The 72,089-nt window shown below is 44.1% G+C and overlaps 1 long non-coding RNA gene across 1 annotated transcript; it reads right to left on the reverse strand.

The window, feature by feature from the left end:
• Nucleotides 1–11,730: 11,730 nt before the first annotated feature.
• Nucleotides 11,731–36,989, reverse strand: LOC142818401 (uncharacterized). Its single transcript, XR_012895889.1, has 4 exons — nt 36,926–36,989; nt 36,452–36,503; nt 11,970–12,133; nt 11,731–11,883 (listed from the first exon to the last, which is right to left on the reverse strand). It is a non-coding gene; the product is annotated as an uncharacterized LOC142818401 (long non-coding RNA).
• Nucleotides 36,990–72,089: the final 35,100 nt, after the last annotated feature.

Consider the following 72,089-nt stretch of genomic DNA (forward strand, 5'->3'; position numbering starts at 1 on the left):
AGGATCTTTTATAACATAACCTGATATCTGGTACCTTATTAGGATTCGTTCCCTGGCCGGGCCTGATAGGCTGGTAATGAGATAATGTGCAATAGGATTTTTCATGATGCCTGCCTGATGGCCCTGTGGACAGTGCCAGGTGTGGGCATGGTCAGTGTGCATGGCAGTTGCGTCTTATCTCCCTATGCCTACCTCCCTACCTTCAAGGACCGGTCAAGAGAGTCTTAACTATTTCTTGCAGCTGTGTTCTATCTTTTCATGCTCATCTCCCTATTTTTCAGAGCCTGTAAGTCCCAGGATGCCTGTAAGGTTAAATTCCGTTTGCAGAAAGCTGCATTGTGCTTCCCATACTCCTCTGAGTATCTCACGGTCTGAGTTTTCTGTGAGGGGCCTTGTGTGGCAGGATGGGCTATACGCGAAGGCCATGGTCAGAAAAAGCCTGCTTTCCAACACTTTTGATGGCTGATAATCTTGATTTAAATAAGTTAACTTGTCTAAATTATGAAAAAGTGAAGATTCCCTTGACCAAAACTCAGTAGAACACAAATGGGTCATTTGCAATGACAGAAGGAATCAACAGGATATTCCATCTTTAATAAGTCAACAAATCAGTTTTCATCTTCCTCGTGTTATATCTCACTGATCTTTATCACTCCTGAAATAATGTTGTGCTCTGTTCGTATCTTAAAGAAAGGAAACATATTTCCCAACTCTATCTCCTTGGCAAAGGTTGGCTTATTATGTTACCTTATTGCTCACCAAGTACTTATGGATTAGAGGAACTTTATACATTGGTTCCCCTCCACTTTCTAAGTATGTCAGTACTTGAGTGTGTTTGTTCATTAAATGGAAAGTGAAGGACAGAATTGTCAAACCCAAACTCATCATGTTTCACATGCATTTAAAAAGTCATTTTCATAAAAGCAAAGAGCTAGGAGAATGAAATCTATTCTAGAGTGTTGGTCTCAATTGGCAAAATTTGGATCCATGTTTTGAATACTGCATTGGATGTATACATTCAGGTTTTATTCGAAGCATGATATAGGAATCTCAGCGTTGCTGTAATTGGTACCAGCTGGCTACAGAACCTTTGGGACTATTACACAACCACTGTTTCTCAAAACATGGCAACACTCTGGCCACATGACTCTCACAACAGCTATGCTGGGGAGACCACCGGGGAATTATGTAGAACCAAGGAAAAGGAAGCTCTCTGGCAATTTTGTGATGAAACATGAAATAAGGGAGTCAGTGTGATAGTGCAGGATCTGGCTGTCAAATTTCAGGGCACTATTCATCATACGCTTTGTATGCATCTCACTGACACCTTTATATTCCTGTCTTTTTTTTATTTAGAGATGAGCCTAAATCCCAAACCTGTTCAAATGAATGTATAGCTTGGACAGAATTTTATTTTCCATGCTATGCCATTATTAGTCCTACCACATACATATTTTTGCTCTTATCTTGATTCTGTCGTCAGTTATGAGATGAGCTCCAGGTGAGCTGATACTAGGCCAGATTCTCTCCATGGATCTGGCTCTTTTGAGCCACTCAAGATAAATTTCCTGATGTGAGGAAAACTCCCTTGTGGCATCAGTGATCTGGCTGTGGCCATTCTTTGCCCTCCCTGATATAGGGCAATGGGAGGAGTGAATCTCCTAGAGGTCCACTATTCTTCTCCACTGGTGCAAGAGGTTCATCCATGGCATGCATTTGCCCAGAAGCAGCATTAATTCTGATTGGAACCAAAGCTGGGCTGGACCTAATTCCCTGACACAGGACATCATGCCTTCATATACAGAGAATAGCTTCAAAGTTAGAGGAGCACAAGCCCTGTTTTGCATTTGACAAAGTGACTTTTCCAACCATCTCTACATACCACAACCAGAAAAAGAATATTCTGAATTTCCATATCACCTTTCACCTGAGGGTCTCAAAGTTGGGCCCTGCTCCCAGCTGTTTGAAGTGCCCTTGTGTACATCAGCAAACATCGGAGCATGAATTCTACCCAACTGTCATTCATACCGACAGCCTAGCAAGTGGGACTGGACACTGGACTTAGCCTGCACACCACAGCTATGGTGCATTCAGTGTGTCAGTGAGTGCCAGCTGATTATAGTATTTGTCAATAGCAGATGCACACGCTATCTAGCAACATAGTGCTCTAATCTGCCAGCTTGTCCTGTAGTGTTCAGCACTAGATGAAGTAAAGTAATTATTGCAGCAGACTATGCATGTAAGCTGGGGCTGAATTACTATGGGTGTACTCACTCCAAGGCTACGTCTAGACTGGCATGATTTTCCGCAAATGCTTTTAATGGAAAAGTTTTCTGTTAAAAGCATTTTCGGAAACGAGTGTCTAGATTGGCACGGACGCTTTTCCGCAAAAGCACTTTTTGCGGAAAAGCATCCATGCCAATCTAGACGCGCTTTTCCACAAAAAAGCCCCAATCACCATTTTCGCGATCAGGGCTTTTTGCGCAAAACAAATCTGAGCTGTCTCCACTGGCCCTTTTGCACAAAAGGACTTTTGCCTGAACGGGAGCAGCATAGTATTTCCGCAAGAAGCACTGATTTCTTACATGATATCATCAGTGTTCTTGCGGAAATTCAAGCAGCCAGTGTAGACAGCTGGCAAGTTTTTCCGCAAAAGCACTTGCTTTTGCGGAAAAACTAGCCAGTTTAGACACAGCCCAATTATTTAGCTCTGCAAGATAATTAACTGTTAACTGTTGATATGTAAATACTGATCATGCCAGGAGGGGGAAGGAATCCGAGGTGTGGCTATGTAAATCTAATTTAGCCAGGGCTGATGGAGGATCAGTGTTGGAATGTAATGTGGTGTATTGTAAATAATTTGGGGCTGTTGTGGGGGTCACAAACCATGCTACCCCTAAATGTGGGAACTGTAAAATATGACACCAGTGCTTGCAGGAGAGACACCATCATTGTAAGAGGTCTCAGAGGAACAAGCCTCCCTCCTGCCAGAGTTGAGTGAACTGAGTTGTGGCGGAGGGGGAAGGAAAGGGCTTGAGTCAGCCTGCTTCATGCCTTCCAGGTGTAAGCTGTAAGGCTGGCTCAACCTGCCCCTTTCCCCCCTGGTTTTAAGGACAGACCTAAAGCAGACTCCATGAGGAGTCTTTTTACTAGTCTAGTGGATGCTGGAATCTTTTGCCAGCCTAGGTGGTGGCTAAAGAGTTGAAATCACTAAGAGCTGAAATCACTGGTTTGGCCAGGAGCCAGACCCATTGCAACCAGTGGAGCAGCTGGCGGGAATGACTGGCAGGCAGCCGGTAGGAGTGGCAGCAGGCAGCCAGCGGAGGGCGGCCAGCAAAGTGGCTGGTGGGAATGGACGGTCGGTAGGAGCGGTGGTATGCGATCAGTGGAGCAGCTGGCAGGAACCACTGGCGGGCGGCCGGTAGGATAAGTGGCAGGTGGACAGCAGTGCGGGTGGTGGGAATGACTGGCAGGCGGCCGTAGGAGCAGCACAAAGGTGGCATAGCCTGAGGCTCAAGGAGTAGAGTCATCAGCATGATGTGTCAGAGTCTGCGCTGACTGGACAGAGCTATAAATGGGGCATTTGACATAGAGCACAGAGAAAGTTTGGGTAAGTGAACGGAACCCTTATCTTGTTGGACTGGTGAGCCTGAGAGGCAAAAGACATTGCTCAGTCCTTTTGAGCTGGGACAGTTACTCGTGGGGGAGAGGGCTACGAACTCTGTTTGTGGTATTTTCCCAAGATAATGCCATGTGACTTCTGTCATGACTCCTTCCCCACTCTGGCATGATAAATGCAGAAGTGGGGGCCAGCAAGTGTACCCCAAAGCCTTATCTACCAGGCTTTGGTATAAAACTTCCCCCAAGATCTTAAAAACCTAGATCTTGGGAATAAAACTTCCGCTGCCACCACCCAAATGTTGATAAAGAAATCAGGGGAAAGATCATTTGGGAAATCTCACCCCTAAAACAAAAATTAGGGCACACAATTAACAACTGCCAGGTTAATAAAAAGAAAAGAAAGAACTTTTATTATTACAACAATATACCGGTTGCAAGTATAATGACTAGATAGGAAGGTAACAAAATATACTCATGGAGAAATTCCATGGGCCTAGAACTTAGTTACAAAGAAAACCCAAAACATCTTTTAAGCAGTGCCAGACATCAGATCCCATACCCAACCCTTAAAACAATAAAGCCTAACGAAACTACCTAAACCTTACCCTATTTACAGAAAATGAAGAATGAAGAATGGTGTCTTGGAGAGAGGGACATGCTTGTCCCTCTCTGTAGCTGCAGAGGACTCCCTCAGACAAAAAGGAGAAAGAAAGAAAAACCCACATTCCTTTGTCCCAGTTTGAAAAGTCCCACCTACATTCTTATTGGTCACTCCACCTGGCTAGATGTAGTTAACCCCTTAATCCCCAGGCTGCTGGCTAACCCTCATAATCATGACAACTTCTCTCTCTCTTTCATTAAGTTTCTTTTCAACACTCAGACTCTGTGCTTGCGAGTGGGGAAGCATTGCCTCTCAGAGGTCCCCAAGAGTATGTGAATTTCCCGGTCTACTGGGTGGGGGCTCGAGCCGGTTCTGTGTGAGATGGACCCCTAGATATTAAACCCAGCCCTGGTTGCTGCCAGGCCTGCCCAGTGGAAGGGTTACATGCACATCATCCCTGCTCTCCTAGGGTATGTCTACACTACAAAGTTAATTTGAACTAACAGACGTTAGTTCGAATTAACTTTGATAGGTGCTACACTATCAACTTAATTCGAACTAGCGGAGCGCTTAATTTGAACTAGGTAAACCTCATTCCACGAGGATTAAGCCTAGTTCGAATTAAGTAGCTCGAATTAAGGGCTGTGTAGCCACTTAATTCGAACTAGTGGGAGGCTAGCCCTTCCCAGCTTGCCCTGGTGGCCACTCTGGCCAACACCAGGCAAACTCTACTGCCCCCCTCCCGGCCCCGGAGCCCTTAAAGGGCCATGGGCTGGCTACACTGTTTGTGCCAGTTGCAAGGCTGCCAGCACCCAGCCAGCAGACTCTGCACCTGCCACAAAATGAGCCAGCCACCCGATGCCACCCAGCCCTCCACTGCTCCCCAAGACCAGCCTGGCGGCTCCCAGGAGCCTACCTGGGGACGCAAGAGGTGGGCACCTGCTTGGTCAAGTGCGGAGATCGTGGACTTCATCCGGGTTTGGGGGGAAGCCTCCAATGTCCACGATCTCCGCACTAGCCACAGGAACGCGGCCATCTACAGCCGCATGGCTGCCAGCCTGGCCGCCAGAGGCCACCAGCGCAGCCGGGAGCAGGTCCGGTGCAAAATTAAGGACCTGCAGCAGTCCTACTCCCGGGCCTGCCAGACAGGGGGTGACCCGGAGGCCTGCCCCCACTTTCAGGCTCTGGACCGCATCCTGGGGGCTCACGCCGTCCATGTCCCCCGGGTGGTGATTGACCCCGGGGCAGAGGGACCACTCCCGGACACGGAGGAGGAGGAGCCGGAGAACGCTGAGAGCCAGGAGCCTGCCGGTAGCCTAACCTAAGTTAGTTCGAATTAGCGCTGTAGTATAGACATACCCCTAGATATTCTGCTAGGTGAAGATTTGTCCCTACCTAATTCACCACTGCAGCAACCTTTTGAGGTAGGTTCAAAATATACCAAGATGAGGTAAGCCACTTCTGCAATGTGGTATGCCAGCATGAGTTGGAATTTGGCAAGACAAGTTCCAACGTGTTTGTTTTTAATTAAATTGTCATGACAACTTTAAGTGGTCCAGAGGACCTCGGTTTGGACTCTGGGCCACATGATGGCTCCAAACCACTGTAAAAGTTATACTATACTGCAGTAAGTGCCTCTGGATTTTCCCTCCAAGATCTGGAGGAAATCACCCCGGGCAGGAGATTTGGCACACCTTTTCAATAAGGTGATGCTATCATTCCTCATAAAGGAAGAGAAAACTGAGGATAGAGGTAAGGAACCCATGCATATCCCAAGGCTTGTCTACACTATGGAGATCAACACTGCATCAGTTGATCTTCCAGGGTTCAAATTAGTGAGTCCAGTGAAGACCTGTTAATTCAACCTTAGAGGGCTCTTCCATCAGTGCCGCTAGTTCTGCTCCTCACAAGGAGCAAGGGAAGTTGATGGAAGCATGTGCTCCCATCAACCTCCTGCTGCATGGATGTGCCAAAACACAATTTAAGATTCTTCGACTCCAGATATGCAATTAACGTAGCCGGAGTTGCATGTCTTAAGTTGACCTTCCCCGTTAGTGTGGACCACATCCCAGTGAGTTTTGAATCAAAGCTAGCCTGCTGACTATTTAGGGGTCGCATGACATCATTGGCTCTTCTCTCAGTTTACCCCTTCCTTCTGCTTTCCAGGGAGTAACTCCATCCTAGCCTAGAATGCAACAGGCTCTGTGTTCTCCAGTTTCAATGCCAGACTAGGAGGGTGTAGACCCGTGGTCACCAACACATCGATCGTGCATTCGGGCAACCCCACCTCCCATTTTCCCCCAACCTCCGAGAAGCCCCACTACCTACCTCTACCTCAGCTTCCAACGGCGTGGACAGAAGTCCTCTTTGAAGCCCACTTCACTTCCAGGAGTTCCGGAAGTGCACGGGCTGCTCCCCTCCCACAGTTCTGTTGCGTGCTGGGGGAGGGGGCGTCGGCCCTGGAGGAGGAGTGCGGAGGCTCCTCTGTGCCGCCAGTGCCGGAGGGGTGAGTTGAGCGCAGGGGTTTCCCTGTGCCGTGGGAGCGAAGGTTGGCCCCGAGGTTTGGCTGGGCAGGGCCGCACCACGGGAGGGGGGTGTGGTCCCGGGGTAGGTGCCCGTGGGGGTTGGCCGTGCTGTGGGAGGATAGGGGATGGGCCAGGCCACGCCGTGGAAGGGTGGTTTGGCCCCGGGGCAGGTGACCGCGGGGGTTTGGCCCCACCGTGGGAGGGGGGTTGGCCCCGGGGCAGGCACACAAGGGGTTTCCCTGCCCTACTAGGAGGGGGAGAAGGGTGAGTCGGGCCTGGAGGAGGCATGTGCTGGCTTCCCTCTGGGGGGGGGGGGAGAGAATCCTGGGACAAGGCAGATGCAGGGGACTCTCTGCTGCCACTGCCACCCTGTCCCCACTCTCCAGACCCTACACGCCTGTCCCCAGCTACAGAACTCTGTCCCCATTCCCGTCCTCACTCCCTGAACTCTGTCCCCTGCTGCAGAACCCTGTCCTCTCCCCTCCCAGCACCCTGTTCCCTCTCCCCTGCCCCCAGCCGCTGAACTCTGACCCCACAAAATGTATAAATATAAATGCTTCATTGTAGATTTAAATAGCATGAATAAAAAACAGACCATTTATTTCATAACTATAAACACGTGATTTTAATTTTATATATTGCATAATTTAAAAATAAACTGTTTATCAGGGTGTGTAAGTAAGGGCTGGGAATAGCAAGTGATGGACAGGAGGAGAATAGAGAGGGCGGGGCTTCAAGTAAGGGGCAGGGCTTCAAGGAAGCGGCAGGGCGATAGATCTTGGACTGTTCTGAGATTTAAAAAGTGATCTTGAGTGTAAAAAGGTTGGAGACCACTGGTGTAGACTCTTTGCAGCTATTCTTTCTGCACTTCCAGTCTAGGCCTAACTTGTTGCATTGCTTGTAATTAAACAATTGTGATATTTTTCTGAATTAATTTGCAGTGCAGTTGAATTTTTTCAATGCAGATCACAAGCCAAGTCTCTTTGAAATACATCATGTAGGGGTTAAAATGATCACATGATTTTTCTTAGCACACTGTATATAAAAAGGCTGTTTGCAGATTGTCAATTATTTATTTATATCAAGTGGAGAAGACATTGAGGGGGCAGCTATTCTTAAACTTTATGGGAAAAAATCCTTTTAATTTTAATAACTTTACCTTGTACCTGTGTTCTTTCTTCATGTTTTTGGTTGATTTACCTACAAATTGCTGTAAGTGGTTTTCTTTGAAAGTAGTTAGAGTAGAAAAACAAGGATTAATCTTATCTGATTTTTTTCATGTTTGCAAATGACTTATAGCAACCAACTGCTAGCTGTCATGGAAATGCATTTACGAAAACCACACAGAAGCCAAACTAAGCTATGAAAGGGTGGCTTCACTTATTTAACAAGGTATACACACACCTTGACCAAAAACATGTTACACTAGTGCTGTGTTGCATCATCATATGGTGATTGTTTCCAGTGCAAAAACTGAATGAAACTTTCATTTATTGTGTGCATGTTGTCTGCTTCTGCTGAATACATGAGACCCTCTGAAGATACTGTTCATGAATGCCAAAAAGGTCACCTTGGACTTGTTTATACCTTGTATGAGGGGAAATCGAAGCATGGGCTTCTCTATGCTTATGCACTGAGGCTACGTCTACACTACAGGGTTTTTGTGCAAAAACCCGTGAAGCGTCCACACCTCAAGCATGAAAATTTACAGTGAATCGACAGAACAGAGGGGTTTTTCTGGTGTTGGTATTTCTCTTTCTACAACAAATAACTCCTTTCTGTGCAAGGGCTTTTGCGCAAAAAGGGGTGTGTACATGAGAAACGGCATTTTTTTTGCTTAAAAACAGCCTATCGGAAGAAGCACAGGCACCCTGGTGGCCATTCTGTTAATGTCAATCAGAGTTTTCTTGTGAGAGAGTGTCCATTCAGTCTGGACATTGTCTTGCGCAAAATTGCATCATTTTTCTGATGCGCTTTAACAGTGTGGACACGCTCTGGCTCAAGAAGTTTTTGCGGAAGATCTCTTCTGCCAAAAACTTCTTGCACAAGAAGCCTGCAGTCTAAATGTAGCCTGGGGGCTTGCTGAGATTATCCTCTATACTATTGCACTTCTCTTTTCCTTTGAATCAGTATGTTTCTGTTTCGCCTAGAGTATGGCCACTCAGTAGCTTTTATCTCTCTCTTAAGTGTGATGGATTGGACAGAATGAAGGTCAGATCCTTATTGTAGTTTTCTATAATTGAAACCTGAGTTTTGCAAAACCAAACCTAAGCCCCAAACTTGTTGATCATTAAAGGAGAAATAAGCCCTCATGTTTCAAGATATATGATAATGTTATCTGGGCTAGTTAAGTGTGACTTTTTTTTACTATCAAGCCCAGTGTAAATAATTGTTATGTGGGGGATCAATCAGTATAATCTTTTCATTGTTAAAGTGGGCTTATGCAGGTGGCATAAGGGATCTGTCGAAAAAGGCTTTCTTTCTTGACAGATCCTATTCTAGACTGCTGCTTTTTGCAGACAAAGTGCTGAGTTGGCCAAACGTGGTGGCCATTTTTATGCAAATTCGGCACTGGATATTTAAATCCCTGCCTCATTTGCAATGTCGACCTGCCTAATCTGCATCCCTCTGCCGACAGAGGGATGCAGTCTAGACATACCCTAGGAGTTAGCCTAGCTGTTTTGGGCTGGTTCCAGTTAGTTCTGTGTTATGAAATACATGGACACTTGCAACTGTTCAAGCTCTCTGTATTTCCAGTGATTTATTTCTAAACTATGAGACTCCAAATGACATAACACTTTCTGAAGCATTTAGGATTGGCTATTGTTGGAGACAGGATACTGGCTTAGAATGATCAATAGTTCGACCCATTGTAGCAACCCTTATGTTCTTTATTCCAATATACATAACAGTGGAAAACTGAATCCACTGTGTGTTGTTATTGGTTTTTACTTCTTCTGACTTAGGAGCATATTTGGGGATCTGGTTTGTTTCACTTCAAATTAACTATTGACTGCCTATGGAGGTTGTTGATGCTTCTTCATGGGATGTTTGCAAAAGGAGGCTTGGATGGTTTAGATACAACAAATCCTGCTTCTTGGTCTGGGGCTAAGCTAATCATCATTGTGGCCCCTTCTAACTCTGTGAATCTATGGACTTTTCTTAACTTTGCAGCATGCATCTGTTTCCAGGTATTGTTGTTTTACCAGCATTACAATCTTAGCTGATTTGTTAATTTGTCTGATCTCTCAAAAGTTTCATGTTCATCTTCTGTCAGCTTTGCATTGGGAACCAATGATGGATTTCTCTCTGTTATTTATTTTACATGAAATAGCTCCTTTGTAGTCTTCCAGGTACTGCATGGATGTCAGAACAGAGGAGAGAATTTACCAGTGTCTTTACAAACCAGATTTGATCAGAAAACACTCAGAAGATAAATGTAAATAGGCACATGAAATGAAAATAGGACATTTTCCATTAGGGGAGTGACATCTAATCCTACAGGCTTGCAAAGAGTCCTCCACCAAGATGATGATGCTTATCTGTTTTTTAACAATGTTGCTGGTGTTTTAATTGAATCAGTCTTCAGAAAGCACTTTGGGATTCTTGGGTGAAAAACTTCAGAGTTGCAAAAGGATTTCTTTAATTTTTTTTCTTATGGATAGAGCATAATCCTCAGCTCAGGGAATGTGTCAGTTGAATGAGTACACAATATGCTTGCAATCATGGTGGTATTACAGCATGACAGGTAGGAAACCAGGCAAAAGAATAAGAGTGATGAAAAATAGCACTAAGAAAGGGTATGTCTACACTACCCCTCTAGTTCGAACTAGGAGGGTAATGTAGGCATACCGCACTTGCAAATGAAGCCCGGGATTTGAATTTCCCGGGCTTCATTTGCATAAGCGGGGAGCCGCCACTTTTAAAACCCCGCTGGTTCTGCACGGGGTTCGAACCAGCGGGGTTTTAAAAATGGCGGCTCCCCGCTTATGCAAATGAAGCCCGGGAAATTCAAATCCCAGGCTTCATTTGCAAGTGCGGTATGCCTACATTACCCCGCTAGTTTGAACTAGGAGGGTAGTGTAGACATACCCAGAGTGAGGTAGCTGAATTCTATCAGCTGTTTGTGATGTGAAAAAAAATAAGAGACCACAAAAAAAATCCAAAATTAATATTCAATGAATTCTCTGAGCACAATGTTTGTTTTCATTACTGGCTTTTGGGGGTTGCAAAATATTTTCTGGGAAGAATTTCTGTTCATTTTGCTCCTGGGCTAATCATCAGTAACCATTGTTCCTGCTCTTGTTTCTGAATTGTGTAGGGTTTTGAACAACCATCCCCCTATTTTCTTCTTCCTTGAATATCTAGCTATAGCACTGCATGAAGATCCATTCAAAAATGTCATTCTGATTGTTGGGTCAAGCTACCTTCTATATATAGAAGGTATAAAGTGCCACAGGACTTTGATGAGATTTTCTATTTTGTCTTTCTATACTGTTCTAGGCTATGCTCAGCTAATCCTTTACTCTGAATGGCCTTTTTAGAAATGCTGTCTCTGCTGCAAGCTTTGAAATGATGCAGCACTAGTGCTGGTCCTGTTTAAGTAGCTTTCAAGGTACAGATAGATGCATGAGCAGTGAATTCCAAAGTGAGTTTATGCCATAACATAGCCAGATATCAAAAAGCTTAGCTGGAGTGATATGCTTGCCAGTGATGGACAAACTTAATACCAAGCTAAACCCTCTGGAGTACAGAGGTCATTCTGCATGTTCTGGATCTGCAAGAATGATGTGTGCCTTTGGAATATGCTATGATGTCTGGACCACAATTCTTTGCAGAACATTTCAAAAGCCTCTAAAGCTTTGTGTTGCCCTGCTGTTTGACACGTGTTTTTCTGCCACACACCTGCTGGGTGGAGTGTACTATATCACCTATAGCACTGAGACCACTTACAGAGAGAATAATGAGTCTACTCTACCACCTTCGCTGAGCACCAGCTGCCGTTTATCTTATCGTAGAGGCTTATTCACTAAGTTCCAGAGGTCCTGGGTTTGGTTCTGCCCACAGATGACAGGGGTCTGCTGGTGTTACACTGGAAGCCAGGTTGTAAGAACTGCAGAGCAGTCACAACTGTAGCTGAAATCAATGGGAAACACAAATCTTCAGTATCTCTGAAAATCAGACTCAAAGTGTTAGTACTCTATAAGGCTTGGGCTTCATACTTGTTCTCCTGGATGGTGGGTGTGCAGCAGAGATGCTCTTAGGGACAGGATTGCACACCTTTATCCCCATGCCACTCAACAGTGAACCCTATAGCCATTTTTGAAGCCTTTTTCCATTCCATTTTTCTCAGCTTGAAGGATGGTGACTGTCACAAAGAGAAGAACTGTTAGAAAAGAAAATTGAAAATATTTTAGGCCTTTATCAATAACCTCACGATGAGAAAAAAGTATAGCTGACACAACTATAGTGTGATGGGGCACCTACCATCCACAAGAATAGCTAACCTCAGCAGGGAGCAATAGTCTACATAGCATCCCACAGAGACTATGTGCACCACAGTCAGACAGTATCCCAGCCTAGCAGTCTCAGAATAAGTCTGAGATCCCAGGGCAAAGCAGGGTCAACCACTTTCTGGAGCTCTGGGGAGGGCGGGGTAGAAGGGGTTGGGTTCCTGGTGTGTGGGTGGAAGCTAGAGCCACATGTACAGAGCAATTGCTGACAGAGCAGTTGCTGGCAAGGACTGGAGGATATGAGGCGGATCTGGCTGACCTCTAGGGAAATATATTGAGAAGTTTGAGGGGACTCAGCATGTGGCTGCCAAATACAGGGTCCCTGGGTCAGGGTCCAGAGCAGGGAGTGGGCCCAGGTCTCCCCCTGCTGCATTTGCTACTGGTGTGGGGCAGGACTACAATGCTAAACCTCAGAAAGCAGGAGCACAGATGGTAACCCGGTGAGAGGGATATGTCATGAAGAGGATGCCTTTGTCCCTGGAGTGTTTCAGGTCCAAAAGTAGACATGTCAGCAGACAAGGAGCCATTAGGTGAGGACATATTGATGGCCAGAGATAATCCGGGATAATCACCAGCCTGATGAGCAGAGTCCCATCACAAGACACATGCAAAAATCTATTAAGAGAACATTTTTAATATATTTTAGGAACTCCTTCAAGTGCTGGTTCTTCCTGTGTATGGGCCACGTGGCCACACAGTTTCCACCTTTTGCCTATTGAGACAGATTGGTGAACTGAGGTTCATTCCTTGACATCTGGGTTTCTTGCATCTCTCCTCATACAGTTACAAATATTTTCATTATTGTATTTCCTTCTTCCCAGAAAGATGTGCTCCCTTTCTGTGAGATGTGACCTTCAGCCTCTCATGTCTAATCATGCCGCAAAATAATAATTATCCAAGCTCTGAACTTTATCTGTCATTAACTTTCCATGTTTGTTCTTCACTGTCCCATTGGGCTTCCATCTGGGCTGTGGATCTTGGCAGCATTAATCTAGTCTATCAATAACTTTCCTGTTTTCCTTAATCACTCCAGTGGATCTTAGCCTACTGGTTTGTCATCCTCATACAATTAAATTATTATCATTGTTATCTTTAGGGCTATTGACAATATCTTGTGCTAGCAATTTTTTCATAACATGATAACATGTTACAGTTAATGATGAATAGACTTAAAAAAATCAGGTCAAGTTCCCAAGAATGCTGGGGCTTCTCTGAACTTCACTCAAAACTTAGCTGAACCTCTTTGGCTAGCTTGATTGTCTTGCAAAATTTCTGATACTGCCTCCTAACCCATTAGGCTGGAGATTGTAATCAATCTGAATTTTCGCAGTAAATTGGGTGAAGATTTGACTCCCTTTATATTAAATCTAGATTTTTGTTTCTCTAAAATTAATAGTTATATGACTGACCCTGATTACTGGTGTTGTAATGTGCTGTTGTAGACCAAGGGCCCAGTCTATTACTGTTTACTTATGTGAGTAATTCCACAGAAGCAAATGGAACTACTTGCATGAGGAAAAACTACTTGGACATTTCCAAAGTACATAAACCTAATATATGATAAGACATTCTTAGTCCAGAATAAGAGCATCTACACATGGGGGCTACGTCTACACTGGCCCCTTTTCCGGAAGGGGCATGTAACTTTCACCAGTCGTCGTAGGGAAATCCGCGGGGGATTTAAATATTCCCCGCGGCATTTAAATAAAAATGTCCGCCGCTTTTTTCCGGCTTTTAAAAAAGCCGGAAAAGAGCGTCTACACTGGCCCCGATCCTCCGGAAAAAGCGCCCTTTTCCGGAGGATCGGGGCCAGTGTAGACGCTCTTTTCCGGCTTTTTTAAAAGCCGGAAAAAAGCGGCGGACATTTTTATTTAAATGCCGCGGGGGATATTTAAATCCCCCGCGGATTTCCCTACGACGACTGGTGAAAGTTACATGCCCCTTCCGGAAAAGGGGCCAGTGTAGACGTAGCCGGGCTGTGTCTACACTGTCACTCTTTTCCAGAAATGCTTAAAACGGAACAGTTTTCCATTATAAGTATTTCTAGAAAAAGCGTGTCTACATTGGCAGGATGCTTTTCTGGAAAAGCACTTTTTCCGGAAAAGCGTCCGTGCCAATGTAGACGCGCTTTTCCGCAAAAAAGCCACAATCATCATTTTCGCAATCGGGGCTTTTTTGCAGAAAAGAAATCTGTGCTGTCTACACTGGCCCTTTTCTGGAACAGTTTTCCGGAAAAGGACTTTTGCCCGAATGGGAGCAGCATAGTTTTTCTGGAAAGGCACTGATGATTTCACAGTAGATCGTCAGTGCTTTTCCGGAAAAGCAAGCGGCCAGTGTAGACAGCTGGTAAGTTATTCTGGAAAAGCAGCTGATTTTCCGGAATAAGTGGCCAGTGTAGACACAGCCATGGGGTTTATTAGGAATAGTTAATCCTTTTAAAATTCACACCTTATCTTTATTGCAAATTGTGGTTCACACAAAGACAAATCCTTACCATCGATTATGAGAATGGACTCTGGGTACTCTTGGACAGCTGTGGTGGCATATGCACTCCCTGTCACTAGGGTGAGCACCTTCCTGGGTGCAGACGCTGCCTCCTTGGCCAAAAGTGGGTTGGCCATCACTATAATCCGGAACACTTCACCAGTCTCTGGGTAACCCCACATCCATAATAGACTCAGCTCGCTAGACAATATGGCCCAATGGCCAGAATCAATATTTATGTTTCAGTTCAGAGCTGTATGGCTTACTAGCCAGAGTTAGTAAATAGTAGCCCTCAGTTCAGGGTAGTATAGCTTACTAGCCACAGACAGCACAAAGGTATCCCTCAGTTCAAGGTGGTATGTCTTATTGGTCAGAGTCAATACATAGCTTTCAGTCCAGGGTGATATGGCCTACTGGATAAAGTCCATAAATAGCCCTGAGTCCAGGGCATTATGGCCTACTGTCTGGAGATAGTAAACAGGAGTCCTTAGTTCAGGTCAGTATGGCCTACTAGCCAGCGTCAATATGATTGGGGATCATGCCCTGATAGGGGGACCCAGGCCCACCCTTCTCCATCGAGTCCCAACCCAAGGCCCTGTGAGTAGCAGCATGGTCTGCCACGTCCTCAGTAGGGAATTCAGCCGAAACACACTGAGGATGGGAGCTGCTGCTCCTGCACTCTCCCTGAATAACTTCCTACTGCTTTGTTTGGATCAATGTCCCACATGGTAGCTGGGTCTTCCGGCTCTCTGGCAGCTGTTCTCCCTGGGTTTCCAGGGGGTTTGCATTATTGATATCTCCCAGGCCTCCGGTTCTCATCGCTGGGGTGGCTGGCAGCAGCAGTTCAGGAGCTCTGGCTGCAGGTCCTTCTCCTTTGCTGGTCAGCCCAGACTGAGTGGCTCTGCTGCCTTTTATACTGTTCCAGTACTTAGAGCATGCCCAGTTTGGGTGACGGGGTGAGACATCCTCTTCCCACAGAGTCTTAGGCCTCTCCTGCCCCCTTTCAGTGCGGGCTATGCACTCCCCATCCATCTTCAATGGAGTTCATGCCAAGTCATGAGATTGGTTTGGATTATTGTGATTTGAAATGATTTTGCTATTGTGTGGATGTGGATTTTTTTCTTGTTAGTGAATTATGACTAGAAGTCGTCATTCTAAAATAAGGCAGTTGAACCACATTGATTATAAAAGTACAATAGAGGATGATTGCAATTAACTGATGTGTAAAGGGACAAGGTGTGTTGCTATCATCTACATGACAATAATAGACATGAATGAGGTCAGAGGGAGAGAAACCAGTAATTACGATGTATCACCACAGAAACAGCAAATCATTGGGGAAAAAATGCAGGCATGAGCTAGATGCCAATAAGTCTTACAAAAACTAGACAAGATACATGTTAGAGGGATAAATGAAGGAGATTCTTAGACACAGCAGATACGTGAAAGGTTTTCAGTAGAAGAATGGCTAAGACAATGTGGAAGACCTTTTTTCATCAGTGAATTAGACAGTAAGTATTGGCTGAAGCAGATCTTATAAGCTGAAAAAAATTCTCTGTTCTTTCTCACTCTTCAGAGAGGGGGCAACTATATTAATTCTGTCATAGTTTTAAGTTCAAGGCAATTTATTAATGTTTGTTAATACCCACATATATGGTCTTGTGAAGGACGCTTATTTGTGTTTTGATCATGCCTCCTTTTGATCTGTTTTTCTAAAGGGTTAAATGATGTTGACTAAAGTTAAAGTCTTAACAATTTCAGTGGGGGCTGAAAGACTAATGAGGCTGGCAATTTCACTTGTTGATTTTGTTAGCAGTCCCTTTGTATAGTTTTTGCACACACAACGCCATGCTGCTAGGCAAAGGCTGAGAACTGTGCAGTTAAAACCTTAGTCAAAGAACTAATAAAAAAATATGACAATTGCCTTTATTTTTAGTGCAAGACCAGCTAGGAGATATGGAAATGAGCACAGACTATGTGAGAGAAGCCTACTGACAAACTTGGAAGGGAGATGGCAGCAGGAAGTAGAGTACAACAGAGTAGAGTGAACCACACCTCTCTGTCCTAGGACACTTGAATTCCCCTTTCAATTGTTGGTAAGGCATCATGAAGACCTTGATTTGGGGATAAAGATGACTGAGTCCTGAGAGAAGAGTGTGGGAACCCCAAGGGGCTAGAATTGGCTGAAAACCTTTTTTAAGGACACTGGAGTATTAGTTAGACAGTCTATTCACCAGAAGTGATGGAACTAAAGCATGATCTGTCCAGAAAGCTGAGTCATGAGATATGGCAGACCACATACAATAGCTGTCAGCAGAGGGCTCTATGTGGTTTTCCAGCAATAAGTCCCTCCTACACCCCGCCTCACCTTACTCTTTGTGTAGAAATGTAGTGCATTGTATAACCTTGGTTGGAATTATTTAACTCTATGGAGCATTTTGAGGATACTGTCTATATAAAAGAGGCTGTACAAAATGGGTTGCTTTGGATGCCAGTATTAATTTTTCCCTTCTTTAAAGATAAGGAACGTTTTACCCCAAAATATTCTTTCTGTCTCTGCAAAATGTTTCCTTTGGGATTGTCCATTTTTGTGAAAGTGGTGAATAGTCAAAACCTTGGCAATTTTTCTTTCCACGTAGCCACATTTCACAGGACCTGTGCTTTACAGGTCATACCTTTCAAGCAGCTCTATTATCCAGGTGGATTACTGAATTCTTACGCTCCTACAGCAACAGTATTTGGTGTTTAAAAACTTATGCATTGTAGGCTATAGTCTTAATTTCCCTCTTTTTTTTTTTCCTGTCTGCAACAAAGGCTATGTTCCCCTTTCCTTTTTACTTTTTTTAAAAACAGTGAATTCTCAGTACTAAAAATACTAAAACTGTGTGTGAAGGTCAAAGCAGGGCACTAATTTGCTATCAGGATAATGAGGGCTAGGCAAGTATATTATTGGTAGTGCTTTGGTGGCACAAAGTCAATAGCAAGACAATATTTATAGAAATTCAGAAATTATTTTAAGAGTACAGTTCTACTTCAAAGAGATTATTCAGAGCAACACTGAAAATGTAATCAGTGATCATAACTCAATGACTTTTTTTTCTATTATTACAGGCATGAGTTGTGATATTTTATTGATGAAGAATAATTTTGTTGAAAACAATGAGAGAGCTATGCAGAATATTTGGGGGCTCTGGAAAACCTACCTAGCAACAACAGATTTAGACTGCAAGCTCAGGTTTAGATCTGAGTCTTTGAAAGATTAGAGGCAGGCCACAAAGCTTTGAAACAGAGTTTAGCCCTTTAGCATTTTTTCCCCTATGAAGAACAGGTATGTACTATGTGGTGCATTGAGAACAGCATTGGAGTTGCAAGTTATGCATATAAGATCAGGGCTGAGTCCTGCTCGCAGGCTAGAGGAGCCTCTTTAGCAAAGAAGCATGTGAGCAGAGCAATGGTGGAAGAAAAGAGCCTAAAGCAATGTGGAATGAGCTGTACTTCATTGCATTAGGGAGCAGCCTGATTTCTCTGAGTCTGTGTATTTTGTTATATTGCAATCATGGTCAGAAGACAAGATACTGGGCTAAATGGAACTTTGGTCTGACCTAGTATAACTTTTCAGCAGGAGTGTATTTATCTTTCATTTAATTTCTGTGTTTGCCAGGAACACAGCACTACACAAGATGACCTCTATAATAGTTCTCTTTTGGGTAGAGACTTTTTGTTTTGCTTGCACAATGTCTAGAACAATGGAGTCCTGGTCCCTTATTAGGGCTCCTAGATGCAACCCTAGTAGAAACTATACATATGTAGTTGAGTTAGCATATTCCCTATACTATTCACCTCTAGGTTGTCACAGCAATAGACTACTACTACAATCCATCATGCCTCTGTCACTGCAAGCCTGGAAATGTTTCATTGTGTTGTTAATAAGGCTATTCCTTAATACCCACTGGAAGCTGAAGTTGGTGCAGCAGGTGACAGCCTACTTTCTAAATGTAACCCTTCCATTGGTTAGGCCCAGCAGCAACCAGGGCCGGGTTCAATATCTAGGGGTCCATCTCACACAGAACCAGCTTGAGCCTCCACCCAGTAGCCTGGGAAATTCACAAACCCCTGGGCACCTCTGAGAGGCAATGCTTCCCCACTCACAAGTACAGCATCTGAGTGTAGAAAAGAAACTTTTAATGAAAGAGAGAGAGAAGTCACATGGCATTATCTTAGGAAAATACCACAAATAGAGTTTGTAGCCCTCTCCCCCACGAATAACTGTCCCAGATCAAAAGTTTTGGTAACTGGGTTTGGTTCTTTAAAGGATTTGAAACCTCAGACAGAGGAATACTTCTTTTTAGGGTTAAGCAAAGATTTTTATTTTTATTTTTACTTTATAATTAATTTTTCATTTAAATCAATTCACTATCTTTGATTCTTTTAAGACAGTGTAATATACAAATAAAAGGTAGAAAAACAGTACAGTTAAAAAACAAGAAATAATAACTCCTCCTTCAGATATATCCTCCAGATTTTCCTTTAAACAATTTGTGGAGTTATCAAAAATATAATACTCACGTTAAGAAAGATAGAAACATTGCTTAGATTCAGGAGATATTCTTTTCTTTATGTTTCTCCTTTTTTGGATTTTTCATTTCAACTTACGACCAGCGTTGTTCCCCATTCGGAGCTTATGTGTAGCAGCGAGATTCAGGGCCGGGGAGGGAGCCCTGGTTGATCAGACCTAGCTTTTAGGATTTGCAACCCGTCCACTCTTGGTCTTTCCATCCAACCTTATATACCCTGTTTCAGTATTTCAGTATTCCTCCACTCGCCTGACAATTGCTGACATTAGATTTTTGTTGTCTCATTCTGCCCTTTCAAAACTTTCGTCTGCTCCATTTGGGGTAATCAGCACTTTGTTGCATATTGCTGTCTGTGTTACTTACTTCCCTAAAAGTGGGGTTACAGTTGATTGTCCAGTAAAATTTTGTTTTTATTTTACATCTCCTGTATCTCACAATGCTGCCTTTCCTTTACACTTACAATTAAACTGGTGCTCATTTGACATATTCTGGGTAAGCCTCAACACCTTCCTTTCACAAAACGGACTGAGCAATGTCTTTTGCCAGTCAGGCTCACCAGTCCAACAAGGGAAGGATTCTGTCATTTACCCAAACTTTCTCCATACTGCATGCCTAACGCCACACTTGCAGCTCTGTCCAGTCAGTATAGACCTTGACACGTCATCCTGATGACTCTACTCCTTGAGCCTCAGACTATGCCTCCTTTATGCTACTCCTACTGGCCACCTGCTGGTCATTCCCACCAGCCACTCCGCTGGCTGCCTGCCACCACTCATACCGGCCGCCCACTGGTTGTTCCCACCAGCCGCTCCTCTGGTCTCTTGCTGCTGCTCCTACCAGCTGCCCACCAGTTGTTCCCACCAGACACTCCACCAGCCACCTCTCCTACTGGCCACCCACCCACTGGTCGTTCCCGCCAGCTGTACCACCGGCCACCTGCGGGTCATTCCCGCCAGCTGCTCCACTGGCTGCAGTGGGTCTGGCTCCTGGCCAAACCAGTGATTTCAGCTCTTAGTGATTTCAACTCTTTAGCTGCCACCTAGGCTGGCAAAAGATTCCAGCTTCCACTGGACTAGCAAAAAGACTCCTCATGAAGTCTGCTTTAAGTCTGTCCTTAAAACCAGGGGGGAAAGGGCAGATTGAGCCAGTCTTACAGCTTACACCTGGCAGGCATGAAGCAGGCTGACTCAAGCCCTCAAGTCCTTTCCCCTCCAACTCAGTTCACTTAACTCTGGCAGGGGGGAGGCTTGTTCCTCTGAGACCTCTTACAATGATGGTGTCTTTCCTGCAAGCACTGGTGTCATATTTTACAGTTCCCACATTTAGGGGTAGCATGGTTTGTGACCCCCACAACAGCCCCAAATTATTTACAATTCTCCACATTCCATTCCAACATTGATCCTCCATCAGCCCTGGCTGACTTGGATTTACAGACCCACTCTTCCCATTCCTTCCCCCTCCTGGCATGATCGGTATTTACATATCAACAGTTAACAGTTAATTATCTTGCAGAACTAAACAATTGGAGTGAGCACACCCACCCCCAGGGCAGATCTCTCCTTTTAGGTGGCTGATGGCAAGCAGTAATTCAGCCACTGCTTACATAAGCAAAATAGATGATCAATTGTGTAAGCCACCAGTGCTCTGTAATATGGTCTAGCTACGTACTGGTTTCCATTTATAACCTAAGTTTTTTTATTTTCACTTATGAAGCCCTGAATTGCATGGATTTTCTGGCCTGAAACTGCCAAAGTTATGATCAACAGAGATATTTGAGTTGGAGTCCCTTTCGTTTAAAAGAAGGGGTGGATCAGAGGATAACTGTTTACAGAGAATAGAGTTCTAATGGGGAAGGCTCATTGAATTGTGTTGGGGTGGAGGTTTGCTGATGCTTTTCTTTGAATTGGATTGTTTTATGTAATGTCAGAGGTGCCCAGCATAGCAATGGATGCCTTTATATCTATCTGTGTATTTTAGAGTCCATCCCTCAGTCTGTCCATCTGTTTATTCATTTGTTCAAGAACTCCTCCTAAACCATAAGAGTTAGAACCACTAAATTTGGTAGGAAGTTTCTTCTTCTCCTAATTTAAATCTACATCAGAGTTTGGTTGTGCCTGGAAAATGGGAAGTGCTGGGAATGGACCTGTTTTTGATAACATGGAAAGGGAGGGAGGTAGAGAGTGGAGTGATGCAAAAAGGAGGAGTGTAGAGAAGAGAGATGCAATGCTGAGAGTGGCCATTGGGGGCAGCTACAGCACAAAGAGAGTTGCCAGCAGGACGGGGGCTCCGCCATGTTGACTGCCTCCAGATCAGATAAGGAGCCTTCCTACCCCAAATCTAGAGCCTGCCAAACCCACCTTCGCGGGAGAGCCTACGGGACGTGTGGGAGGCACCCACTGGAGGAGGGGACAGCCCCCAGAGCCTCAGTTCCCCTGACAACCTGCAGGCCATGGAGGCCAGGGACAGTCCCCACAGTCCAACAATCCTTAGGAGGAGCCTCTGGCCAGGAAGCACTACCATGATCCCCCTGATGCCATGTCAGGGGTGCCATTTCAGATTTTGGTGGGAGGGTGACCTGTAAATGCTGCATTGGGAGGGAGAGAATGACAGCATAGGAGGCAGACTGAAGACAGTGGCTTCAGCCATGTTACTGAGCATGCTCAGGACAAACCAAGCACCAAATGGGGAGAGGGGGAACCCACCCAATCTGCCCTCCCCTCACACACATAATCTCTATCCAGGGGCTACCAAGGCACTAGATAACTGCTTTTTTTCCACAGATAACTTAGCAGTTAGCTGGCAGGAGCACTGTATCTAATTCCTATATAAAAGAAAAAAATACTTACATATCAGACCCACTCAGCTCTAACATAACATAGTCTGATATCTTGTGGCAAGTCACTTAAGGGACACTAGTTAGCCTTAAAATTTGAATGTATATTCTTACTTGTTTAATACCTGGGAAGACAGAGGCCTTGTCAGGACTCCTGGACTCTCTCTCAGCTCTGGAAAGAGAGTGGGGTCTAGTGGGTTACAGCAAGAGGGCAGATATATTTCAGCTCTATATGGAAACATCTATACTGCAGAGAAAGACCGAAGATGCCGCTGCTGATCTTCTAGTTAAATTAGCCATCTAGTTAAGACTGCTAATTCGAAATGGGAGGGATGGTCTAGTCAATGCTGGTAACCCCGCTTTCACAAGGAGTAAAAGAAGTGAAAGGAAAAGTGTTCTTTCTTCCACTTCCTGCTGTGTAGACAAAAGCCGAATTAAGCTACTTCAGCTTCAACTACACAATTAACGTAACTGAAGTTGTGTATCTTAATTTGACTTTTTCCGGTAGTATATAGAATGACCGTACTGGGTCAGATCAAAGGTGCCTTCTAGCCCAGTATCCTGTCTTTAACAGTGGCCAGTGCAAGGTGCTTCAGAAGGGAAAACAGGCAGCAATCATTATGATCCATCCCACCACCCATTCCTTGCTTCCGGAAAACAGAAGCTAGGGACATCATCCCTGCCATTCTGGCTACTAGCCATTGATGGACCTATTCTTCTTGAACTTATTTTGTTCTTATTGGAATTTAAAAATACCTTATATTTATATTTAAATTAAAATATATATGAGCAAATAACAATTTTACACATCAAATTATTGTATTATAGTCCAACAAGCCCTTAAAAATATTTAAAAATATACCTAAAACATAATCTATAATAATAAATAATTACAACTTTCCAATAGGAGTACATTTTCTTTGATGGTCCTGAAAGCTTTCAGTTTTTGTTTGTGAGGCCCTTTGTAGGCTTTGAGTTTGACAAGCTTGCTGTAGTATGTCTGGAGCCCTGAGCAGAGGACAGAATGGAGATGCATTGCCCAGGGTGAGTTCCATAAGGTATTGTGCCTTTTTAGGCAGCATCCCTCACAAAATGTTCCTTGGTACGTAGGCCCTTCAGTCATTTTTAAGACCACAGAGTGGCCTCTTTTCTATGCACCAGTTGGCTGGCTCAGCATGAGTACCACCTAACTCCATGGAAGTGACTTCCCTCCTATCATGGCTGTAGCCCTGGAATTTTGTAAGTAATAAGTTAGTTAGTTAGTTATAATGAATATATGTTATAGCAAAAGGTTTGGATTAAACTTAAACACAAGATGTAGGTCTTAGATAGGCCAGGCAACTTTGTTAACTTAGCTCCAGCTCGGTTTGATGTTAGCATGTTCTGATGTTAAATCAAAGGGGTGGAATATTGTAATACATAGTGATATTAATATTAGGCAAAGCCTTGTAATAGATAGAAAGAAGTTTAATGTTAAAAGACTTTGTAACTTTGTTAAAGTGTCTTTGTTCCATGCTGCAATTCTGTAAATGTATCATAGAATCATAGAGTTGGAAGGGACCTCAGGAGTCATCAAGTCCAGCCCCCTGCCCAAGGCAGGACCAACCCCAACTAAATCAACCCAGCCAGCTGAGACTTAAAAACCTCTAGGGATGGAGATTTGTCTCGGCTTGACAAAGCCCAGGCTGGATTGACTTAGTTGGGATTGGTCCTGCCTTGGGCAGGGGGCTGGACTTGATAACTTCCTAAGGTCTCTCCCAGCCCTAGGATTCTATGATTCTATGATTCCACCATCTCCCTAGGTAACCCATTCCAGTACTTCACTACCCTCCTAGGCTACGTCTAAACTGCAAGCCTCTTTCGAAAGAGGCTTTTTTGAAAGATACTTTCAAAAAAGCCTCTTTCGAAAAAGAACATCTAGACTGCAACCAGTACTTTCAAAAAAGCAAGCCACTTTTTTGAAAGAGAGCACCCAGGCAGTCTGGATGCTCTCTTTCGAAAAAGCAAAGTTTGCACAGCACCTTTTTTCGAAAGAGCACTTTTGAAAAAAGGCGTTATTCGTCGTAATACGAGGCTTTCTGCTGTCAACAACACCGCCACGTTCTTTCAATTTACTGTTGACAGAACGCAGTGGCAGCCCAGACTCAGGTAAAGATTTTTCGAAAAAAGGCCACTTTTTTCGAAAAATCCCTGTAGTCTAGACACACCCCTAGTGAAATAGTTTTTCTAATATCCAACCTAGACCTCTCCCACAGTAACTTGAGACCATTGCTCCTTCTTTCTGCCATCCATCACTACTGTGAACAGCCTTTCTCCAGCCTCTTTGGAACCTCCTTTCAGGAAGTTGAAGGCTGCTATCAAATCCCCCCTCAATCTTCTCTTCTGCAGACTAAACAAACCCAAATCCCTCAGCCTCTCCTCATAGGTCAAGTGCTCCAGCCCCCTAATCATTTTGGTTGCCCTTTGCTGGACCCTCTCCAATGCGTCCACATCCTTTCGATAGTGGGGAGCCCAGAACTGGACACAATACTCCAGATGTGGCCTCACCAGAGCCGAATAAAGGGGAATAATCACTTCTCTAGATCTGCTCATATTGTTTGTGTGAATGAGAGAGAGAATGTTTTAAAAGAAGGCAACTGCATGCTCAAATGTTCAGAGAAGGGGCCAGAGACTCAGAAGCACCAAATAATTATCAACTAAGTGCAGACTACCAGAGCAGACTACCAGAGCAGATTGATGAACCCTGAAGTTAGTGCCAAGCACCCCTTGATAAGGTACTGATAACAAGTTTTGCCAGAAGACAACACCCAGGAGGGGAGGTCAGCATACTGATATCAGCTGGCTGCAAGAACAACTTCCAGATAAACATATATCACAGAAAAACTGATTTTGATGCTGAATGACTGATTGAGGCCTGACAAGGCAAAATGCCTAGACTTGCATGGAAGGAAACTCCTACAGCGAACGAGGTGTCTTGTATGGTTCTTCGGTTTCCTGTCCTGCTAAGACTATGGAGCATCATTCCGGACTGACAAGAACCTGGCTCCTTCCTCGCACCCAACTTATCTGGCCAACAGGTCGGGCCGAGCAACAGACTGATAGCTATCCCATCAGCAGGGGGTGTGTGTGTGTGTGTGTGTGTGTGTGTGTAAATGAATATGCTACTTTGTTATATTATCAATAAATGTGGTGTGTTGCCTTCTCCTTCTGAAAAAGATCCCATGTGCTTCTTTTAAGCATAACATGACTGCTTAAGGTGAATGCTTAAGTCTTATTGTAGTAATAGCTCACTCTTTTATATCAAGCTTTTCATTTGTATTATTCAAAGCACTTCCTAAGGGAGGTCAGTAGCATTATCCCCATTTCAGCCTGAGAAACAAAGGCACAGAGTTGAGGTAACAGGTTGAAGGTCACCCAGTAGATCAGTGTGACAGCTAGGAACTGGAACTCAGGTGACCAGAATCTCAATTTGGGCCCCTAGCCACTGGCAGCCCTGTCTCTTAGGTATAGTTTTTTGCATTCTGGCAATGCATTAGGTGCGTTTACTTCTCAGCAGATGTAGAGCTGATATCATCAACTGCATAAATGTTTTCTTTTCAGATTAGGGATGTTAGATAGCGGGTTTTTGAATAGTTGTGTAACCACATGAAAACTTTGGAGTTACACAACTATTCTATAGTCCTCGGGGGTGGGGTCAGCACTCCTGGCCCCACTCTTGGGGGACCCCCTGTGTAGCCAGACAGAAACCCCCCTTGCAACATCCATTTTTGCTTGCCTGGAGCATACAGGGCACACAGAGCAGAAGGCCTAGGCAATGTGACCGTGAATGGCTGTAAACAGAGATATGCCAATTGCTGACCAAGAGGCTGCCAAGGAGTGTCCTTGACTTAACCCAATATTGATACGAACACACAGCCATCCGTGGGGGGAGGAATCTCTCGCCCAGTGAAAAAATGTCTAGTACTCACAATTTAGTTCTCTCTCTTGCAAGTGTAAATTAACTTGAAACTTGCTTGTAAGAACTGGTGCCACAAAACAGACCAGTAGAATTTGGCCTCTTAGATAAGAAAGAGGATATGGACCCCCGGGGGTATAAAGATGGGTCCAGCAGGGCATTTTCTCTGAGTGTCAATCTACCATCTATCTGCTGGTCGGGTTTGGTGTTTGATCTCCCGAGGTTCCAGAGGGGACGCCCACCTCGTATTCATCTTTCCTAGGAATTGAGAGACCGGTCCTGGCCTGGCACGCTGGAGTTGAGAGGCACAGAAAGGGGTAAAAATTGTACCTGGATGTGGTCCTTTGCTTAAGTATATATATACATAGTGTTAGAGCTCTTTAAAGATTAAGCTGTCACTTGGTACCATTATTTCTATTTTCTATCTTTACCTTTTTCCTGTAATCATTTTTAAGACCTATATATGTATATTTGCTAGCATTTAAGAAATAGAGCAATAGCCATTGTAACCATATGCTTTTATAAGTCTTTTGACAAACCTGTAACTGTTTAGGCTTTGGCCTGACTCCTTCAGTTGCTGTAATAGAACCAAGCACAATTTAAAAGAACTTCAGCCGGTCATAAAGGGACAGACATAGGGAGAGCTTGGGCATTTGGATTTGTGTCACTCCCAGGTTACAAGATCCGTTGGGGCACCTTTTCAGCCTTCCCCAGGCTGCCCGCTGCGAAGGAACCCTGTGTTCTAGCAGCTAAAATCTAAGGTGTAATAAGCTCTTCCTATATAACGGGGCGTCTGTTGGCCTGCTGGCCACCCTCTGCAACGGGACCCCAGTCCTAGCAGTAAAGACACGGACGTTAAATCTTTTCTCGGAAACATACACACACACACACTGCCCTGACCGTTGGCTGATACCCTGTGATCCCAATGCAGGGTGGCAGAAGGAGCCAGTTCAAAAGGAGAGCCAATTTTAAAACCAGCTCCCCTCATTGACCAGCTGCTTGCTGCCCTGCACTGCTGTCTCTGATAGAGAGGTAGCAGTGTGGCGTGGTAGCAGCCCCTGTCCATGGGAATGCTTGCTCCCCACAGACAGAGGCTGGTCCATGGGATGAAGAGCAGCATCTGTCTATGGTGAGCTTGGACCTTCTGTGGACAGAGGCAGCTACGATGAAGCAGCTTCTGCCTGCAGTGGTCCCAGGCCTGCCGTGGAGAGTAGGGTTGTTAAATACTGGTTAATTGAATAGCTGAGTAACCTCAAGAATTCTTATCAGTTAGTCGACTACTCTATAGTCCCTGGGGGTGGGGCCGGCAGCCAGTGAGCTCCAACCTTACTCCCGAGAAGCCCTCTGCCACTCTGCACTACTGCCTCTGTCTTGGGGTGCCAGGTGAGAGCTGGTCTATGAAAGGAACCAGTTTAAAAACCAGCTCCTCTCATGGACCAGCTGTCAGTCTCCTTGTGTTGCTGCCTCTGATAAAGAGGCAGCAGCATGGTGTGGCAGCAGCCTCTGTCTCGGGGGGGGAGGAGGAGTTTGAGCTGCAAGACAGAGCTGAGCTGGGCTGCCCATCCACCCAGCTCTTAATACACTTTAAATGCAAAGCTTCAGTAGAGGTAGGTCCCGGACCTGGCACAAGCCAGGACTGAGCCAGGCTGCTGGCCAGCCTGCTAAAAATGTACTGGTTGGGGGAGAGGAGCATTAACCTATAGTCTTTTGCTTATCAGTTAATCGACTAAACTATTAAATCCCTAGTGGAAAGAGGCTGCTGCAAGGTAGCCTCCTCTCCCCCTCCCTCACTGCTGCCTCTCATAGATGCATCAGCATGGGATGGGGGTGAGGAGGCAGGCAGCACTGCAGAACTGGTGCTGGGGGCACCAGATTTTAAGTTGGCTCCCTTCAGCACTGGCTCCTGCTCCTCCCCCTTGCTGCCTCTGATACAGAGGGAGCAGCAGTGCAAGGAGGGGATGGTGAAAGAATGTGTGTAATCAACAAGATTAACTGATAATGCTAGGCTTATTGTCTAGTTGTCTACTCATTGACATCCTTATTTCAGACCGCTTACCAAATGGTCACACTGTACTGGCATGACTGTATTTCTAGTAAACTGTCTCCATGCTGGGACAGCTATTTACAGTGGAAACCCTCTTCTTTATCAAACCTTTTTTCTCAATACAGCTTTTTACATTAGATTATCTGTCACTGTACCACACATACACTCTAATATGGGTCAGGCAGAATAGTGAATTCTCCTGTGCCATAGCTCATTTTATTCCCATTGTGTGATATTACTTCTGAATTACAGTACATGGGACAGCTCTTGCATGACATCACCTGAAAATGTGATTGATGGGTTACTCCACACCCACAAAACTCAGCTTATCAGTTGTTGTCAGCACTGTTCCTATTTACTATTTATCTTATGCTCTGACCTTGAGGGCTTTTCACAACTGTTGAATTTGCATTTGAACAAAGCCTGTTTTTCTATATTTAGTCAGGCACAGGAGGAAATGGAGGGACAAGAGAGTATCAAAACACAGGGTTTTTTTAACTGATTCCTCAAAATGTAGGCACAGCAACAGCCATTCTGTCTCTAGATTCTCAGGTGGACTCAGTGGGAATTGCATACATGGAATGAGCATAACTGAGTTTAATCTGTCTCCATTTAGAGAGCTCTAATGCACCTAAACCTTAGTGTTTATGGCAATGACCTTGAAAACACATGCACTTGCCTAGCTTTAAGTCAGTGGGCCTATTCATATGCTTAAGGTAAGCAGGTGTGTTCGGGTTTGAAAATCATAGCCTTCATGAAGATTTTTGCTTTTTCTGGATATGTGTTCAGAATCGTAACCTTTTAATGTGGGGTTATTTTTCTCAATGAATAAATTTGGACTACACACAATAGTTTTGAATTCTAAAATTACTGGATTTGTGGCATTTCTACTGAGTTTTTATCTGTGTTCTTTTAAAAAGTTAGTTCATATACTATACTTAAGCCAGATACTACAGACTGAAATAAGCCTTTGTTCCAATGTCCACTGAAATTATGGACTTAACCAGGTGCATAATATATTTAGAATTAGCTACGCTTCCCTCCTCCCCAGTTTGTCTTTTCACCAGAGATATGTCATTTTCTCGTACCTAGATTATATCCCTGGAATTATATTTATCTACAAGAGAGCTAAATGCTGCTCATCTTTCTTCTGTGTGAAGACCCATTGAAGCAATTGTGCAATACTCAACCCTGTCATAATCCCATTGAAGTCTACCAAGTAATAGCAGTGATACATTTAGCCCAACAGCAGTACCTGAAAGCATGAGCTGATACTTAAGTCTCGGTCCTCTAAGAGATTGACTTTAAATCATGTCCTCTCTCCCAGAAAAAACAAGCTGCACTTTGTGCAGGATAACATGCCTCCAAACCAGGAACATCTTGAGCAATTTGGGCTTGCCTGTTTTTGTTCTTGTGCATCTTTCATCTGACTAGAAAGTTCTATCTCCAATTAGAGCTGGTGAAATTTTAGGGACAACATTTTGTTGGAAAACTTAGATTGGTTTCATAAAGCTATTCATTTTTGCCAAACTGTATCAAACATTGAGAGAAAAAAACCCATTTCATTTCCACATCTTTTAAATGAAAATCTATTTTGTTAATTTGAAAAGATTTTGCTTTGAATTTTTCTTCAATTTCATTTAAAAGTTATATTACAAAAATGTTTGATATCAATATGAAATATTTTATTGGGGTGGAATGAAATGTATGGTATGAGTCCCAAAAAATATTTATTTCACATTTCAGAACATCCAGAGAAGTGAAAAAAAATCAGTGATTTCAACAGCTCCATCTCCAATGATTGTCTTTTTCTCAGGAAAACACTATTATCTGACTTCCTCAGGCTGTTTTGAGTAAGAAAGCTCCCATTGCTATGCTAGTGACTTCCCTGGGATTTCTTTGGATTTACACTTATGTAACTAAGAGCAGAATTTATATGACTAAATAACACAGAAACATGAAGAAAGGCAGTAGTAATTGCATCATATTCTCATTAGTTTCTATGTACAGTTACAATATATTTTATAGCATTAAACTACCTCACAGCTACAGAAAACATTCTGGAAATTATATACCTATTAGAAGATTTGCTCAGGTCCTTAACTCAATTTTTATATTTTGGAAAATAAAATGAAAATGTACATGTTTAATTTGAACCATTGCTCTGGGAAGGGGATGGGGATGAGGGGTTCAATATGTAAGTTGTACCAGGGAAAGAGGATTAACTCAGCCCTCTTTCACCTCAGCAGAGGCCTCTCCATACCTCCTGCACCTACAAGAGGCAAAGACGGGGGAGGGTACATGTCCCTTGGCTGGGACAGGTCCAGGCTTGTCTGTCCCCTGTGCTCTCTAGCCAGAGTAAGGAATGAAGAAAGCCGTGCACTTTCCCCTTGCTCCCTAATGAAGGGGAACAGCCAGCAATGTTTCTGTATGAATTAGGAGAGGAAGGAGCTTCAGCTCCCCCCCCCCCCACCTCCCTAAAAGGCATCTAGAGGGTGGGAGGCTCAGGGCTGTGGCAGTCCCGAGTGTACAGTGCAGGCCCCCAGCCAGCCCCTTTTACCTGCCTGGTGATTCTGTCTCTTTTCTGTTTGGTTTGATGAGAAACAATCCCATTCCAGGCGCACTCCTTTGTTCTGGTACAACTAAACTCTGACCTTTCTTTAAGTAAATGGCAAGTGGAAGCTGTGTACCAAATTTGGTGGTCCTAGCTATTATTGTTTAAGAGGAGTTCTTGAACGAACATAAGAGCAGCAATACTGGATCAGACCAAAAGTCCATTTAACTCAGTATCCTGTTTGCTGACAGTGGCTAATACCAGATGCCCAAAAGGAGTGCACACAACAGGTAATCATTACGTGATTCGTCTCCTGTCATCCATTTTCAGACAAATAGAGGCTAGGGACACTGTTCCTACCCATCTGGCTAATAGCCATTAATGTACCTAACCTCCATGAATCTATCTAGCTCTTTTTTGAACCCTGTTAAAGTGCTAGTCTTCACAGAATCATATGGCACGGAGTTCCACTAGTTGACTATGTGCTGCTTGAAGAAAAATGTTCTTTTGTTTGTTTTAAACTTGTTACCTATTAATTTCATTCTTATATTATGGGAACAAATAAATTACTTTTCGTTATTCACTTTTTCCACACTGGTCATGATTTTATAGACCTCTGTCATATCCCCACCAGTCTCCTCTTTTCTAAAGTGAAAAGTCCAAGTCTTTTAAATCTGTCTTCATATGGGACCTATTCTAAACCCCTAATCATTTTTGTTGCCTTTCTATGAACATTTTCTAATGTCAATATATCTTTTTTCAGATGAGGCAACATCTGTACACGGTATTCAAGATTTGTGTGTACCATGGTTTTGTATAGAGGCAATAAGATATTCTCTGTCTTATTCTCTATCCCTTTTTAATGATTCCTAACATTTAGTTTGCTTTTTTGACTGTCGCTGCACATGGAGGCTATGTCTAAATTAAGAGTTTTTGCACAAGTAAATTGAACGATCAGAGGGGTTTTTGCGCAATTGGTATTCCTCTATCTATGAGGAAGAACTCCTTTTTGCGAAAGAGTTCTTTCACAAAAAAGTGTGTGTGGACGGGGAACAGGGTTTTTTGTGCAAGAAATGGCCTCCAGGAAAAAAAGAACAGGTGCCCTGGTGGCCACTCCACCCATGGTAATCAGAACTCTATAGTTCCTGTCTTCTGGCCCCTCTTAAAGCTGCAGACACCCTGGATTGGACAAGCCTTATGGCAGGAAGCTGTGCAGAGAGCAGTACCCTCAATGCGTGGCGCTCTGTTCTACTGCCATTGCCACCCATGGCAGAGCCACAAGCCCCCCAAAACCTCCCTGGCCCTTCCAGGGAGCAGCATCAGAGATCCCAGGACCGCCCCCACTGGGGGACCAAAAGGTGCACCCAGACCTGGACAGGACCGGAGACTGAGACCCTCCCTGAATTGTGGGGCAAGGAGGATTCCTTGCAGGAGCCCCGGACCAAAGGTAGAACTCTTGGATGGCCGCATCTCTGGCGGAGCAAGGACACCCTGCTTGGACCATGGAGCAGGTCTGGAGCAAGATGAAGGAGCTTCGTCTGGGATATGTGAGGGCCACCGAGTGCAGTGTGCACTCTAGCACAGGACCTCACACCTGCCCCTACTACACCAAGCTCCACCACATCCTGGGTGGTAGGAAAACATCTTCCCTACCCATACTGGTGGACTCCGAGAGCCCCAACATATTTCAGCCGGAGGTCATCCGAGAGGATGATGCCAGCCAGGACATCTCCCAGGCCTCCTCCGATGCCTGGGCGGGATCTTTAGGTGAGTTGTCACACACACACACAGGATGAGGCAGGCAGGCGTGCAGGTAGCAGGGTGTTGCTCAGGCTGCTTGGGCTGCATATCGTAATGCAGTCTGTGCACGTGCAACCACGTGCAGTGGAAGGGTGCCGCATGCGGGTGCAAACACGCTTGGGCACCTGCAACCAAGCTCAGAGGAGGCCACACACATCCTGCCCCCGCCAAGGAGGGGTGCACCCTGCTCAAAGCAGGCTAACCACAAGATTGCTGGAACCACCCCTCATGGACCAAAGAGTGCTGCACACAGCACACAGGCATGCCTGCATGTGCAAGGCAGCAGCCACTCATACAGACAGCCCAGTGAGCCACAGGTGTGTGTACAGACCCCAGGGAGGCCCAGGCTGCCCCTGGCTCCTCTGGTGCTCATGAGGGGATCCCACTGTGGCAGGACACTTCCCTTGCCTGCCTGTCTGTGGGATGGGGGTGGGGCTGGGGTGAGGGGGAGGGCAGCACAGTCCTCTGGGAACAGAGGGGCCCCTGTGAGACAGGGCATGCTGTGCAGGCCACACATGGCCTTGCACCTGAAACATCCCCCTTCTGTGGGCCACGGCCTGTTGGTTGATGTTCACAGAGGAGGGCACGGTCTCAGGGACAGTGTCAGCAGGGATGACTGACTGCCTCTCCCTCTGGTGTGTTCTCCACAGCCGGACCAGCTGGGACTGAGGGCCGAGCCACACCATCGCAACCACCCACCAGAGCCTGAGGGACCCACAGCCAAGCCAGGGTGCAGGAGGATTCCAGCATGTCAGCAGGCCCTGGAGCACAGGATCAATGCAGATCTTGACTGGTGGAAGCGTGCCTGGGACCAATTGATGTCACATTGTGACATCATGTGTGGCATTATGTCCTGCATGATGCTGCTGCTCCGGCCTTCCACCTTTCTGGCCCCCCTGCTATGTCCTTTGCCCATCTGCCAGCTCACCCTGCTATGCCTCTGCTCTCTCTTTTAGCAATGCCCATACCCCCTCCAAAAGTGATGCCTATGGCCCCTCCTCCTTCCCCCTCTACCAATCCTGGCCTCCAAAGCAACACAGCCCCAACGAGGTCCCCACACCTGAGGGGGCACCTTGAGCCTCCCCACTTCTCTCCCCAGTCAGGGCCAGCTCTAGGTTTTTTGCTGCCCTAAGCAAAAAATCCCCCCCCCCCCCCCCCCGCTTTTTTGTTGGCTTTTACACGTTTGCACTTTGGTTTTTGTTGTTGTTTTTGTCCCAGCATTTTAGCCCTATAAATAACAAATATAATTTTAATTTTTTTTCCATAAAGGCAAAAGCGCTTCACGTAAACTCCCCCTCCCCTTTCACTCACTGATGGGTCACAACAGCCTTTTCCCTGCCCTGCCCAGCCCCTCTCTCTGGACAAGCACCCCTCACTCCCGACCCACAGGGGGAGCCGGGTACAGGGAAAGTGCAGAGCCAGAGGGGGAGCAGAGTTCACCATGGGGAATGGGAGGCGCAGAGCCAGAGAGGTATGGGGACCAGGGACAGCAGGGGGACTGGGGTGCTGGGGTGCACAGAGCCAAAGGGGTGTGGGGAACAGTGTGGGGGGTACAGAGGTGGCGTGGGGAATGGGAGGCACAGAGCCAAAGGAACACAGGGATTGGGGGAGCAGAGTGCGGGGTGCAGGGGAGGCACGGGGAATGGAACGCGGGGAACCTGCCCCCCCCTCCCAGTCCTGATTCCCCCTCCCAGTTCAGACTTCCCTCCTCCCCCTGGCCACACAAAACAGAGAATGAGAGAGGGGGTGACTGAACCTATGGGAGTGCTCACCCCCTCCCCTCCTCTGTCCCCCCCAAATCCTCCAGGAGCCACCTCCCATGAGCTCACTCTCCCCTTCTCCTCCCCACCCCACAGCAGGACTGTGTGAGGGAGGAACAACACAAGCACCTCGGGGACAGGACTTTCCCCTCCCCACTCCATCCCCTACAGTCCCCTGCCCCCCCTCCTGAGGGTCCCCCTTATTCAACACTCCCTCTTCCCCCCGTGCAGGGACTGCAGCCTGCGATCTCCTTTCCTCCATAAGGAGGGCCCCAACAGTGGACTTCCCCACCCCAAACTGGTTGCCTACTGATTGGTAGCTGTGCGGGGTGACAAGCTTCTACAGGGTGATTGCGACCTGCTTCTGCAGGGGGATGGCAGGCTGCAGGCGAGTGTCGCTTCTCCAGAGGATGGGATCAAGCCAGGCACAGAGCTTGAGGAAGATGGTCTTGCACATTCTAAAGTTCTGTACCCACTGCTGGTCATCCCACTGCTGCAGGACCAGCTGGTCCTACCAGTCCGAGCTGGTTTCAGCCTCCAAAAATGCCTCTTGACAGTGGGGTGCAGCAGCCAGAGAAGAGCAGCCACAGAGTGGGTCTCCAGGAAGAGCTCAGATCCTCCATGAAGAGGAAGGCAGCTGGCAACAAATGCTGCAAGAACTGCAGCATGGCTGTGTGGGGCCATTGCCTGCCCAGAGGTAGTTCCGGCTCCATGGCACACACAGGAAAAAGCTGTGGCATCCCCAGAAAGAACAGGGCAACCACAGGAGGCACTGTAAGAGCTTTGCTGTCCCTCGAAGGGGTAGCAAGCATGCTGCAGCAGTAAAGAGACAGCTGTCCAGGGGGGTCCCTTTAAGCATGTATCTCTGCAAGGCTCTGGCACCAGCCCTCAAAAGGAACTGGTGACTTAAAGCCCTGCCTGAATTGGTTCTGAGTTGCCTTTCATGTGAGAAAGCATCCAATCAGTCTGGATGCTGTCTTTTGCAAAAGCAGACCACTTTTTCGATGCGCTTTTGTGTGTGGAATAGTAATAGAGATGTAGCCATGTTAGTCTGGTATAGCTGAAACAAAAGACAGTAAATATTTATTCTGCTGACACCATCATTGGACCTAACCAATTCAGTTATAAGATCAAGAATACATATTCCTGCTCATCCAGAAATATAATTTATGCCATCATGTGCCGACAGTGTCCGTCTTTTATGTACATTGGACAAACGTCTCAGATACTTCGCTAAAGAATCAATGCCCACAAAACTGATATCAGACAGTTTCACAAAGAAAAAACAGTTTCTTGCCATTTCAACCAGAAAGGACATCGTCTCAACAACTTGATTACCTGCATCCTGCTTCAAAGACATTTTAACACAAGACTTCAAAGAGGAACCTCGGAACTGTCATTCACACTTAAATTTGACACTTTACAACTGGGCCTTAACAAAAATGCTAATTATCTTACCCATTACAAAGATAGCTTCCCCAATTATCACCTCTAATATCATTAGCTCACAGACATTAACCTCCCCCCATCATGCCCCCTCTGTTCTGAAATTTGATTTGTCCTTTTTATATGTGTTTACTTTTTTTATTGTATCCCTTTGTATATATGGTCATGCCAATTTTCTTCCACAATTTGATCTGAGGAAGTGGGTCTGGCCCATGAAAGCTCATCACATAATAAACCATGTTGTTAGTCTCTAAAGTGATGGATAGTCTTGTCTTTTGTGCGTAGACATGCTTTTGCGCAAGAAGTTTCTGCGGAAGATCTCTTCTGACAAAGGCTTTTTGCACAAAAATCCTGCAGTCAAGATGTAGCTTGAGTGGATGTTTTCAAAGAACTATCCACAATGATTCCATGATCTCTCTCTTGAGTAGTTGTGGCTAAATTAGTCCCCATCATATTGAATGTATAGTTGGGATTATTTTTCTAATGTGCATTACTTCGCATTTATCAACAGACGAAGCACAAACTTTTAAAAATATGCAATAGATTACATGCAAAAAACTACAGTAAGAGAATGTTCTAGTTGCCAAGACTATCACTGAAAAGTTCAGAAATGCAAGAAATTAAGGTTGCCTATGCAGCAGTTCCCGTCTCCACCACTTGGGTTCTTGACTCAGTCCCCACCCAGTCTCCTTGTCCCAATCTATGACCTCTGCAGCTGTGGTCCCTCCTAAATCCAGTTACCTCTATATTCCAGTCAGGCAGTTTGCTCCTCCTTCTTGATGTTGCTTGAGTTCTAAAGAGAGAGCAATGAGAGCTCAGGAAAGATTCTCTGCTTTCAGTTTCAGTCCTCTGCACAGAACTGTCCTGACCCATACACAGCTGTGGAGGGCACCCGAAGTTTTGGTGCACCTCTGGTTCTTAATGTCCACCCACCCACTTCTTCCTATCTTTATTCTGTGGCTCTTTTTCCTCTGGAGAGGAGGTAGTTAACACTGAAAAAGCCTGCCAGAACTATTAGTGGAACATCAACCTGTGAAAGAGCCATTCAAGTGGTAATGAAACCATTTAACAGACATTTGCCAACCCCTGTCAATTTCTGAATTTACTGTGTTAATCTACAGAACCTTAGTTTAAAATTTGTTTTTAATATATTTCATTGGTGTGTTGCTGAATATTATAAAATCACATCTCTAAAGAATCATCACTGTGCCCTACCCTCAATTATCATTGGGCATAGGGGCACTAGTTTAATAGTACTGCCTAGGGCCCAATAAATCCTAAGGAGGGCACTGCCTCTCCATCACAAAGGCACTGCCTCTCCATCACAAAGGACTGAAAGTGAACAATCCACTAAGATCAACATACTTCACTGACTACAGTGAAAGACTCTGCCTCATACTATCCAAGAAATTAAGAAACCACCTGATAAGTATTTTATACAAGAAACAGAAAACCATCAAGAATGACATTTCTAACTTAGATCGTCTCATCTCAAGACAAACATCCACACCGACTGACACCTTGCAAGACTTTTGTTCCACCAGACAAGAAATCTACTATACACACTTCTATTCCCTACAACAAAGAAAAGACAATAAATTTTCTAACCTGCTCCATACCACTGGCTACAACAGCAACTGCCTCAACCCACCGGATAATATTGTTAACCTCTCCAGCTACAAACTCAATCCAGCAGAAGAGTCTGTCTTGTCCCGGGGTCTCTCTTTCTGCCCCACGTCCCCCAAAAACTGGATACAATTTTGTGGTGACCTTGAGGCTTTTTTTCGCCGCCTCCATCTCCGAGAATATTTCCAAACCACCACTGAACATCAATCTGACCTACCAGATCCCCCCTACCAACACCAAAGGAAAAATAATTCTATATGGACTCCCCCTGACGGTCGGAATTACAATCTGGATTTCTATATACACAGCTTCCGCAACAACGCACAGACTGACATTATTCGCAAACAACAACAAGCGACACACAATCTTAGCCGTGCTGAACACCATGCCATCCAGAGTCTCAAAAACAACCTGGACATTGTAATCAAACCAGCTGACAAAGGGGGTGCTGTGGTCATTATGAATAAGGCCGACTATAACCAGGAGGCAACCAGACAACTCTCGAACACCACATTTTACAAACCTCTCCCCTCTGATCCCACCTTGGACTACCAAAAGAAACTACACTGTCTCCTTAAAAGCCTCCCCACAGCTACTCGAGAACAAATCCTCGCAGAATCACCTTCTGACCCCCGACCAGGATTGTTCTATCTACTTCCCAAGATCCATAAACCTGGGCACCCCGGACGTCCCATCATCTCTGGTATTGGCACGCTCACTACTGGTCTATCCAGCTATGTAGACACTCTTCTCAAACCCTTCGTAACCAATACCCCCAGCTATCTCCGAGACACTACTGACTTCCTAAGGAAACTACAAAACATCGATAATCTCCCCAATAATACCATCCTTGCCACCATGGATGTAGAAGCTCTATATACCAACATCCCACATGAAGACGGATTACAAGCAATTAGAAACACTATCCCAGAGGGCACTACTGCCAACCTGATAGCAGACCTATGTAACTTTGTTCTCACCCACAATTATTTCCAGTTTGAGAACAACTTATACCTCCAGATCAGCGGCACAGCCATGGGTACACGCATGGCCCCACAGTATGCTAACATCTTTATGGCTGACCTAGAACAATGTTTCCTCAACTCCCGTCCCCTTTCACCCCTCCTCTACCTACGGTACATCGATGACATCTTTATGATCTGGACGCATGGCCAAGAAACACTGGAGATATTCCACAGAGATTTCAACAACCTACACCCCACCATCAACCTCAGCCTGGACCATTCTACACGAGAGATCCACTTCCTGGACACCACCGTACAAATCAACAATGGAAAATTAGACACCACTCTCTACAGAAAACCCACCGACTCATACAGTTACCTACATGCATCCAGCTCCCATCCAGAACACACCACACGATCCATCGTCTATAGCCACGCCCTTCGATACAACCGCATCTGCTCTAATCCCACTGACAGAGACCAGAAGCTTCAGGATCTCTACCAAGCATTTATAAATCTCAACTACCCACCCAGAGAAATAAAAAAGCAAATTGAAAGAGCCAGACGAATACCTAGAAACCATCTACTTCAAGACAGACCCAAGAAAACCAACAATAGAACACCACTTGTCATCACCTACAACCCCCAACTTAAACCTGTCCAACACATTATCAATAAACTACAGCCTATATTGGAACAGGATACCATACTCAAAGAAGCTCTGGGAGACAGACCCATAGTCTCCTATAGACAACCACCTAACCTCAAGATGATTCTTACCAACCACCACAGGACATACCACACTAATACCAACCCTGGTACCTTCCCTTGCAACAAACCCCGTTGCCAGCTTTGTCCACATATTCATTCTGCTGATACCACTCTTGGACCTAACCAAGTGAGTTATAAGATCAAGAACACATATTCCTGCGCATCCAGAAATATAATCTATGCTATCATGTGCCGAAAGTGTCCGTCTGCTATGTACATTGGACAAACATCTCAGACACTTCGCCAAAGGATTAATGCCCACAAAACAGATATCAGACAAGATCACAAAGAGAAAACAGTTTCTTGCCACTTTAACCAGAAAGGACACTCTCTAAATGACTTAGCCACCTGCATTCTGCTACAAAGACCTTTTACATCTGCACTTGAAAGGGAATCCTCTGAACTGTCATTCATGTTAAAATTCGACACTTGCCAACAAGGACTTAACAAGAATTTGAACTATCTCACCCATTACCAAGACAGTTTCCCCAATTATCACCTGTAATACCATTAACTCACAAACATCCCACTCTCCCTACCTTTAATATCATCTATTCACAGACACTTACCTTCCCTCCCCCCCCCCCCCGCATCCCCCTTCTGTTCTGCAATGTGATTTGTCCTTTTCATATTTGTTCATTTTTTTAATTGTATCCTTTGGTATATATGGTTGTGACTACTTTCTTCCACTATTTGATCTGAGGAAGTGGGTCTGGCCCACGAAAGCTCATCATCTAATAAACCATCTTGTTAGTCTTTAAAGTGCTACATTGTCCTGCATTTTGCTTCTCCATCACAAAGACTTCCTTAAATAGTGACACTACCCACATCAGCTGAGAGTGGCTGACTGAGTTTTGCTCAGACTGATCAGTATAGCTGAGTGCCTATCTTTCAATTGCTTGCAACTTTCCCAGCCTTTAACTGTGTGGGTTGATATTTTCCTCAGGGTGAAAGCTTTGTTTGGAAAGTATTAGCCAAAGAGGTTCAATTTTTTTCTAAAAACTAGAATAGGCAAATGTTTTATGAGTGTCAAAATCCTTACAGCTGTTTCATTGAGAAGCTACAGCGCCTCCATATTTTGCCACAGGGAGTTGAAATTTGGCATCTGGATGTACCTTTTGTCATTCCTGAGCTGACTATGGTAGGATAGAGTATGGACTATAAAAGAAACACAACTTTGTACACAGGGCATTCAAGAAAGTTGCTCTTCTCCTTCTGGGAAATGATTTATATTGCTACTCGTCTCCCTCTTTGACTGAAGAAACAGTGCTGGGAGGTAAAGTGGGAGAAACTGAGCTCGTTTAATCAAAGCCCAGGAAATGAAAACTGGGAAATGGATAGTATAGCAGGTGCATTAGCAACAGAGTCTCCAGTGCCTGTATTTATTGTGCAGAGGAGCTACTGATGTGAGAGGACAGGGAAATTAATTCTTTAAGTAAAATTCTTTGACATAGTGAGGGGATAGGTGAGATAGCAGACTAGATCCCCCTTCTACAGTTAATTATTCTTAAAAAACAACAAATAGTCCAGTCATCTGAAGAAGTGGGCTGTGCCCACAAAAGCTCATGATACCATCCACATCAGTGGTCCCCAACGCAGTGCCCACGGGCACCATGGCGCCTGCTGGGGCATTTATGTGCGCCCACTGAAACATCTGGGCTGGCCCCGCCCCCAGCGTGTGGCACATGCGTGGTGCCGGCACCGGGCACATGGCACATGGGCGGCCCTTGCCCCGGGTGCGCAGCACATATGCGATGCCGGCCTCGTGTTAGTTAATTTATATCAGTGGTCACCAACCAGTAGATCAGGATCTATTGATAGACCCTGCAGTCAAGTGATCCTGACAGGTTTGGCTGGAAGACTAAAGTGTCAACATTTCAGCTGCCTCTTCCTCCACTGTCATGCTGCTCCTGCCCTCTGCCTTCGAGCTCCTTATACTACCCTCTCTCCACAGAGTGAGCAGAGGGATTAGAGAGGGGGTGGGGTAGGCAGCGCACTGAAGAAGCGATGTGGATGGAGATGGAACAAGGGTATTAAGGTTTTAGGTAGATCTTGGATTGACATAAATTCAAATAGTGATCTTGTGGGTCAAAAAGTTTGCAGATAAATGATTCACGTAAATAGCTAAACGTTGAGTTGCTATTCTTTACTCTGAGGGCCAGTTTGTATAAGTCAGTGTAGCTCCACTGATGACAAAGAAGTTGTGCTGATTTATGCCAGCTGACCCTAAATCTTCTAGAAGGCTATCAGGCATCAGTGTGAATCTAGTAAAGTTTGCATTCATTTGCAGTCATGGAGGCAAATGTGAAAAACAAACCCAGAAAAGATCTTTCAAAGATAACCCATGAAAGGACAAGAGTTAGGGGGTACCCCATAGAAGTGATTATGTTAAAAAGACTGTGGATTTATACTTCAGGAAAAATAATATTCAATTGATAAAATTCATAGTTGGCAATAAAGGTTAGAATAGTATCAAACGGCAATTCACTCCCTAGGGTGTTCTGTTCAAAATGATGCTTTATAGACAAGCCCTGCTCTGCTTTCAGATTCTTTAAAGAAGGTGGCTGCTTTGTAATGCTTTGCCCTTTGGTGATTACACGGCTGTTTTCCAGAGAGGAGGTGAGTGTCTTGCATTTAATCGACTGCCATTTTTCACCATGTGTGCAGAAACCAAATGTTCAGAATGGTTATGAGTTGTTATGGGGGAGAATGGGAAAGCTGAATAACAGCAAAATGCCTTAAAAAATCAACAGCTGGAAGATGTAACTTGGATTTTAAAATGAATAATCCTCCCCCCTGTCTATATTTTACTATGTTATATACCTGGATATTTATTCATCTTGCCTACATCATAGGGTAATAGATTCCATGGGGTGTGATTTCTAAAGCAGACTAACATATTGCACATTAATTGGTCCATGTAGGTTTTACTGCTGCACTTTAACCTAGAACTGTTTGAAACAGTAGTACGGTAAAGTGCACTAGGATCCTTTAATTGGTCTGTATAGACCCTGCTGGTGTGCAATAATGTGCAATACATCAGCGCACTTTAGAAGTCAGATCACTGCAGAATGTATTACCCCAATGCATACTCAAACCCTATGTTTAACTTTTCCTGCTGGGATCAAAAATCATATTTCATGGCATGTGCCGTCTGATAACAAAGAACGTTACCTCAGCATACAGTTAGCTTATGTCCACAGATACTAATTGTGTCTGTTTCTATGACCACAGTCACTGACATTTCAGGAAACTACCCATAGCGCTAATATTATGTAAAGAAAATTCATGCTCTTTGGATAGACTGTGACCAAGATAGAAAAACTGCTATATTTTCTTCCATATCTAATTTTTATGAGTCAGTAATTTTGTACTTTCTTTCTTTTCCTGTAAATATGCTTCAGAATGTCTGAGTGACAGAAAATTGTGTACATTTGGAATGAAAACCTCATCCAGAGGGCAGCATAACAATACATTATACACTATGTTAAATAAAGGATGAAAAAAGGCTGCCTTTCAAATAGGTTTATGTGTTCCATCTGGCCTCTTGCCCTTCAGTGCACTGTATCTGAGCTGACTGGAAATATAGGGAGTGGAAGTCAGTCTTTACAGGTTGGCAATAATCCAAGAGAGGACATAAACTTTTGAAGATTTTCCCCCTCTTTTGTATTACCCGACAGTCAGGCGACAGACTACCAACAATGCCTTGTGAGCTGTAAAAAGGTGCCTGTGTGTCTCTGTCTGTCTACAAATAATTATGTATGTAATGTGTCCAAGATAAACTGTGAGAATTTTAGCAAAAGACCTCTTGTATTGTGTTGGGGGTTCCATGCCTATTTGTATCTATTTCCCTCCTGATGTTTTAACACCATGCACGACAAAGATGAAATTAGGGGGGGAAAGTAGCTATGTAATTATATTTCAAATTTAAGAAAGAATAATTGTGCTTGGATGCTCCATACCTTGCAGAATCAGCCTAAGAATTTGGGCCAGATATACAAATCTGTATCTAAGCCCTGATTTTTTTTCCTCTTAATTGCCAGTTACTCCATTGAAGTCAATTCAATTACACAGCAGTAAAACCAGTGCAAGATTCTTCTTGCACCCACTAATGCCAATGCTCTTATTGATTTGAACAGCGTAGAATCAAGCACAACATCAAAGAAGAATCAGCCCTCCCTCATTCCCCCATTTTATGCTATTATTTCACAGGAAAACTCCCAGTAATTTCAATGAGAGCTTCCTCAGAAAGGGTTTAAGAACTAGGTGAAGGCCCGCAGATTGGGGGCCCTTTGGAATTGCATTAATATTTTGCTACTTGAACAATATGATAGAAAAATCATAGAAATGTAGAGGGTAAGCAAGAAGTAATAGTCCAGTTCTCATAGCTGAGGGAGGATCAAGTATACCCAGGACTGCTGACCAGGAGGAACTAAGGGGTCAACTGCCCCAGGGCCCACTGTGGCAGCTGCCCCTGGGTCCTTTAAATCATTGCTTTGGGCAATGGGGGGAGATGGTGTGAGATTAGACTCTAGCCCCGTCCCTTCCACCTGAGAGTCTGCTCCTTCTGGGAGCATGGAGCCACACTTCTCTCACCTTGCGTAGGGGCCCAGCAGTTCTGTTGACCCCCCTGAGTAAACCTAGATCCTACCAGACAAGTATTTGTCTAACCTGTTCTTAAAATCCTCCAGTGATGGAGATTCTACAACCTCTCTGGGGAGTCTATGCCTTAAATATCCTTATAGTTAGACATTTGGACAAATGTCTAAGATAAATCTCTCTTGCAGCAGATTAAGCTGATTTATTTCTTGTTCTACTTTCAGTGGATGTGTAAAACAATTGATCATTGTCCTTTTTGTAATAGTCTTTTACATATCTGCAGACTGTTAATAGATCTCTGTTTCTTTTAACCTTTCCTCATAGATCAGATTTTTTTAAAACTTTTTCTTATTTTTGTTGCTTTACTTTGCATTGCTTCCAATTTGTCCATGTCTTTCATAATCTGTGATTCTTAGAACCAGCTGAGATCTCACCAGTGCTATGTAGATCAGAACAATTATCTTCCTTATCTTACATATAATAAAACCTGTTAATACATGCTAAACTATTAATATTTTTGCCACGCAGCAGGTTTGGCTCATATTCAGTTTATGATCCACTATAACCCCAAGATCCTTCTCTTCACTACCTAGCCAGTTATTCCCCATTGTTCATTTGATTCCCTTCCCCCGCAGTTTAGTATTTTGTTCTTGTTTTTATTGAATGTCATCTTTCAGGAAAAATTTCCAGTTCATCAAGCCAGCCAACTCAAGTGTCATTCCCTCCCCCAACTTGGTGTCATCTGCAAATTATATAAGCAGACTTCCTACCCTATGAATGTACATTAAGCCTAGTTCTCAAGCCCTCTCATTGTTTTGTTAACTTTAGTGGACTTTGGATCAGAGGCTTTTCTTGTATAGTTGTTAACAGGTAATTTTTTCTGTGCTTCAAAGATACTAATAATCTTCAGAAAGAAAAAGGATGGATGTGTGAAAGAAAAGCCAAATAATGTAAAAGATCTATTTACATGTTGATTGTATATCCTTGCAATTAGATGTATTTAGTATTCTGACGTTTTGTAGCAATTTTTTGTGCGAAGGTTAGAAACTTTTTAGTCACTGACATTTTCTTTATGCTTCCCTCTGTTTTTATCAGAACTGTTCTGGTGTATCATAAGGTTGATTAAATGATTTCCTTGATGATAAACTTTCTCTGCTTCACTAATAAGAGTACAGAATAACACACTGCCAAGGCACTACTATAATATAAATCAACATATTATGCTGTACGTGTTTTCCCCTTTTTAGTTTGTTTGCTGATGCCAGTGAGTGTCTATAATACAAACTTTTTTATTTTTGTGGAGTTCATAATTAAATTCATAATAATATTGAGTTCTCAGGCTGACACAAGAATGTTGCACTAATGTGCTGAAATTCAGTATAGATTAGAAAGAAAGAACTTAAAGCTTTCACTTCAACCATGCTAGTATGTTTGGATATAACAGGTTAAATGGAAAATGGGCCATATCTTGGTATAAACCTTAGTAACATATTGGAGACCATCCTTCAAATACTTGTCCACATGAGTAGTTTCATTATCTTCGGTGAAATTACTCATGCACATAAGCAAATAGGTACACGAAGACTACTTGAATGAATAAGAGTAATAGAGTTGTAGCCGTGTTAGTCTGGTCTTGCTGAAACAAAAGACAGGACTATGGAGCACTTTAAAGACTAAAAAGGTGGTTTATTAGGTGATGAGCTTTTGTGGGCCAGACCCACTTTCTCAGATCAAATAGTGGAAGAAAATTGGCATGACCATAAATAACAAAGGGATACAATCAAAAAAAAAGTGAACACATATAAAATTGACAAATCAGATTGTAGAACAAAGGGGGGGGGGAGAGGTTAGCTTCCCCAATTATCATCCCTAATCTCATAGACACTAACCTTCCACCCTCACCTCCCCCCATTCTAAAATCTGATTTGTCAATTTTATGTGTTCACTTTTTTTTTTTGATTGTATCCCTTTGTTATTTATGGTCATGCCAATTTTCTTCCACTATTTGATCTGAGGAAGTGGGTCTGGCCCACGAAAGCTCATCACCTAATAAACCATCTTGTTAGTCTTTAAAGTGCTACATAGTCCTGTCTTTTGTTTGAATGAATAATGTTACTTATATCCAAGATGTGACCTCATGAAGTTACTCCTTATTTACTTGGATATGACAATGCAGAATTTGGCCTACTTTTACTTATTGGATTCATTCGCAAATGAGTTTACAGGATCAGGTCCTTGGGAATAAATGGATTTAGTCGGCATTTGCACAGGAATGAGATCAGAATCTGACCCTGCCTATCTCAAAATTTTACAGAATACACTAAAGCAAACAAATATTGATTTTCTTTCCTTTGGTGTGGAATAAATGAACATCTAATGCTATGGATCAATTACCTTCATTGAGGGGAAGAAAAATTCTTATTAAATGAACCAGGGAATAATAGGTTTGTCATCTGATATTGGTCCCAGGCAAGATAATGGAGCAGCTGATATGGGACTTGATTTAGTAATGAATTAAAGAAAGGTAATATAATTAATGCCAATCAACGTGGGTTTATGGAAAATAGATCCTGTCAAACGAACTTGATGTATTACTCTTATGAGATTACAAGTTCAGCTGATAATGGTAATAATGTTGATGTAATATACTTAGACTTTTGTAAGGCTTTTGACTTGGCATATGACATTTTGATTGCCAAGCTTGAAAAATATAAAGTTAACATGGCACCCATTAAGTACACTGGTAAGTCTTAATGTAAATTGAAATAGGGAATCATGGTCAAAAAGAGGGTTTCTAGTTGAGCCCTGCAGGGATTGGCTCTTGGCCCTACACTATTGATTACTTGTTGGAAAACATAAAATTATCACGGATAATGTTTAGAAATAGCAAATAAAAACAAGGGAGTGGTAAATAATTAAGAGGACAGGTCACTGATACAAAGCTATTGTGAGTGCTTGCTAAGGTAGGTGCAAGGAAACAATGTTTTAATGATTAATTTTAAAGTTATAAATCTAGGAACAAAGAACATAGGCCATATTTAGGATGGAAGACTCTCTTCTGGGATGCAGTGAAAAAGATTTGGAGATCATGTGAATAATTAGGGCTACCACCTGGCTAGTATTTGGCTGACCTGGCCTGTTTTTTATGGATTTGCCAGTTACCAGAAAAAAATTAAAAACTGGCAGATTAAATTATGTGGATTTAAAATTTTTAATTATTATTGCAATACATTGGGATCTTTAATGTTAAAAGTTTCTGTGTCTAGCTAAATTTGTTTCTGTGCTCCTACTTTTGCAGTTTAAATAATAACAGATCAAAACTGTTGAAAATGCAGCAGCTGTCTGCCCACCAACATGCAAGTGTACCACACAGGTGTGCAAGGGAAGGCTTGAGTCACTCAAGAGTGAAGAGACCTGAGATATTATCAGTCTGACACAATGTTCCCTCTAATTATTTCCATCCATGTGTGAAATAAATTTTATTTTGTGCACCAAGCACATGTGCAGATGTACACCACTAGCAGAAACACACACTGCCAGCTGTGGGCATCTGAGAGTGTTCTGGTAAACAGCTGGGCAGTACAGAATCTTTCCCGGGTTGCTGCCCAAGCATATAACTTATAGAGAACACTGACCTGGTGTCTTCTCTCTTGATACTATAAGTAGCTGTTGGGTTGGGAATAGAGGTAATGATGGGCTTGTCTGTAGGAGTGGTTGCCAGTTTTCTTTGCATTTAAAAAATGGTAACCCTATGGAAAATCAGCTGAACACGAGCTCCTAGGATGACAATATGGCCAAAGTGCTAATGTGATCTTTCACTGTACAATCAGAGGAGTTGCAGTAGAGCAGTTATTTCATCTCTCTATTTGGCAGCTAGAATACTATGTCTAGTTCTGTTGTCCACAATTCAAGAATGATGTTGATGAATTGAAGTGGGTTCAGAAAAGAGCCAGGTAAATGATGAAAGGGTTAGTAGACACATCTAGTGATAAACTCAAGAACCTCAATCTGTTTAGTTTAACAAAAGTTAAGTGGTGATTTGATAAGTCTTTAAGTACCAACATAGAAAACAATGTTTAATCATGGGTTCTTCAGTTTAGAAGAAAACAGTAAAACATAATCCTTTGGCAGGAAGTTAAACCTAAAAAAAAATGGCTAGAAATAATGTATAATTTTTCTAAGAGTGAGAGTAACTGACTGTTGGAACTCTTTACCAAAGGTTGTGATGGATTCTCCATCACTGACCATTTTTCAATCAAAATTGGATGTTTTTCTAAAATCTGTGTTCTATGAATTATTCTCAGAAGATTCTCAGGAGGTCATACTTAGGGTGTTAAAATCTGTCAGTCTATACATAGCAGTTATTGTGACCACATAGGAGAGCATCAGAGGACTGTGTTTTTCAGTGGGTGTCAGCCAGGGACAGTTAGTAAGGAAAAGCCATCACTGAATGAAAATGAGAAAGGGGATTCAATGAGGCAAAAGATATTTAATCATTTCCATTTTTAAGGGGTGGATATAACGAGGCAAAGATGCATTTCAGATATATCTCTGGAGTCAAATCAGTCTTTAGAAATGTACAATACTATCCTTTACTATTCTACAGTATTGTTCACTCCAGGGTCCCAAAAGCAGTTTGGGGAAATAATTGTGACAACCGGCTGCAAAAAGAACAGCATTTGTATTGTTATCATGCAGAGGTAATTTATCTTCATTCTACTTGTTAGAGGCCCTTAAAAGTCTTCTGTCAGTGGCATATCCTCTGCATTAAACAAGGACTGACCAGTCACCCAGTTCAAAGAATAGTGGCTTCACTAATGTCATGCAATGTTCTGGTACTTCCTATGGGGTGCTTAATGTGGATACGTGTGAAGTAATATGGATAAGTGTAAAGTAATGCACATCGGGAAAAATAACCCCAACTATACGTACAGTATGATGGGGGCTAATTTGGCTATGATAAATCAGGAAAGAGATCTTGGAGTTATCGTGGACAGTTCTCTGAAAACTTCCACACAGTGTGCAGCGGCGGTCAAAAAGGCAAATAGGATGCTAGGAATTATTAGGAAAGGGATAGAAAATAGGACCCAGAATATCTTACTGCCCCTGTATAAAACTATGGTACGCCCACATCTTGAATACTGTGTACAGATGTGGTCTCCTCACCTCAAAAAAGATATTTTGGCCTTGGAAAGGGTTCAGAAAAGGGCAACTAAAATGATTAGGGGTTGGGAATGGGTCCCATATGAGGAGAGGTTAAAGCGACTGGGACTTTTCAGTTTAGAAAAGAGGAGACTGAGGGGGGATATGATAGAGGTCTATAAAATCATGAGTGGTGTGTAGAGGGCCAATAAAGAAAAGTTATTTATTAGTTCCCTAAATAGAAGAACTAGAGGACACCAAATGAAATTAATGGGTAGCAGGTTTAAAACTAATAAAAGAAAGTTCTTCTTCACACAACATGTAGTCAACCTGTGGAACTCCTTGCCAGAGGAGGCTGTGAAGTCTAGGACTATAACAGAGTTTAAAGAGAAGCTAGATAATTTCATGGAGGTTAGGTCGATAAAAGGCTATTAGCCAGGGGATAAAATGGTGTCCTTGGCCTCTGTTTGTCAGAGGCTGGAGAGAGATGGCTGGAGACAAATCGTTTGATCATTGTCTTTGGTCCACCCTCTCTGGGGCACCTGGTGCTGGCCACTGTCGGCAGACAGGATACTGGGCTAGAAGGACCTTTGGTCTGACCCAGTACGGCCGATCTTATGTTCTTATGTTCTTATGCTGGCAAAAAAAACCACACACACATATATATATAAACCAAAATGCAGATGAATAAAATAGGCATTAATGCAATTCAATGACTTCATTTTTCCCTGATCAGTCAAGGAAAAAGGCTTATGCCTTAGAGATTTAAGTGCACCTTTGGGTGTTTGAGTATTCTGCTCTCACGTTGCAATCTCAAGCGGCAAAGCCTTCGGAAAAGAACATTCTGTTGGAGTCTAATATGATACAATTCCCTATCTCTCAGCTGTGCTGCTTCAGATCCCAGCATGAAGAAATGTGGACCATTGGACATTGAAACAATCCATTATAATACCAGGGCTGTCTTAGTTTGAATGCTGCCTTTAGATCTTTTAGTAACATGTCATTGAGTTCTACAGCTTCTGAAAGTGGCTGATGTGTAAGTAACATTAACCCACAAAAGAAAGGGGAATGAGCATTATCAATAGGCCACATTCTGTTCTCAGGGAGGCCAACGGTTACTGTACTGAAACTTTTTTTTTTAATATAAGCACTCTCACATTACAGCTGTCCAAAGCTATGAGGTTTGAATTTGTACTGAAGTTTTTAAGCTATATTTATGTTTCTCATGGGAAAGGGTAAATTAATGCAAATAACTGACACTCTGGCATAAGGAGCAGCATTGGGCTTTAATGCAATACATTAAGGAATCTAGTTTTGTGAATTTTGTTTTTGGTTTTTTTTTTTTTTTTTTTTTTTTTTAAACATTTCTATGGGACATGTTGCTAAATAGCCTGGGCATGAGAACAAAGCAGCTGCAAAATAAATGAGGCAAAGACAAAAGGAAAACCTGGCCTTGATGGAAAAGAGGCACAGGAAGAAGTTGGCAAGATCAGACACACACACACACACACACACAAAGGGAGGGGGAGCCTGGCAACCTGAAAAAGAGACGTGAAAGAAAAACTTGCAAGGACACAAAAAGGCAAAGAACCATTGCAGAGCAGCATGTAAACCTACAGTCAGAGAGAGGAAAACAAATATAACAGAAGCAAAATCAACATGTAGATCAAGTGTTGAGAGACTGTGAGTAAGAAAGAGATCAGAGTTTTAAAATTCTACATTCTTTTTAACTCCTGCAAGTCTAGAACTGGAATTATCATAAACCTTCTAAACATGTTTTCCTCAAATGATCTGCAAAAATACATAATATCGACAATTAAATGAGCTTTTTTAGAGATCATGGTTATTGTAGGATCTTTTAGAACAAATATCAAGTGTTTGCTCTGTGTGGTTGTCATTGCAACGAAGATGATTTTTCTGTAACATGGAGTTAATGATGAATATAGACTCACAGCATTGTTAGGTGACATGTACAAGGTTTGTACTGCCATGGTGGGAACACTGGGAGCTTGTCTACACTACGGGGAAGATCGACAGTGCTGCAGTCAATCTTCCAGAGTTTGAATTAAAGGGTCTAAGGAAGACCCGTTATTTGAACCGAGAGGGTGTTCTCATCGGTGTTTGTAGTCCCGTTCCTCACTGAAAATAAGGGAAGCTAATGGGAGCATGTGATCCTGTCAACTTCTCGCTTTATGGACAGCTTCAAAACACAATTTAAGATACTTAACGTAATTAATGTATCTGGAGTTGTATATCTTAATTTGACTTTCCCCTTTAGTGTAGATCAGATCTGGGGGAAAAACAACGTATGAGGACTTTCAATTTGTTAAAGAATTATGGAGACAAAACTAGCTCAAAATTGTGCTGTGATTACATAGGTGTAACGCAGAGTGATGCCATTGAATTAAATGGAATCTCTTTAGATTTCCAGCTGTGGAAATGATTGCGGAAAACGACTTTTCAATTGGAATTTGGTTATCTCTGAATCAAAGACCTAATCAGATCCTAAAAAAAAAGAGTTACAACATTTGTTCTTCACTATTAAAACGGGGAAATTGGTTATGTGGATTTTTTTCAGTCAAAAAATGTAGATTCTAAAATAAATTTCCATGTCACTTTTTTCAATATATTTTTGTTTTCAAAAAATACTTTACTTAGACATTTTTTAAATGAAATGTTTTGGAGGTGTTTTTCATTCAAAATTTCTTTTTCTTTCAAAGTATCCATTCATTTTATTTTTAAATAGTATTTAAAGAATACTGAAAGTATTTTAAAAAGCTGAAACTAAAACCAAATATTTCACTTCAATTGAACAAAATGTTTTGTTTAACCCAAAATGGCATTAATTTTTTTTGAATTGCAAACAAACGGGAAACCCCCACCACTTCTCCCACAACTCTAATCAATATAACGTATCTAAAAAGTGACACCACAACAAAATATTCTTACAGTGTTTTTGTTGTTGTTGTTTTGTTTTTTAAGTCCCTAAAGTGGGTTGAGGAAAATTGGAGTTCTGAGTTTCAAGAAAGTGTGAATACGGAAATAGCAAGTTCTAATCTTTTCCTTTACACCAAGGTTTACTTAAGCCAATTAATAACTTACCTAGTAGATACATTAAGCATATACCAGGCTGGGATTCCATTACATATTCCTTGTGTCCTTCCTTCTCTATGAATTTCCCTGATGAGAAGATAGTACTGTAAGTGTGATTTATTTTAACTACTACCACTCTCCAGTATCCATCATCAGAAATGCCTCTACTAATGTAAAAGTCATTATTTTCACCTGTAAATTCCAGTTCTCCTATATTAGTTTTGAAGGCTAACCAGTAAGAAGCATTGAAATTAGATAGGGGGCATTTTGAATATATTGTAACGTTAAGTTAAAAAAGGGATCCAAATGGAAATGATTTTAATAGTAAGGAATAATGACACCAGCTATAAAATATCAGGCAGGTGACAGTGGATGGTATGAAAACAATTTCAGACCCTGTACACTCACAATCATCAGGGTATATAAAAATGCCCTAGTAACCAGCAGTCAGGGAAGCATAGAAATCTGAAACTATGGCAACTCAGTGTAGGAGGAAGCATTCATTATGGAGGGTGGAGGTGGGTGAGAGATAAAAACAGTAGTCCCTAAATATCTATATCAGCTTAGTTCCTCATTTTCTTTGCAGCTCAAAATCTTGTTTAACCCTTTCACCCTGCCAACTAGAATTCTTTTCCTGACACTTTCCAGAAGCAACTGCCCATGACAATACTGCAGGGATAAAGTCTGTGATTTCAGAGAAGTATTGTAACCTGGGAGGATAGGTTCCTGAATATGCTACCATATGTGCTAATTTGTGAAATGAAAAAAAAAGGAAGAGATCTTTGTCAGGCAGCATGAAAATCCAAAGAAATGTCTGGTAATGTAACTACTTCTTCCTGTAAGGAAATTCAGTTTTTAGAGGATTACATTTTAAAGCTGGTGGAGCCAATTTACACCAACTGAAAAATGGGACCAATGAATTCTGGAGCAAGCACATGCAATACAGTTCAGTGACAAAGGATCAGCAAAAAAAGCAGAGTTTAATTTGGGATAACAAATTCACAAAATACTAAAATTTGCTCCTCCTCTACCCCCCTCCTCCCCGTATGAATTTCTTTTAGTCTCTTGTGTTATAGTGTTATCTGAATCTTGGATCTAATTTTAGTTGGGGAGGAGAGTTACTCTTGGCTAAACCTGGATAACTGAGAGCAGACTTTGGGGTTCTTTTTAATTGAGGCATTAATACACTTTAAATAGCTAGGTGCCAGCTCTAGCTTTGAATTTATGAATGCTTCTCTAAAAGCAAAGTGACACAAGTCATTTACATTGGTTATCTATAAAGTTGGGTCAGCTATAGAGACAAGGTCTGTAAAAAAATTACCAATATATTTTTCTTATTGTATCTTACAATGATGCCTTTTGTTTTACATGAACATTCTTTGAAGACTCTTGAAACTGTTCTCTGTGGCTGAAGATATCATGATGAAGGGAGGGGGAGAAATAACATTTGAAAAGCACCGACTATATTCTTGGTCTATGCATTTATGACACAGTAAGCAACTTTAGAATCATGCAGCAATGGTATAAAGAGATTTAATCATCTGAGCCTCCCATATCCAAAATGGATACAAATTACTGCATGTTTGAAGAGAGATTTTTTTTTTCATGTGCATGCTGGGACTGAGGAGAATGATTAGTCCAAGATCCATGTGGACTGGTGTATATTTACTAACGTGCTTTTGCACACATACTGCCTGCATTTGTATGTGCAAATTAGCATTTAGTTATCTTAATGATTTGTCTATGTACTGAAATTACCTCCTGCCACAAGAAGGCCTGGAAACAAATGTGTGCATTGGTAACTGGTCTCACTTCATGAAAATGTAGTCCTATCTGAGGAAAATTGTTCCGTATTATGGTTCTTACCCTGGAGGGGGCTGCGTTTTAGCAGGGAATGATTTGATTACATATAATCCTATCTTCACTGAAGTCAATGGGAAGTTTTGCAATTGACTTCAAGGAGGCCAGGATTTCACCCAGATTGTGTTTATGTAGTCTGGTGCAGCTGCAGCATTGTATTGAACTAAAAAAGAAGCCAAGAAAAGCTCTTTGCAGGGAACGTTTGTGGGACTGGCCCCATTGTTTGAAACATATTGCTGGAATTCTTGCATTTAAAAAGTTCTTTAAAAATCTTCTTTTAGAAAAGATACATACAAAATCAGACAATATCACATATTAACTTTATATTTGAAGCACCATGGTAATTTAGGCTATATTTACACTGGGAAGATTTGGCAACAAAAGTGCTGTCAACATGTAAAAGTTGCCAAAAGTAAAAACTGGTCAAACCAGTATTTCTGTCTTTTATTGTCAACATTTCAGGCCATATTGGTAGCACCTGGTTGACGGAGCAAAGCAATGTGGGTAAGCATCCCACAGAGCAGTGTTGTGGGAAGGCAGAACTAATCCCTGATCTTCATGGGATTCCCTCATAGCTCTGTGACTTCTTTGTGCTGAGGAATGTCAAAGCAGCACAGCAACCTTTCCAGTCCTCTCCCTGTAGCAGCAGTCTGCCTGCTGCTGTCTTCCTAGTGCAGGACAGAATTGGAGCATTCAAATAATTTGTTTTTTGTTTGTTCCCCAAATGGAGCAGCTCAGATACTTCCCACAGCTTTGAAAGGGAAGGGGCATGTGCTTTCAGGGCAGCAGAGATCACAAAACACTGAGCACAGCAATCAAGGCAGGCATTGTGAAATACTGGTGGAAGCCTGTTCTCTTGGCAAAACAAACACCAGAATCCACACTGGCTCTTTATCAACAATAAAGGGAGGGGAATAGGCAAACATCTCTCACAGAGCTAGACTCTTTTGTCACCAAAACTAAGTGCTTTTCCCATCAAAAGTTGAATTGTAGTGTAAACATTCTAATTGTTTTGTTGCCAAAAGGCAGGTTTTGGTGACAAAACATGTCAATGTAGACAAGATCTTACATTTGGCTTTGGGTATATTACTGGTATCAAGCACACTGGCTATTGAATGTTCAGATGTACTTCAATATTCAGTCTATTTTCTGGGTAAGGTACTGCAACAGTAATGGAGATTTTTTTGTTGTTGTTCATTTTTAAGTATGAAAGTTACATATCTTGTCTACATTTTTAAAAGTGTGGACCTAGAGTAAATTTTGTTCTTCCCAACAACTGTATCTGGCAGTTTCACTATGTATGAGATGCTGTATCCTGAGTATTATTTTTTTTCATGTACTAATTGTGATGCTTCATCAATGTAGTCTGGAGCACAGTCATATATGTGTTGCTTTCCAGTGTGAAACTGACAAGGACAGCATGAATCTGACAGCTCAAGTCACAGAGGTCAGGATCAAAAGCAAAAGCCCAGCGGGTAGGGAAGGCACTGAGTTAATGTAGCAAATTGCTACATGGTATCACAGAGGGTGCACTGGAAATCCATTGCAATTACTGGGGTGTTTGGAAATATGTAACGAAAAGTATATTGGCATGGTGTCCTCTAGGCAGGCAATCAAGTGTTAGACAGCATCAGGTAGGAGAAAATTGAACCATGCAGGGGTGAATACCAGTAAACTCAGGAGACAAGTGCGCTTGCTGTGAGAGATGGACAAGTAGCTGCAAGGGCACAAGTCCAACTGATGAATGGCAGGGGGTAAAGAAAGAGAAACTACAAGAGAAACAGTCCTGCTTGTATCAGGTCAGAGTGAAAGGTGTGAGTACATGATCCATATCCATAGTTGGCTTGCAGACGGAGGTAGCTTGGTGTATGGAGTCACACTATTTTGAACAGCGCAGAGTTCTGTCATGCATATGACAAGCAGGAGCCTACCTACATTTTCTTTTATGGTTGATCTGCTGTCATTACAGCATCAAAAGAAAATGTCTGGGTGGGAAGTGCTCTGTGTAAGTAGTAACACTCCTTCCAAATGCTCTTTAAGTCCTAAGAATTAAAGCTTCTTGGACAACAGAAACATGTTTTCATTGCTGGCTTCAGTTGCAATTGTTTGGACTAGCTCTTCTAATCTATAATGCATTCCACCTTGATGTCAGTGGGGTTACTTGTGAATAGAGCTCTAGGACTTGAACCTAAAAGCTGTTGCCTAACCTGAAGTCAATGTGAGCATTACCAAGCCATTGATACCTTGTTTTTGTGATCTGAACATTTATCCACGAGCTGAGACCATCCTGTTGTTTCATTGAGGCCACCAAACAACCTTCTGAAATAGCTTTCAATCACTTTCCTCTTGGATTGTATTTGCGATATTGTCACAGATCTCTAAAGCTCTGTAGTCCATTAATAAGCTTCTATCACCATGAAAGCAACACTCTTTGTCTTTTATATGCTAGCATCTTTGCTTGAAGAAGGTTGAAAAAACCTGTTTTCTTAGAGGAGGGTCTTTAAAGGTGAGGTACAATTGTACTTTATAGAGCAGAGCCTTCTCTGGGGTAAAGTGTTTGAAATGGGACTACATTTTAAAGCTAACTAAGGCTGTGTCTACACTGCAGGTATTTCTCAGCAGAGAGTATGCTAATGAAGCACTCATTAGCATTTGTTGCACTGTCATTTGCATATTCTCTGATGATGCTTTTTGCAGAAGAGGTTTTTGCACAAAAACAAGCAGAGTAGACAGGTCTGTTTTGTTCAATCCCTCCCCCTTTTGCACAAGATCCTGTATACCTCCTTTTTTGAGGCATAAGGGATCTTGTGCAAAAGAAATTTTTTGTGCAAAACAGCCCATCTACACTGCTTGTTTTTGTGCAAAAACCTCTTCTGCAAAAAGCATTGGCAGAGAATATGCAAATGACAGTGCAACAAATGCTAATGAGTAATTCATTACCATACACTCTGCCAGCAATACCTGCAGTGTAGACATAGCCTAAGGAACTTTTATTGCATGACAGTGGGGTCTACATGGGACAGTCAGTTCATGACGTGCTACTGTGCCCTAGAATTTATGCCCTCCTAGCATGGACTAATGTACCACATAATAGGCAAACCCTCACTCAATTGGATACTGCAACCAAATCTGATGTCATTTTTTTGTATAAAAATAAATTAAAGCACTGAATCAAATGAAAAACTAAAAGCTTTCTGGGAAACCTTAAGCTATGAAAATCCTTTCTTTAAGCCTTTTTGAAACCTGTGGCATATCTTACATTGATTTTTTTCCCACAGATACTCATATGCAGTTTCAATTCCATTTTGCTTCTACCAGAGTCAGCAAATCCTTTTAATTACATCGCTGCTCCTCACCTGCCTTTTTTTGTTTTGTTTTGATGGAGGCAGATTTACAACAGGTAAAAACCCAAATAATGCAACTGTCCAGCAAAGGACAATCTTCATCTGATTTCAAACTGCCCCAATGCTGCTTTCATAACAGAAAGTTGCAGAGGTTGGTTGCATGTGCCACAAAAAGGAATCTCTGAAAATGTAGCTATGGTTGCAAATGTCAGCTGACAGTGAATAATAAATTTTATTTAACTTGGTTTTATTTTATTCTATTTTTTTATACTGATGTGTTTTGTAGAAGTAGGAGGGGCTGGTTCTCTGGATTTGTGGGGGAACATGTGCCATGCTGGATGAAATGACAGGTTAACATTCCCTGTTTAATTGAAATGATGGAGATCATCTGATCAATCAACCTACTGTAGAAACGCTAATGAGCTGGAGTTTAAAGGCCAAATTCACTGTGGCTGCGTCTAGACTAGCATGATTTTGCGGAAATACTTTTAATGGAAAAGTTTTTCCATTAAAAGTATTTCCACGAAAGAGCATCTATATTGGCAAGTGCCTTTGCGCAAAAGATTTGCTTTTGCGCAAAAGCATCTGTGCCCAGTATAGACACGGTTTTGCCCAAGAAAGCTCTGGTGGCCATTTTCGCCATCGGGGCTTTCTTATGCAAAAAATTCCTGTCCCTGTCTACACTGGCCCTCTTGCGCAAGAACACTTGAGCAAGAGGGCTTTTTCCCGAGTGGGAGCATCAGAGTTCTTGCGCAAGAACACTGACAATCTTACATTAGATCGTCAGTGTTCTTGCGCAAATTCTCGCAGCCAGTTTAGTGCCGCTTTTGCACAAAATCTTGCCAGTCTTGATACAGCCTGTGAGTGCAACTTCAGCTAAAATTACTTTTTCTAATCTGGCCTGTCATGGTAACATGGAAAGTGAGAGGTTGTGGGCAAGCCCTTTGATGGGAAAAACATGTAAAATTTCCTTCTCTCTTATCTCATGACAACTTAAGAGTCTTTGGTGAGGGAGCTTGTCAAAGGCTTTATGGAAATCTAAGTACACTATATCAACTGGATCCCCCTTGTCCACATGTTTGTTGACCCCCTCAAAGAACTCTAGTAGATTGTAAGGCATGATTTCCCTTTATGGAAACCATGTTGACTTTTCCCCCAACTAATTATGTTCATCTATGTGTCTAACAATTCTATTCTTAACTATAGTTTGAACTAATTTGCCTGGATTGATGTTAGACTTACAGGTCTGTAGTTGCCAGGATCACCTCTGGAGCCCTTTTTAAATATCGGCATCATATTAGTTATCTTTCAGCCATTAGGTTCAGAAGCTGTTTTAAGGACAGATTACAAATCACAGGTAAAAGTTCCACAATTTCACATATGAGTTCTTTCAGGACTCTTGGGTTAATGTCATCTAGTCTTGGTGACTTGTTACTGGTGATTTGTTCCAAAATCTCCTCAAATGACACCTCAGTCTGGGTATGTCTACACTACAGCACTAATTTGAACTAACTTAATTCGAATTAGTTAATTAGAACTAAGCTAATTCGAATTAGTGCATCTAGACCTAAAAACTAATTCGAATTAGCATTTTGATCATTTAAAATAGCATGTCCACATTGAGTGGACCTTGAACCAAAGTTAAGGCTGTCCGGAACCAGTGCCAACAGGGCATCAGCTTAGGACTTGGAGTGTGGAGCTGCTGCCTCAGGCTAGCCGAGGGCTGTGCTTAAAAGGACCCAACCCCCACCCCGGACAGACAGTTCTTAGGGTTCCCCGCTTCCTTGTCTATCTCGATAAGGGACAGCAAAGCAGGCCTGACTTGGAGTGCCCTGAGTGCCCACACTCAGCACATCAGAGCACTTGGCCATCAGCCCAGCTGCACTTACCGCAGGCTGCCATCTGGGGGAAGGGGTCAATCGTGGGGCTGTCAGGATCCAGGAGGCCCTGCAGGAGAGCTTCCACCCCGAGGAGCCTGCAGAGCCACCCCAGTCCTCCCCATCGGGGGCTCGTGCCCCATTCCTCCCTCACCTCCTTCCACTTACCCTTCCCTAGCCCCCCTTCCTGATGTAAAAAATAAAGGACACGTGTGTTCAAAAATAGAAACTTTCTGTATTTAACAAAACGGGGAAGGAGGTGGGACTTAACCTCTGGGGAGACTGGGAAAAGGAGGTGGGAGAGGGGAAGAGAGAGGGTGGGAGAGGAAAGGTGGAAACCTGGGAGGAGGGAGCTGGAAGGGGAAAGCCAGGGGAAGAAGGAGGAGGGGAAGTATAAAACTATGATACGCCATATCTTCAGTACTGTGTACAGATGTGGTCTCCTCACCTCAAAAAAGATATTTTGGCCTTGGAAAGGGTTCAGAAAAGGGCAACTAAAATGATTAGGGGTTTGGAACGGGTCCCATATGAAGAGAGGCTAAAGAGACTGGGACTTTTCAGCTTAGAAAAGAGGAGACTGAGGGGGGATATGATAGATGTCTATAAAATCATGAGTGGTGTGGACAGGGTGAATAAAGAAAAGTTCTTCATTAGTTCCCATAATATGAGGACTAGAGGACACCAAATGAAATGAATGGACAGCAGGTTTAAAACTAATAAAAGAAAGTTCTTCTTCACACAGCACATAGTCAACCTGTGGAACTCCTTGCCACAGGAGGCTGTGAAGGCTAGAACTATAACAGAGTTTAAAGAGAAATTAGATAAATTCATGGAGGTTGGATCCATGGAGTGCTATTAGCCAGGGGGTAAGAACGGTGTCCCTGGCCTCTTTTTGTGGAAGGCTGGAGATGGATGGCACGAGACAAATGGCTTGGACATTGTCTTCAGTCCATTCTCTCCGGGGTAGCGGGTGTTGGCCGCTGTCGGCAGACAGGCTACTGGGCTAGATGGACCTTTGGTCTGACCCAGTACGGCCAGTCTTATGTTCTTATGTTCTAAGCTCAGGGCTCACGGTCGGGGGTCTTACTGGACCAACTTGATTTTCATGCAAACCTGCTCCTGGGTTTGCATGTGGCCTTTGGTGGCCAGGCTGGCAGCTATACTGCCCTAGATGGCAGCATTCCTGTGCCTAGTGCGGAGGTCGTGGACATTGGAGGCCTCCCCCCAAACCTGGAAGAGGTCCACGATCTCCACATTTGACCAGGTGGGCACCCACCTCTTGCAGCCCAGGGGAGGCTCCTGGGAGTTGCCAACCTGGTCCTGGGAAGAGGGGGAGGGCTGGGTGGCAGCAGGTAGCTGGCTCATTCCGTGCCAGGTGCAGGGTCTGCTGGCTGGGTGCTGGCAGGCTTGCAACTGGCACAAGCACTGTAGCCAGACTGTGCCCCTTTAAGGGCTCTGGGGCCGGGAGAGGGGCAGAAAAGTTTCCCTGGTTTGGCCCAGAGTGGCCACCAGGGCAGGCTGGGGAGGGCTAGCCTCCCATTAGTTCAAATTAAGTGGCTACACAGCCCTTAATTCGAACTACTTAATTCGAACTAGGCATTAGTCCTCGTAGAATGAGGTTTATGTAGTTCAAATTAAGTGCTCCGCTAGTTCGATTTAATTTTGAACTAGCGGTTTGTATGTATAGCAGCTATTAAAGTTAATTCGAACTAACGGCTGTTAGTTTGAATTAACTTTGTAGTATAGACATAACCTCTGAATGGCTTGAGGTGGGAAGCTCCCTAACATCCTCAGCTGTGAAGACCAAAGCAAAGAATTCATTCAGGGTATGTCTACACTACAGCGTTAATTCGAGATATCTTAATTCAGAATATTTAATTCAAATTAAGCTAATTAGAATTAACGCATATACACACAAAATGCGGTTCGAATTAGCATTTTCCTAATTCAAAATACTGCATCCACACTGATTGGACTCAGACTCGAATTTAAGGTCAGCCAGAACCAGGTCAGGCAGGGCATCAGGTCAGGAGTATCTGTGCCTGTGCTTAAAGAGACACCCCTCCAACCCCATGGGCAGCCGGTTTTCAGGTGTCTCTGCTTGATTGCCTGCCTCGATGAGGGACAGCAAAGTATTTGTGTCTATGTGTGCTCTGGTTGCCTTCACTTGTGAAACCACAGCACTCTGCAACACGGAGCCGGAGCTGCCCCTGGGCACTCTGGTGCTTCTTGTGGACATGTTGCTGTGAGCCTGGCTGCACTTTCTGCAGGCTGCCATCCCGGAGGTCCATTGGGGGGCTGTCAGTATCCAGGAGGCCCTGCAAGAGAACTTCCACCCTGAGGAGCACTAAGAGCCTCCCTGGTGTGCCCCATTGGGGGCATGTGCCTCATTCGTCCCTCCTTCCACTTACTCCTCCCTCACCCCCCTTCCTGATGTCAAATAAAAACACATTTGTTGCCAAAAACAAACTCTCTTTATTGACCAAAAGTAGGGTAGAAATGAGGGTTGGAAAGGGAAGGAAGTAACCTGGGAGGAGGGAGCTGGAAGGGGGAGGCAAGGGGAGGAAGGGGGAGGAGAAGCTCATAGTTGGGGGTCTCGCTGGACCAACTTGGTTTTCATGCAAACCTGCTCCTGGGTTCACATGTGGCCTTTGGTGGCCAGGCTGGAAGCTTTCCTGCTATAGACGGCTGCATTCTTCTGTCTAGTACGGAGATCATGGATGCTGGGGACATCCCTCCAAACCTGACTATGGTCCACCCTGATCTCCGCCCTGGACCAGGAAGACGCCCTCCTTCTCTGGGCCCTGGCAGGCTCCTGGGAGCTTGCAGACTGCTCCCGGGGAGCAATGGTGGGCTGGCTGCCAGTGGCTTGCTGGCTCATGCTTTGGAACCACTGAGTCGGGGCAGTGACTCCTGGCTCTGGGCCAGCAGGCTTGGAGCTGGCACAGGCACTGTGTCCAGAGTCTGCCCCTTTAAGGGCTCTGCGGCTGTGGGGAGGAAGAAGAGTTTTCCTGGTTTGGCCCAGAGTGGCCACCAGGGGAAACTGGGAAGGCTGGATGCCAGCTAATTCGGAATAAGTGTGTACACAGCACTTATTTCGAATTAGCTAATTCGAGTTTGGCGTTACTCCTTTTAGAATGAGATTTACCAAACTCGAATTAAGCACTCCACTATTTCAAATTGAATTCAAAATAGCAGTTTGCTTGTGTAGACGCTATGGAAGTTAATTCAGAATAACGGCTGTTATTCCAAATTAACTTTGCAGACTAGACACACCCATAGTTTCTCTGCAATGGCCTTATTGTTTTAGAGTGCTCCTTTAGTGCTCGATCCTCCAGTGGCCCCACTGGTTGTTTAGCAGGCTTCCTGCTTTTGATGTACTTAAAAACATCCATTGTGGCAAAGTGACTTCAATAGTCCTTCATCCTTTAGGAGTGAAATGCTTTGATTTGTAAAGGATTGGTTGTAATTTTCCACTTTCAGAAAAGGGAACATTGGAGTCATGAGATGTGTTTTGATCATTTGCTGTGTTACAAAGTGTGACTCTCTATGACATTGGGCCAATCCTCAATTCTAGCCACAACCTGAGGAGTGGGGTGATGCCCTGGGTTGTAGAGGAGAAGGGAACTTTACCTTTTTCCCGTCCCTGTGCTCCATAGCCAGTGGAGGAATGTAAAGTGCAGGTACATAGCATAACATTCCTAGATCAGCCATATCCCATCCCCCAGTGGGAGCACACACAGCACACTTCCCTGAATCCTATCTTCCTTCATCTAGTTCCATGGAGCCAGTGTCTCTTGAGATGTGGAAGGTCATTTATTTCCACTGAAAGGAGAGCCATTCGATGGGCATAACTTTAGATTATTGTCCCTCTTGTTCAGATTTGAACCAATTTTTTGCCTAGCTTTTGATTGTCCACAGAATTGGCACATGCTTCCAAGTGAGGTGTCTTTAATTTGCCTCTGTGATCTATGTAAGCCATCTACATACCTGTGTAGGGGGAGATTCACAGTTCTGCCTCCAGGGTTTGACCACCCAGCTCTCATTTATTTTAATGGGAACTGGGTTTGCGTATCTTCTGTGCAGCTCTGAAAATCTCATTGGAATACTAGATTTAGCATGTCCTTTTCTAGCAGTGAGTCCCAGCAATTGTAATGGACTGCTACTTACCCTTGTGTGGTACTGATATGCATATCTATCTGGGCCAGATTTTCAAAGATATTTAGGCTCCTAAAGAGGCAGATACTTAGCAGGACTTTGAAAATGCATAGGTGCCTAACACCCTTTGACCTCAGGGACTTAGGTGTTTTTTTAAGTTTTTACAGTCCTACGGGACCTCTGTCTTTAGGCACAGAAAGTCACATATTCAATGTAATTAATATGCTAGATACACAATGGAAGAAGGTACATGAATCTGGCTGTCCACGACATTAAATACCAGTCAGTAGGTTGTTTCATCAGTGATATGCCTGATGGCCCCATGGGCAGTTGAGGAAATGGACACTGTTTTAGCTGTCTTGCTGGTGTCACTGCTATTGATTGGATGGGATCTGGCATGTGCGCTTGTGTATTTCTTCTCTCTCCAGACTAACTCAAGAGGAAGCCTGATTGACTAGTGGGTGTGATTACAGCTTGCACTTTTCTCTGTTGTGATATCTACCAGAATGAATAAGGAACTGTGGCTAGCTGATGGCATAGAAATAATGTGTCCCCTCCACCTCCTCTCTTTCTCTCCATCCCTACATATATTACAGTTTCACACATAATATGAATTTTGGTTACAGAGTTAACATGTAAATATCACGTGTCCCTCAACAGCAGCTGGGTCATTATGAAATAGCTTTTGAATTAGAAAAGGTTAGAGAGAAAGCCAGCTGCTTTCCTCTTCCTACCTCTGCTTTCAGCCTGGTCTGAATTATTATTTCACTAATTAATAATCTGAATGCATATTAAAGTGATTACAATATACACTGCATGACAATAAAACAGCAATAGCAAAGTGCTTTACTGTGCATAAGAGCTTAACTTTCACTACAAAAAATGTTTTCTAATACTCAATGTGTATCCTTCTGCTGATGATTAAAACTCCACTGCTTTAGTTTTTATTACTCCTCAGTCTTTGTTACTTTTATCACTGTGAGATCTTTAGAATTAGCCACAAAGGCTCAGAAGCTTTGCTGCAGCCACGTTTCCTTATTAAATCTGGTTACCTCTTGAGGTGTCAGGGAAATGAAATCAAACTTCTTCGTAATAATGTTGTAAAGCCCTTTAAATATTGATTATTTTGACTATTTAGACCCGCTGGCAATTATTTTTATCAGAAGGGAAATGAAGCAGGCCGAGGCAAGTCATTTAACCTCTCTGCATGTCGATTTCAGCCTCTGTAAAGTGGGGTTTTAGGCATGATTTAGGGCAGGCACCCAAGAGGAGAGTTTTAAATTTATTTCTCTCCCAGGTCTAAAGATTAGTAGGGCTTTGTTTATGTATGTTTGCAAAGCACTTTGAGATTATCTGATAAACGGTGCTAGAGAAAGGCAAAGTATATTTATTAACACCTGCCTCGTGCTTTTTTTGATTGGAAAAACAAGATGGGTGTTGAAGTCTCTCTGGGTTCCTCCCCTTCATTCTGCAGTTCGGGTCATTCCAACTCAATGGTTCTTATGGGAGATTAAAAGTAAACTTGATAACTGTGAAGTCTTTTAAAAATAAAGTGCCAGGGCCAAAGGAGAGCGAAGTTTGGAGGTTGGTGACTTTTGTACTTGTGTGTTCCATCAAAGGCTTGCGTTCCCATTTCAGAATCTGCCATATATGGGCAATTGAAAATCTCTGCTCAACCAGCTCAGCCATGAACAGAGGGACATATTTTCCTTTCAAAGTTCCCTTTCTGCTTCAACAACACTTATAATCCAATTTTCACCAGCAGCAATGAATCATGTCCCTCACCAACAGTTTCACAGTGGCTGGACAAGAGCAATCACGCATATTGATTTCCCTTCCTTTTTCTCTGGTCATGTCTTTTTTCTAAGACATCTCTGAATAACTCTGCTGTTTTTCTTTCATTCCCCTAGTTTGGCATCAGGTAAGTAATAAATATATTGAAGGGAGGGGTTGTATTAGCGAATGAAGTAGCTATTAAGAGCTGGTGGAACAGCTTTTTCTTCTATTACTTGGTTCTAGAGAAAGCAAGGGTGGGTCACCTGCTGCTCTCCAAAGAAGGCAAGTGGATGACATACAGTTAGGAAGTGAGAGGAGCCCCTTGCTTTGCCCCTTTTCCTCTCAGGTGCACCTGGAGGAATAAGATTCCCCACAAAAAGGGGTGAAGCAATAAGTTCTGACTGCTGCGAGGGAGATCAGGGGAGGAACCATAGTTCCTTGCATCACAATTTATTCTCACACCGGACAGATTGCAAATTTATAATCCAGCTCTGGCAGTGTGTGTGTGTGTGTGTGTGTGTGTAATTATTTTTAAAAATGAACACAAATGAAAAAGGTTTCCTTGGAAGGGCTAATTGTAGACTTGTGAGATGATAACTCCAGTGATTTCAACTGGTTTATACTAGGAAGGAATTTGGACCGTGTACTTTTATATGGTGATCTTTCTGCAGAAAAAAATATTTACAAGGTTTTATTAGAGAAATAGCTCGAAAACAATCTCTCAAAGATATTTCAGAGTTCTTGTGTAACTGCTTTGGCTTGATTGGATATGTATTTATTCTGTTTGCATCAATAATATAAAGGAGTTTATTCAAAGATGTCATCAAATCTTCTATTTAAAAGTAAACAGGAACAGGTATCATCAGAGAAAAATAACCTTTCAATTAATGCACACTTGATGTGTCCTACATTCACTGTTTTTTTATCTGTTCAGAAATCAGCTTTTTGTTCCAAGCAGGCAACTGTTGATCCACCAGTCTTTTTATCCCCTTTGTGCTCTCATTTTACTTCCCTTTGAGTTGAATGTACTGCCTGCTCACCCATAAGGAGGGAGAAGGATGCCAGCAAGAGGCATTCCATTTGCAAGCCCCATGGGTCTTTTGCAGATCCCAAAGGTCACCTCTGTTCAAGGCTAAGTCTACACCGCCCCTCCCCATAAGCACGGCAAAGTTATGTCTACACAGCAAAGTTATTTCGCAATAACAGACATTATTTCGAAATAACTATGTGATCATCTACACAGCTATTATGTTATTTGAAATTATTTTGAAATAATAGGCAGCTTATTGAGGAATAACACCTCTTCGGAAATAGTTATTTCGGAATAGGGGCTGTGTAGACAGGGCAGCTGCAGTTATTTCAAAATAAGGGGCCACTTCTTTCCCAAAGTCTACACTCAGCCAACCTCTATAGTCCCCCCTTCCCCTGAAGCGCTTAAAGCTGCAGCCTCAAGGTAAAGGGCTTGTGGGAGATAGGAGGCCCTGATAGCCCTGAGCCACTCAGCAGTTGCCACTGATTTCCTTTGGGCCACAATGAGCCGGTTGGCTGCTCACATCCAACTCTCCGCTGCTCCCAGAAAGCAATCAGGCAGCTCCCAGGAGCCTGCCTGTCCCCCCAAAAAGCATGTGCCTTCTTGGTCTGGTGTGGAGAATCTGCACCTCACTGAGGTCTGGTCAAGGAGGCAAACCTCCAGGATCTCCACACCAGATGTAGGAATGTGGGTTTCTATGGTCAGATGGCCAACAGGCTGACCACAAAAGGACATATCCGGATGACAGTCAAGGAACTCTGCTAGGCATAGACCAGGGCCCAAGAGTACAGCTCCAGCTCTGGGGTAGAAACCCCATACCTGCCCTTACTTCAAGGACATGGACCATATCCTGGGGGGCAGTCCCTTCCCCCACCACCCTCAGTAGTGGATTCAGGACTCGAGATGCCCATTATTATCCTCCCAGGGGACAGAGACAAGGAGGAAGAGGAAGAGGAAGAGGAGCCGGACGAGGAGAGCTCTGTCACCCTCCTGACCCTGGATCCAGTCCCCCATGCTCTAGACATATCCCAGGCATTGTCTGAGGCCAGGGAATCCACATCAGTTGAGTTCCATCCCATTCCCTACACACACAGTGTGCAGGGGGTAGCAGGTGAGGGCATGCTCCTCACTCAGCCTTTGTGGCCAGCGGGTCGAGCAGCAGCCTGTGCACTTGGGAGCTCACAGCCCCAGTAGTCTGCACCAAGGGCCCTTGTACTATAGGCCACAGGGTATCTGGAGAGGCCTGCCACATTCATGACACTGGGATGGGACACCCTCCCTCCACCAGCCACCACTAGAAGGAGGCTGTGGATATGGACACACACATGCGCATGCACACACACACACACTCTGAGCAGTGTCACATATGGACATGTCCACACTCTCGGGGCAACATCCACTCCCTGTCCTCTTCTCCCCCAGTACGCAGGGATACAAGTCCTCTCCCTGCGGGGCACTGCCAGATGGCATTTATGGCCTTGGTGGCAGCATGGCATGAAGGGAAACCCAGCCACCCCATAGCCTCTACCTCCCACCCTCAGGGTCCCAGTCTGGATCCTTCACATGCTTGCTTATCCCTGGGTGGGAGGGGAGTAGTGAGGTTTCCCGTCCCTCCCCCCCACTCCCACCCCCACTTCCTCGTGGACATCTGGGTCCTGCAGGCAAGGGCCCACTGGCTAGAGACCATATGGCCTTGTTCCAAGCACATCTCCCTCATCTGAGCTGAGAATTCTCGCACTGAATTCAGAGATGAGGGCTGGGCTTCAGGCACAGTGTCCCCTGGATGACTAACCATCTCTCTTTATTCTCCACAGTTGGACCAGCTATGAGAGGGGGTGGTCAACATTATCAGGGCAGTCTTCCAAACCCAAGCAGCCCTCAGGCGCTTGAGATGCATGGATGAATTCCACAGGCAGCACCTTGTGGCACTCTGCTCCCTGGAGCAGAACCTGGACCCGAGACTACAGGAAGACATCCAGCAGTGAGTGGCAACATACCTGTCGGGAGATGCTGGATCAGGGCCACACCATGTGCACAGCCATGCAAACCCTGGTCGCCAGCATGCCACCTGCTCCCATTCCTGCCCCTCCTGCTTCTCCCACAACCCACCCCCACTGTCCGTAGCCATCAAGGCCCCTGCACCCATGGTGGTGGGATCCCCAGAGCCAGGCACCACTCCTAGACCCAGCCTTGAGCCTCTCCTCACCCCTCTTCACACCTCCAAGGTTCTCATCCCTCTCCTTCCTCCCTTCTCCCAGGTTCTTTTCCCAATCCCTCCCCAGTTACTTTGACCCCTGTGACGGGGCGAACAGGCCCCACACTAATGGGCTGGGAGTAGCCCAGGCCTAGCTGGCTGAAAGAGCCCCGCCCCTCCAGCCCTGATGGGCCTGTTCCCAGCAGAGTCAGAGTATAAAGGCAGAGGGAGCCTGGCAGGAGGGGAGGCAGCTGGAGGGTAGAAGGGCCCAGGCCGCAACCTCGGTGCTCCTGCAGCAGCTGAGTCAGAGTGAGGGCCAGCATCAGCATCAGCCTCCGGGAGTGAAGCCGGCAGTCAACCCCGCCGGAGGGACCGGAGCACCTACACCGCCAGTCCCGGCTGAAGTGGACAGACTATAGGGGGGCCAGGGTGGAAGGAAGCAGCCCAGGGCAAGGGATCGCCATCACCGCTCGGTGTGCACCGGCCGGATTCCCCGCCAAGCAGGCAGGAGCAAGAATCTCTGTCTACAGGGCCCCAGGCTGGGACCCGGTGGGGAGGGAGGGCCCAGGTCCCCCTACCATCCCTTCTGCACTCTGGGCAAGCATCCCTGGCCGGGAGAGGCTTTTCCCGGGGCTAGGCCTCAGATACCGTATATGCCCTGACAGAGGGGTCGGGCCTTTGTACTGGGACTGTTAGTACTGTGCATGCCCTGACCAAGGGGCCAGGACTGGGGCAACAGGACCTTAGAAGGGGGGGTGCACCCCGCACCAGGGGCATACGCCCTGACAGCCCCAAATAAAAAACACACTAAAGTTATTGTTTTAAAAAAATGTCTTTTTATTGTCTGTGCTTGGGAGAGGAGAAGCGGGAAGGGAGGGGTGTGAGAGGAAAGGCAGATGGGGAGACTTGTGAGAAACTCTCCCTCAGGACCTCCCAGATGTGCACGGTCCCTTGATGGGCCTGCTGGATGGCAGCTGTGCACAGGTGCTCAAAGGCCCTGAGGAGCCGGTCAGCCTCTGCCCTGCACCCTGGCAGGAACTCCTCCCCCGTCCTCTCACAAATATTAAGGCACACAACACACGGCCATCACATATGGGATGTTCCACTCCCTGACATCCAGCTGGGTAAGGAGGCATCTGATTCGAGCCTTCAGATGCCTGAAAGCTACTTCAACACCCATACGAACCCTTCTGAGCCTGCGTTGTACCATTCCCTAGAGTGGTCAAGATGGCCGGTATAGGGCTTCATGAGCCAGGGCAAGAGAGGGTAGGCCACATCCCTCACCATGGGCATGTCTGTCTCTGACCCTGATGGTATGGTCGGGATAAAATGTTCTAACATGCAGCTTCTGGAACACACAGGAGTTGCAGAATATGAGGGTGTCATGCGCCTTCCCTGAGCACCTGACATTGATGTCTGCAAACTGGCCCCAGTGGTCCATGACAGCCTGTAGAACAATCAAGAAGTATATCTTCTGGTTGATGTAGGCAGAAACCCAGTGGTCAGGGGCCCTGAGGGGGATGTGGGTGCCATCAATAGCCACCACCCCCAGTTGGGGAAGTGCATGCCGGCAAAGCCAGTGACAATGGCATTCCTTGCCGAGGTGGATGACTCTGTGCAGCAAGATGGTGTTGATGGCCCATACCACCTGTAGAAGGAGACAGTCAAACAAACAGGGAATCACAGGGTGGCCAAAGCTTCATTTGCAATCCCGGGCTTCATTTGCAAGTGCAGTATGCCTACATTACCCCGCTAGTTCGACATACCCCCTGAGCTTAACCCTGCCCCCTCTCGCCCCCAGGAGCAATGCCCTCCCAGACTAACCCCATCCCCCGGCAGAGCTTTGTGAAGGTGGGACTGAAAAACCTCCTGGGGAGGGGGCTTGCACCACCCCCTTTACTCTGCTTTCCCTAGGGAACCTCATTCCAGCAGTCCACCTCCTCCTGGGACAGTAGCCCGAGAGTGCCATACCAGCATGACTGTCAATCTCCCCATGCCGAACTGGTTCCCAACGGATCAGTAGCTGTCCAGAGTGGTAAGCTTCCAGAGGGCAATGGTGACCTACTTGTGGAGGGGGATGGCAAGTCTTGTGTGAGTGTCCTGAGGGCAGGGGCAAGCCACTCATGCAGCTCCAGAAAGGTATCCTTCCTCATCCGAAAATTCTGGAGCTGGTCATCCCAACACTCCATGACAAGCCGGTCCCACCCGTCTGCACTGGTGTCCAGATGTCGGAGGCGGCAGTGCACGGTGTACAAGGGAGTGTGGGAGGGATCCAGTAGCATAAGCCACACCTGCAGAGAGGCGAGGAGGGTCTTCAAGCGGAGCTGGGGGTTGGATTCCTGCAGACCCTGGGAGGCAGCCTGTAGAAACTACTGCATGAGGGCTGCAGCACAAGCTGCAATAGCCATCGACTGACCAAAGGCAATTCCAGTTCAATGTCTAGAGAGCTGAGGTGTCCACAAGAGCAACCACAGCAGGCAGGAGAAAAGGCTTTGTGTCCCTCGAGGAGATAGACAAAGGAAAAAAGCCTGAGACACAGCGGTATAGGGGGGTCCTTTTAAGCACTAGCTTCAGCTAGCCTCAGGCAGAAGCTCCAGGAAATAACTGCTGCCCTGATGCCCTGCCTGAAGTGCTTCCCGATGGCGTTAAATATAAGTTAGTGTCCAATCAGTGTGGTCACTCTATTTTGAAATAGCTAAGTGTTATTCAATGAGCTTTTGGTGTGTAGATGCACTGTTTTGAAATAAGCTCTTTCAGAATATTTCTTCTGAAGTTGCTTATTCCAAAATAAATGTTTAGTGTGGATGTAGCCCAAGTTGCAATGCTATAAAGTGACAGGGTAAACGCGGCTACAGCATTAAAAGCCATACTCTCTGTGCAGTTAGCTACTCCCCTCATGGAGGTGTTGTGCATAGAGAACTGGGAGAGCTCTTTCCAAGTGCTCCTGTGGAGGCTCCATTGACATGTTAAAGTACTATCACGGCAGCATTTCAAATTTTTAAGTGTAGTCAATCTACTGAGATTCTTACACCTTTAGATTGAACCTGAGCTACGCTGGCAGCATGTAGGGATTTGATTCATTATTAAACTTTAGGTTAGACTTCTCTAGCACTCAGCTGAAGGTCTCAAAGTTCTTTATAGAAATGAGTGACTTTGGTCCACTCGTGGCCCAATTGACATACACACGTATTATTAAACAACTATTAGAGCAAAAGATACCTCAGAGTTTGTGACCAGCTTCAATGATTTAGAATTGGGGATATGATCTTAGAAACAGAACATGCTTCAGTGGAAAGGAATTAACAAGAAGAAATAGCTGGGTGGGAAGCATGTTACCAATGTTTTGTCAACTCAAGAAAAGATCATTTTCTTAACTTATCATCACCATCCCTTACCCTCCTGTTCCTGACCCCACTCCATACCTCTCCAACCACATTTCTAACTTTCTCTGATAAAATTGTTTAGTGCAGCCCACTCAGGTCTTATATTTTATAATGATTATAAGCAAAAACTAGCCCTTCTTATACAATTCTCCCAAAGTTCGGTGTTTAAAACAAACTAAACAAGTCACAGAACGCAACTGGGGTGTGGGCCTGGGGTTAGTTCTATTGCCTTAGTAGTTAATGATTTGTTTTCCATTAGTGCCTAGACGCTCCAGCCACAGACCAAGCTCCATTCTCATATAAGATATTAAGCTGCCAACTAGCTACAATGAAAAGTGCCATGGTTTTTATGGGAAAATGTTTCAAATAGAAATAAACACAGGGCGGAGGAGGACATCCTCTAACAGTTTTTTAAAAATACATCAGCCAACTGACATTGGGGTGGTGTTTCCTGGGACAGGAGTCCCTTTTATACATGGGTGGTGGAGGATGAGCAATTAGGGAAGGAAATGGACAGTGCAAGAAACAGCTGTGACAATGTAACATAGTCAATTGACCTGG

Source organism: Pelodiscus sinensis, chromosome 15 (assembly GCF_049634645.1).
Source record: "Pelodiscus sinensis isolate JC-2024 chromosome 15, ASM4963464v1, whole genome shotgun sequence".
Taxonomy (NCBI): Eukaryota; Metazoa; Chordata; order Testudines; family Trionychidae; genus Pelodiscus; species Pelodiscus sinensis.